The following is a 56,755-nucleotide window of genomic DNA, read 5'->3' on the forward strand; positions in this document are numbered from 1 at the left end:
CGCCTCGGGGAGCAGGTGCGCGGGACCTGGTCTGGAGGTGGGATCCGAACCCTCGGGCGGGAGCGCCGCCGCGCTTCCCAAGCGGCGCACTATCCAGTGCGCCACCGGGCCGGCCCCCTCCCATGTACTTTAAAGCATCTCTAGGTTACTTATTATATCTAATGCAATGTAAATGCTATGCAAATAGTTGTTATATTGTATTGTTTTTTAATTGTATTATTTTTATTGTTGTATTGTTTGTTTGTTTTTTTTCCCCCGAATGTTTTTGACCTCAGGTTGTTTGAATCCACTGATGTGGAGCCTATGGATGCAGAACCTGCAGTTACAGAGGGCTGACTGTACATGAGAAAGATGTTCAATACAATTAGCCAGAAGGGAAAAGGTAATTAAAAATGAAATATCACTGCACACTTATCAGGATAACTAAAATTTAAAAAAAAGTATAGTGACAACATCAAATGGTTGCAAGGATGCTGAGAAACTAGATCATTCATACTTTCCCAGTGGGAATGTAAAATGATACAGCCACTCTGGGAACTATTTTGGCAATTTCTTTAAAAAACTAAACATATAACTACCATGTAATCCAGCAATCACACTCTTGAGAGTTTTCCCCAGAGAAGTGATGTCCTTCAGTGGGTGAATTCATAACATGAAACACTACTTAGCAATAAAAAGGAATAAATTATTGATACGGGCAACAACTTTGATAAATAAATCTATCAAGAATTATACTGAGTGGAAAAAAAATCCTAATTCCAAAAAGTTGTCTACTGTATAGTTCCATTTATATAACATTCTTTAAATGACAAAATTATAGCAATGGAGAACAGTTTAAGAGTTGGGGTTAAGGAAGAGGTGAGGTAGGAAGAAAGAGGATGTGGCTATAAAAGGGCGACATGAGGGAACCACATGTGATGGAAATATTCTGTATGTTTACTTTATCAATGTCAATATCCTGGTTACAACACTGAACTATAATTTTCCAAGATGTTACTATTGGGAGAAACTGATTGTATTAGTTTTATATTGCTGCTATAACAAATTGTCACAACTTTAGTGTTTTAAAACAGGAATTTATTCTCTTATAGTTCTGCAGGCAAGGAATCCAAAATGAGTCTTATGAGGCTAAAATCAAGGTGTTGAGATAATCACTTTTTTTTTTTCCTGGAGATTCTGAGGGGGAGAATCTGTTTCCTTGCCTCTTCCTGCGTCCAATGGTCACCTGTATTCCTTGGCTTGTAGCCCCTTCCTCCATCTTCGAAGTGCATCACTCCTATCTCTGTCCATCATTACATCATCTTCTCTTCCATAGTTACATCTTCATCTGCTTCCTTCTTATAAGGACACTTGTGATTATATTTATATAATATAATCTGCATTATAATTCAGGATAATCTTCCTGTCTCGAGATCCTTAATTTAACCACATCTACAAAGTCTCTTTTCCATAAGAGGTAACATTCACAGGTTCCAGGGGTTATATATCCAGGATTATACATCAAGGATTATATATCCAGGGAGACTGGATATCTTTAAGGGCCATAGGTAAACATACACAGGATTTTTCTGTATTATTTCTTTTAACTGCATTTGAATCTACAATTACCTCAAAATAAAAAGTTTAATTAAAAAATACAGTGGAAATAGTTTAATCCCTTGTTTTTTAAAATGGGCCACTTTTAAAAGGAACAAAAAAGAGGTTTCATAGACTCTCAGTGTCAGCATAATAATTTTTATCATATTTATTAAGTAGAAACAAACAAAAAACTCATTTTCTTATGTTTATAGTTTTTCTATGACCAAGTCATATCCCAAAATAAAATAAAATAACAAAACCAATGAAATTCAAATTAGAAAAAAATTATTATGATGAATCATATTGTTCGGCTAAAACTAAATTTCTAATAATGAACTTAATAACAGATACATATTTGTATTTTTTCTTTTTACCTGTTATCTTCACTCTCCTAATTTTGTGCATTATGAACTATCACTTGAGTCATTAGTATTATAGTGTATATCTGTTGTTTTCCTTGCCCCCTCCCCCTTTTCTTTTATTTTTTTGGTAACAGCATCCTACATTTAATTTAAGGAATGCCCTTCCCTCTTTCTATGTGGTCTTAATGAGACTGTAAATTATAGTGTCTCATTGCTGCTGGTCATAGGATGGGCACATAACATAAGCTAGGCCAATCAGTTTTTTTTTTTTTTTTTGAGAATATGACTCTTAAGTAGGGTGACACAAGGATTAAGTTAGTTAAATTTGAATCTACATTATTTACATTGTTCCATGGCAAAGTGCCATAGAATTTCTGTTGGTTAGATCTTCGGAACTTCCCTTGTACTTGTAAACTCTGAGGTTTAATTGCTCAGCTTTTCATTTGATTCAGAGACCTATCATCCTTATAATAAATTCTTTTGCTCAAGTTAGGCAGAGTTGATTTCTATTATTTCCAACCAAAAAATACAAAGTGATATAGAAACCGATTTTAAAGAGTGGCTTGTAGACAACAGAATCTAAAGGAAACATGGCGTATTTGGAATTGGTTGTCTAGCTAAGATGGTGAATAAGGTTGTGAGACACCCATTCATATTGCAGTTCATAGTATTCAGTGATAAAACAGTTGGTTAGTTTTCTGCATGTAGTGGCCTGAAACCAAAGACCCACTGAGCACAAACATCTAGGGAACTTTGCCATGGAATAATGTAAAAAAAATGAGAATACCGACACTCCAAAATATTGTGGTTACTTCTGAGGGCATGGATTATTTAAAACAAGAGGTCTAAAAGCCTAAATCCTGAAATTCTCACCTCAATGAACAGAAAAAATTTCAGAGTGTTTTTGTGACTGGCTAAAACTGTAGGGCTGAGATAGCTAACCGTCAAACTCCACGGTGGATTGTGTTAGTTAGATTAAAATACCATTCATATTCTCAGCTCTGCTTGATTTCTTATACAGAAGTTAGGGAAATAACTTGGGAAAGACAGGTATCCTAACAAAAGGAACAGCAATGTCTACTTGACTTTAGGGGACTTGGAGAATTGCAAACTTCCCCAACCCTCTGATACCTTCCTCACCATGTCTGCATTGGCCGAAGAAGTGGTACCTCACTTAAACTAGCACTGGGGTGACCAAGGAAGAAGGTAGATTGACATCTACAGAAAGGGTCATCCTGTGCATCTGATTGTTAAAAAACTTCCGCTAAAAATCTTTTGAGGTAACTTTCAGATAAGCATTTATATGGGACTTGAATGGCTTTGGACGCATTTGGAGAAATTAATCCTCTGACCCTTCCTCAACTATTCTTTTTTTAAAAAAAATTTGTTATACATATTTATGGGGTACAAAGTTGACTATCAGTAGCTGTATACAATGCATGATGGTCAAATCAGGATAGTTAGCTTATTCATCACTACAATACATAGTCATTTTTTGTGTCCGTTAACCAATTTCTCATTAATCCTCTTTCCTCTCCCCCTCCCCTCCTCCTTCTCACCTCTAGTAACCACAGTTCTGTTCTCTCCTTCTAAGATTTCAATGTGTTATTGTGATTATTGTTTCTCTCTCTCTCTCTTTCTTTATTGTTTAGTTATGGATTCAGCTCCCACTCATGAGTGAGAACATGTGGTATTTCTCTTTCCACACTTAGCATAATTTTCTCCAGGCTTATCCATGCTTCTCTGAATGGCAGAATTTTATTCTTTTTTATGGCTGAGTAATATTCCATTGTATATATATGCCAATTTTCCTTATCCAGTCATCCATTGATGTACATTTAGGTTGGTTACTGTTCTTATCACCAGTTGTGTTCCTTCCAAATCTTTGACTTTCTGACCAGACCATTAGTCACTGCCTATGAATTAGTATATATCCTAATCTTAGGTTATCCTTCCTTCTAGGCAAAATAGATAGGAATATATACTGCTTAAAGCTCTGTCAACTGTGGGGCTTTCTCTTCCCTGTTGGTCTTCCCATTTCTCCTGAATGGTTCTATGATGCCATATCTGTCCACTCTGAGCAGGCATTATCATGAAGGGCCATATGTCTGAAAACCGATCTCATCTTAGATCAACACTTTTTGAGGCCACACGTGCAAACCAAGAGAGAGACAACAGTGGTGGCAGAAGCAGGTATTCTAAAAGGTGTAGGCATACTGCTTCTGCTACTTATTTGGGCTTTCAGGGCCTGCTTGGGATGAGTGTCCTATGTAATACCTCCACTTGATGATGGAGTGCTTTATGACGTGTGGATCTGATTACATATAATTCACAATGAGTAGTTCAGGTCATATGGTCAGCTGAAGAGAATATTCAGCATTCAGTCCACTCAGTCTTCATCAGAGTTCAGTAGTAAATCAGGATCTGTTTCTCATTTATTCATTCAACTTGCAGTATGTCGAACACTTATTATGTACCAATACTATTCTAGGCTTTGGAATGCAGCATAAAATAAAACAAGACAGATAAGATCCTTGCCCTTCTGGAGCTTACATTCTTGGTGGGAGACAGATAGTATATAAGAAAACCATGCAAATAAAAATATAAATTTCAAATACTGATAAGTACAGTGAAGATAAAAAAAATTTAGCATGAGTTCTGTGGTTGCAGGACTCCTAACATTTTGACATCAAGACATATCAACTTAATATAGCCATACATGCTTAAGGATTATTAAATGCTTTTATGTTAAGTGATCACTGCATGCAGATATGATCATAAACATGAATACAATCCTGGGTACTCAAATCTCATGGCAGATATCCAGGTGATCCTGAAAATCATTAGAATATCTTTGAACTGAAAAACAAAAAATGCTTAAAGCAAAAAATATTTAAAACTTTTCAGGTATTCAAGGACCCATGGGAATACATACATCCTGGGATACACAGAAGTACTCAGACCCTAGTTTGAGAACCCTTTATCTAGTCCAACCTTCTCATTTTTACATTTAAGAAAATGCAGGCCCAGGGAGGATAATTTTCTTAAGGTCTCACAGCTCATTTCTTGTTTATTTATCATTTATGTTTAATCTACTATACATATATATACATAATTTTAAAAAATTATTTGTATTTTTCTCATTCATTTCACAAAATGAATTAAGATAGCTAGCAAAAAAAGACATGCATATATATGACTATATATTTTTTTACCTGTTGTGCTTCTGATTTCTCATCTGAAAAAAAAATTGTGTTAGTAGTAGTGTCCCTAATAGAGGAGATAATTCATGTAAAAAATTTAGAATAGTGTGTTGAACATTACTGTTGTTGACTTCTTTTATCTATTACATCTCTTATAAGTGGCATAATGAACATTCTTGTGCAAACATCTTCATTCATATCTCTATTTTTAAGAATTAGTTTCTTAAAAGTGGAATCACTGATTCAAATGATATAAAATTATAAAGATTGGATACATATTGTCATACTGCCCTCAATAAACTTTTACTGGTTTTCCCTCCTTGCTTCCTTATACACCCTCCATAACTCAAAATGTTATCATTTCTTAAGACTTTTGCCTAATCCTATAGGTTAAAAAATTATATAGGATTCCTTATTATAAGTATTATTGTTGCCAGAAAGAAAGGTCACTTAAAATGTCAGTGTAAATAGTGAAAAAAAAATGGTTAGATTGGATTTCTTCATTGAAAAATGAAATGATAAATTGTGAAAATAAATTTATTTCATCTTTTGTTTAATAAAAGCAGGTCATAATTACATTTAAACATACATTCTTACAATTAATCAAGTGTCAATATGGGGGCAAGATAGTGTGATTTTTTGAACAATATTATAACATACATAACATGTGTGACATTTCATATTTGACTTCCACAACATGACCATAAATACAATCATTTTGCAAGTACTTGTGGGCTTCATCAGTCTTTCTATGAGATTCTCTTAATCCTTCGATAGTCAAAGTTTTGAAGTAGTTATGATTATTGTGAATTTTCTTATCTTCAATTATTAACTGATGTAAATATGCCAGATCTTCATTTACTTTAGTATCTTAGTATGTTATTCAAGCTATTGCCCATCGTTTCTTTCATTATTTTCATAAAATACTGCAACTTTTGCAATCTTTGTAATTTTAATTTGCAATCAATTTGAATTATATTTGCAGTATATTTTCAGATGTGTGACTATATTCCAAAACTAGCTATCATTTGTTAAAAATGTTAGGATACATAGGAATAGGCATTAGCATGAAATGGGAGGAAAAGTTTGAGTAGGGACTAATTTTATAAGTAGTCATTTTACTATGGGATATTTTGTGTTATGATGACCTTAGGTTCCTTATGCATTCTTATAATTTTAAAGGTTTATAAGTAAAAACTTGGATATTAAGGATCTCCTTCTATCTCATTGCTTGACATTTTTTGATTGCTGTAAATTAATGTCTTCTAATGTTTATCAGTAATTAATTTATCATGAATTTTCTGTTCATGTTCATTGCCCATTTTATTGGGTTATTCCTATTTTTCTTAATGATTTGTGAGAATAAATCATGTAATGAGAATAGATAACCTTTGCCTCCTAGGTTTGTAATACTGTAATTCCCAGTTTGTTGTTTGTCTTTTAAATTTGTTCATTGTTTTTATAGAATTTTTTTTTTGTTAATTCCTGTAGACATGTGTAACAGTCTTTTCATGTTTCTTCTATTTATTTTGTAGGTAATTTTTTCCTTATATTAAAATAAAAAATTTACTCATTTTCTTCTAATTTAATTATGCTTATATTCAATTGATCCATCTAGAGTTTTCTTTTCTCAACAGAATGGCATAAGGTAAAGATCTGCTTCCCCACGCCTCATCCCAAATAACTAATCAATGGTCTCAATGCCATTTATTAAACATTGCATTTTTCCCACTGATTTAAAATACTGCCTTTATTATTTATTATTTTCTCATATATGTGATGATATGGATTGAATTGTGTCCCCCAAGTTTTATGTATTAGAAGATTGATCCCCACTGTGACTGTTAAGAAGGTGGGAAATCCTCTTATGGTAATTGAAAGGGGGGACCTTGAAGAGATGATTCGATTCTTAGGAACATGCCCTAATGAACAGACTAACAATGGTGGTGATGGGCGTGGTTCTGAGGGCTTTAAAAGGAGAGCATGTGACAGTCTCTCTCTCTGATTCTGCTATCCCACAAAGTGATACCTTGTGTCACTGAGGCCACCACTAGGGAAGACCTTTACTAGATGTGTTCCCTGTACTTTGAACTTCCCAGCCTCAGAAACTGTAAGCCATAAACTTAGTTTTCTTACAAATCACCCATTTCCAGGTATTGTGTTTTAAGCAACAGAAACAGACTAATATATATGGATATTTTTTGGAGTTTTTTATGCTTCTTTATAAATTTCTCAGTTTTTGCATTAATTCCACACTGTTTTAGTTATTATGGCCTTTTATTATGTTTTAATATCTGATAGGGAATGTTTCCTCTTATTCTTCTTTTAAAATGTAAACTTTTACTGCATGTCCTCACTCAGTGGGAAAGGAGGAAAGATCAGAAGGAGAGAACAGAGCTGTGGTTACTAGAGGTGGGAAAGGGGGAGGGGAGGCTAGCGAGAAATTGATTAATTGATTATGTTTTGTAATGATGAGCATGCTAATTATCCTGATTTGATCATCACACATTGTACACAGTTATTGATATTAAACTCTTTACCAAATATGTTTAATCAATTATTGCTCAATAAAAAAGTAGGCTTCTTTCCTATGTATTTATTTATTTGTATTGTGGTAAAACATATACAACATAAGAATTTCCATTTTAAGCATTTTTAAAAACACAATTTTATGGTATTAATTATGTTCATGAAGCTATATAATCACTACCTCTGTTACCTAAACTTTTTTGTCATCCTAGTTATAAACTCTGTACCCATTAAGCAATAACTTCTCATTATTCTTTCTCCCCCACTTCTGGTAACCTTTAATTCTGAAAAAATTTTTTCTTTTTAATTAACTTTTTCTTAATTGAGCAATGATAATTGTGTGTATTCATAGAGTACAATATGGTATTTGGGTGCTTTTATACTGTGTGCAATGATCACATCAGGATGTTTAGCATATCTGTCACCTCAAACATTTGTCACTTCTTTGTGTTGGGAATATTCAACATCCTCTAGACGAGCTGCTTAAGGTAATACAGTAATTTGTTATTGGTTATAGTGACTATATCGCTATAGAACACTAGAACTTATTCTTCCTATCTCTCTACTATTTTCAAAATTGCATTAAATCTGTTGGTTAATTTGGAAAGAATTTAGAGATTAGTCTATAGTATTTTGCCTTTTTAATGCCTCTTAGTGAAGTTTTGTAGTTTATTTCTCTAGATCCTATACATCTATTATTTAGCTTTCTTTCTAAGACTTTTATATTTTCTATTGCCATGGGGAATGGCATCTTTTTCCCACTGTACTGTTAAGATGGTTATTGATAATATGTAGAAAAGATATTGAAATGTGTGCACTTATTAACTCACCTCTGTATGGAGTTTTTTCATTAATTACAGGAGTCTTTCATTTTATTTTCTTGGGTTTTCTAGGTATGCAGTTATATCATAGACAAATAATGATAACTTTTTTCTCATTCAAATGCTATTATTCCTTTTCCTCTTTATAGTTTACTACTCATTTGTGTAGAATATGTAGGATAATGTTAAATAATATTATCAATAGCAGGCATATTGTGCTTTCTAGATTCTAGTGTAATACTACTACTAGATATTTTAAACATCTTAAATATATTCCAATCTTTAAAAATGATCAGCCAAAAAATACACAAATATATTTTCATGATTAAAAAGTTGAATAATATCAATGAGTGCAGAATAGAAAGTGAAATTCTCACTTCATATAGCCAATTTCAATTTCCAGTTTTTATTTCTTTTCCTCAGAAAAAAACTATTATTAATAGTTTTGTATGTTCCCTTTGAGACCTTTTTCTATGCACGTTTTAGAAACATAATTTAGATAATATTAAGGATATAGTCTTCTAGTCCTAAAGCAGTAAGAATTTTAAAAAACATTTGGAATGGATTTTTAATTTTTCAAATGCCCTTTGGACTCTTGATATTCAGTCTTCACAGTTCTTGTTATTATTTTTATTTGTATGTATTGATATGATGATGTGGTATTTTTGCTTTGAACTATTAATGTCTTCTAGTAATATATTTTCCACTATTACATCCCTATATTCTTGTAATAAACCCTGATTTATAAATATGTATTATTTTAATCTACCGTTATTTTTAATTTAACATTTTTTTAGCCTTTTTGCACATGGTTTAAGATTGAGTTGTCATTTTTCTTTAGCATGTTATCTTTCTTAGGTTTGTTTTTAATATCTTGGTTTTGTAAAGCGAATTATGCAACTTATATTCATTTTAATCCTTTAGAATAGTTTTTATTAATGTAGGTATTATCTTTTTCTTTGAAATTTTGAAATAATTCATTGGAAAAATATATTGGCTCTAAAGCCTTTGTTCATGGTAGTTCTTCATTAAGTGTTTTCAATCTAAATCCTATGCCTATTGATCTATTAAATAGGGTTGCAAAATAAACTATTGTATGGGACATACTTACACTAAGTAAAATTATCTTATGTTGATCTGAAATTTGAATTTAACTGAGTGTCCTGTATTTTTAATTGTCCTGTATTTTGAGTTGGCAGTTTTACTATTTAGATTCTCTAATTTGAGTGAATTTGATTATTTATCAGTTAGGAAGTTAACTGTAAATAACAGAAAACACAACTTAAATAGGGGTTTACTTTTCTCGCATAACAATAAATTTGGACAGATGCTGGTATTTGTTCAACAGTTCAAGAATATTATGGTTAGTGTCTCTGTCACTCTCTTGGCCTTTTCTTCACGGTAACAATATCGCTGCCATAGTATCAGGCATCACATCCACCTTCAAGAAAGGAAAAAGTAAGAGGGAGGGATGGTACTTTCTATATATGTATCTTTTATCAGGGTGGCAAAAGCTCACCTAAGAGCCCCAGCAGACTTCTTATTATATCATATTGGCCAGAACTTATTATATGGCCTTCCCTAGCCATAAGAGAATCTGCAAAAATTATGATTTGGCTTCTCTAGCATCTATATTGGAGGTAGGAAAAGAGGAAGGGAGTTGAAAATGGGTGTTAGGTTACCCATATAGCAGTATCTTCCATACAGTCATTTCTATCTCCCCCACAAATAATCCCTTTCATTGAGATTTTCACATTTATTAGCTTAGCATATAGCAATTAGCTTTATACCACCTAACATGCAACATGCTAATGGAAGTGTAAATTGATACAGCCTCTTTAGAAAATTGGTTTGCAGGATGGATACATGCCCCATGACCCAGCAATTCCACTACTAGGTATACACTCAACAGAAACGTGTGCATATGGTCACTAAAGAGATGCACAAGAATATTCAAAGCAGCTTTATTGATATTTTCACCAAATTTTAAACTACCTATACTAACCACAATAAAATGAATAAATTAGATACGTTCACATGATGGAATCCTGTACGTTCACATACTGGACAAATTACCACTTTACACAAAAATATGATTGAATCTCACAAACATAATTTTGAGTGAAAGAAGCTAGATACCAAAGTGAACATACAATAATCCTATTTATATAAAATTCAAAAGAAGATAAAATTAATCCATACTGTGAAGATAAAGGATTGGAGTTACCATGCCAGGGTGGTAGGTAATGACCAAAAGGAAGCTTGAGAGGAGCTTCTGGAATGTTGGCAATGTTTCTTGATTTGGGCATGTTCAATTTGGAAAAATTCATCAAATATAACTTCTAACTTGTGTACATTTCTATATGTATGTTATACTTTAATCAAATTAAACAAACAAAAACATCTATGTGAGCAAAATAAAACTTGACTATAGGCCAAATTGGGTCATCTGACTACCAGTTTCCACTCCCTAGTAACTACTCAAATGAAGTTATCTTTTAAAGGCTATGGATTTTACATTTTCTTTTGGTGCTTACATATTTTGATCCCTTATCTTATCACTGAGTCTTTTCACTATGTTTGTTTCCAAAAGATTCCTTGCACTATTTGTACCCAGTGAGGTTTACCCATTAAAACTTACTTGAATTCATTTCACTATTAACCATTTGGGGTTTTATATAAAGTGATCTATTTTCCATTTTGAGTAATACCTTCTAACCTTTTCTCATTGAGATTCTGAAACACCCATCAATGAGACTCTACAACCTTAAAGTTCCCATTGAACACTTAGATCCTTCTTCCCCCATTTTCATGACACACTCCAAGGGTACACAAGTGTTGGAGTGAAATGGGTACCTCAGAATAAGTTATCTCTTAAGAGCAATTAACTGGCTGGTACATCTTTTCTAGGTAGGCACAATTGCTACAATTATCAGTATTAGGTGACTGTAGTTAGACTTGTCTTCGGGCTGTCTTTCCCTCTCAGCTAGTCTTTTCCTGTGTCTTCAGTCCTCCATGTTTGACTGGGTGGTTGAAGATTGTATCTTAGTCTAACAATTGTTTGCGAATTTGAAGTAACTTTAGTTACTTGTGAACACACTTTTATTTTATGTCCTCCAATCTCTTTTCCATACTGCTACCTTAGGAAATTGGTGTTAATCTGACATGGCATGAAATCCAGATGCAAGAATGATTTCAGGCATGCTTTCATAAAGGTTTTAGTTCAATTTCTTTGTTGTTCTATTAGCTCTTGTCTTAAGTCTGGTTGTCCTCATCCACTTATTGGGGGAGAGCTAATTCTTTACATATCTATATCTATCTATATCTATATCAATATAGATTTCATTCTTTATATTTTTGAAATGAATAAAATAGAATATGAAAATGGACACCAAGAAGTATTTTCTTCTGATACTAAGAAATGGGTATAGAAGTAATTTAAGAACTCTGATTATCTCAGGCAGCCCAAATCTAGGAGTTTCTTTGACTCCCAACTTAGGTCCTACTCCTATATGTTTCATTTGGCCTGGAACTCATCCTAATCCCTTCTAAGACAGTGGTAATGTAAAATAATTCCCATAGTTAACACTCCATATATTTTATTTGACAAAATGAGATCTCCACATTTGATATAATGACATAATTTACCTCTATTATCTTTCCAAGAAAGTGCATATAAGAGATAAAAAATTTTTGAGACTTGACATTTGTGAAAATGTTCTGATTTTACTCCTGTATTTGGCTGATAAGTTGTCTAGATATATAATTCTACATTGGAAATTACTTTATATCATAATTTTGAAGGCATGACTCATTGTCTTCAAGCTTCCAGTTTTGTTGTTGAGAAGTCCTCTGCCATTCTGCATCTTCTGACTTGATTCCTCTGGGGTGTGTGTGTGTGTGTGTATGCATGTGTGTGTGCGTGAGAGAGAGAATGCGTGTGTAAAATTTTAGACTGTTCTTTTAATCCATAATATTCTAAAATTTCTGGATGGTGTCCCTTGATATATTTCTTCTTTTTAAATTCATTGTGCTGAGCACTTGATGGATACTTTTAACCCAGAATTTCAGGTGCTTTAGTCCTGAAAGTGTTTTTGCATTATTTCTTTGATAATTTCTGTTTCATTTATTTATTATTTTGTAAGAAACTATCCCAAAACTTAAGGATTAAGTTAAAAATTTATTATCATCTCTCAAGATCCTGTGGGTTGACAGGGATCAGCTGAGTTTTCTCACTTGGAGTCCCTTATGTGGTTACAGTCAGATGGTGACAGAAGCTAGGGCTAGAGTCATCTGAAAACTTTACTGGATGACTGTCCAAGACAGCTTCTTCATCCACATGTCTGGCACCTCAGCAGGGATGATTAGAACAGCTGAGAGTCAGCCAGGCAACTCTCTCCATTTGTGGGCTTTCTCATGGCATGGTTATCTTGGGGTAGTCAGACTTCTTACACGGAGGTTGGATTCCCCCAGAACACACAAGGAATGTTCCGAGAAATAGGAAGCAGAAGACTCTAATCTTTTCGAATCAGTGGTTTTCAGCTAGGGGTTATTTTGCCCCAGGAGATATTTAACAACATCTGGGGATTTTTTTTTTTTTTTAGTTGTCACAAGTGGAGGGAGGGTGCTACTAGCATCTAGTTAGTAGAGGCAAAAATGCTGCTTGACATCCTACAATGTACAGGACAGTCTCATGCAACAAAAAATTATTCAACCCCAAATGTCCATAGTGCCAAGTTTGAGAAACCCTGTTTTAAAGTCTAGGTCCAGAGCTGGCACATATCACTTTTGCCACATTGTATTGGTCAAAGCAGCCATAGACTGAAAGTTTAGTCTCTAAAGAATTTGAAACAATAGGGCTGTGGACTCAACAATGCCAGGTACAATTAAGGATGGAGGTAAGGTGCTTTTCTGAAAAGATCATACTGAATTAGTTAAAAGTTTACATACTAATCAATGAGACTGTGATGGCTATTTTATGTGTCAACTTAGAGGGTGATTTTGGATGCAATTAACATTTCAGTTCATGAACTTCGAGTAAGCAGATTGCCCTCCATAATGTAAGTGGGCCTAATATAATCAGCTGAAGGCATAAATAGAACCAAAAATCATCCTCCCTGAGCAAGTGGGAATTCTCCAGCAGTCTTCCTTTGGATATCATCTACACCATCAGCTCTCCTGGGTGTCTGCTGGCTTTTGGACTGGAAATGCACCATTGGCTCTTCTGGGTCTTGAGCCTGGTAGCCATGTTGCAGATTTGGACTTCCCAGTCTCCATAGTAATGTGAGCTAATTTCTGTTAGTAAATATTTCTATGCACATGTACATCTTTTTTTATTAATATCTCTTTCTATATACACACACAGATCTCGTTGGTTCTGTTTCTCTGGAGAACCTTGACTAATACACAGACCCACAGCCCACCTTTTTTCTTGGGTTTTCAGAATATCTGTATTCAAGCATGTACATCCAGACAGAAGTTTGGATGATTTTTCTCTAGAGAAACTCACTAGCTGAAGGGAAAAGGCTCATAGAGAATGATTGGTCATTTCATGTTGCTCATGAAATGACCAGATTCCTCCACAATATCCCATAGTACCATTAGTTGACAAGCTCCACTCAATCAATATTTTTAGTGTTGCATTCTTAAATCTGAACAGTAAATGTCTTAAATCACCAGGCATTTGAGGAAAGGGTCTAATATGAAAGGCAGAGACCCAAACAAGACAAAATGGGGGTATGGTGCAGACCATGAAGGAAATATAATAATTCAGGGGATAATAAACTTAAAACAAACAAAACACAAAACAGCAGAAAACTGTTGTAAAATTTATAACAGAAAAAAGAAGAATAAATGTTACATTAAGGAAAAATAACAGCATTATATATATATATAGTAATATGAGTTGGTAATTATACCTGTATCCTACTTTTTAAATTAAACATAGTCTTGTATGTAAAGAGCCTCTTCTAAATGTTTGACATGTAATTGTCCAAGTCTCTATTGCCTACCAACTCATCACTACCCACTGATGTCATTACAAAGTTCAGTAAAAGATATGTTTAAAGTGCCTCTTCCAAATGTGTAAAGAACCTTACAACTCAGTAATAAAAAGATAACTATGCCAATTTAAACATGGCAAAGGAGTTGAATAGACATTTCTCCAAGGAAGAATATAATGAAAATCACAGATTAAGAAAGAGCTCATGGAAATTAAACAAACAGAAATTTAAAATTCAATAAATAAGTTTAATAAAAAGTTAGGGACTTATCTCAGAAATAAGAAAAAGGCAGAGAGAAGCAAAATAGAAGAGAAAATATTTTTTAAAATAGGAAATGAATCCAGACAATCCATCATCCATCTAGTAGGAGTTGTAGAAACAGAGAGCAGAGAAAATGGAAAATTATGGTAGCTAATACCAAAAGATGGCTCCTCAACAAACCATGTCTCCTCATATTCATTCTCTTGTTTATTTTCCTCTCCTTGAATTCATACCGATTTTTTGATTTGTTTTTTGACCAATAAAAGGTGGCAGAAGTGATGATACATGGGTTTTTTTGGCTAGGTCATTAGAGGCCTGCAATCTGTGCCTGGGTCTCTTGGAACATACACTCTGAGGGAAGCTAGTCACCCTGTAAGAAGTTGGAGTACCCTGAGAACCATGCTGTGAAGAAGCCCAAGCTAGGTATGTGGAAATCCATTCTAGCTGAAGTGCTAGACATGTGATTAAAGAAGCCAACTTAAATATCTCCCCAGTTGGGCCTTTAGTTGACTCTAGCCCCAGGCACTACATGCCTATAACCACATGAGAAACCTCAAGTGAGAACTTCCAACTGCGTCCAGTCAATCCATATGTCTGGGTGAGTGGATTAGACACTACATTACATGAAAATTGGCACTGGTAAGCATCCACAAATATTACTTTCTCCCAGGTCTCTGTCATACTTTTAGCTACCTTACTATTCTTCTATAGCTTTAACAAAAGTTATAATTATATAATTATTTATATATGATTAAAACATTTTGGTTTCAACTGCTGGAATATAAACTCTATGATGGCAAGGAAGATCTCTGTGTTCTTCACTGATGTAACTCCGGTACCTAATTGACATATAGTAGGTACTCAGTATTTGTTGACTGAATGAATTAAATAATCTAAGTTGTAACACTGGTGAGTGACTTGTCATTTCTCATTGGATTTCTAAGATTATTTTTACAAAACAAAGCAAAAAATCCAAAATCATATTGGACAGAATGGTTTGTATGCTTAGCCTATTTGAGAGGTAGCATGACCTAGTTCAAATTCTAGAAATCATGAGTTTTCCACTAGTAAACTGATAGGCCTTTGTGCTTTAGTTTCTTCATCTATAAACTGGGAATAATAATAGTACTTGCCTTATAGGGTTGTTATTTGTAAATATGTTTTTACATATATGTGTAATATATGTAAACTGCTTAGAACACTGTCTAGCACATAGGAAACACTTTTTAAGTGTTAAATATTTGAAAAAGTTATTTAACTGTTGTCAGAATTTCTAGTCTATATGAAAAAATAGCCTTTTAAACCAATAATACTGAAATACTTCAAAATCATCCATTTTATTTTATAATTTCTCCTTTCTCTTTCCTATAGAAAACACATACATAGACATGCACACATCCATCCCCTTCCCCATTATATGATCTGGAACTTAATTTCTACACACCTTGGTGTTCATTTATGTTATTTAATAAATTTCACCAAGCCTGGGCTGCATAATCCAGTTACTAAGGGTTTAAAGGCTTATGTTGTCAAGTAACATATAGTAAATCATAGTTTTGGTTCTTGAGGATTATGTAATTTTTAATGTTTAACTCTTTTAAAGAAAGAAAAACCATTTTGACGAACACTATTAGGTGATACTTGATGTAAATATATAAAGAAAATATTCATTGGAAACACAAAATTTTAAAGAAAATAGGTTTTAAAAATCCTTAATAAGTAATCAGAATGAACAATACTAGTGACAAAGATAATACATGAGAGAAAATGATTATTACTCGATATAAAATCGGACTTTTACCTACTTACTATTTTATGTCTTAAGGAGGCCAACATAGTCTGAAAGACCATTGTATTTATGACAGGCAAGTTAATTATTATTAATGATAGGTAACAGTCTTAAATCTGTGAATTTTAAGATAAAAAATTAATCATATCTATTAAGTAAATATCACAGTAAAAAATCTCTTCTATATTCTAGAAAAGTATTCTCAAACAAATCATTTACTTACTGCCTGGTTTAATTTAATTTAACTTAACTTAATTTAATTTAATTTAATTTTAGCACAGGAGGATCTAAACCATAGTTGATTTGGTGGGCTTTTTCCCTACTCCTTATATGTTAAACAACTTGATCTGATGGTTCTGGTTTTTAATTTTGAAAAATTGCTGCAATAGTATTTTCAAAAGATGAAATTTTAGAACCAAAACATTACTGTTTGAGAATTATCAAAACATGATTTTTAAAAATGATGTCAAGATTTATCTGTGTGATCTCAGTAGGACATTAATAACACCTACTATATTATGGTTTATGAGATTAGACTCCAGTTCTGACATGCACTTGCTCTATGTCTCCGTTTGTTTGTAGCATCCTAAACATGGAGTTTTTATAAGGATCAGTAATAATCAGCGTAGAACATTTTAAATATTACTGAGGGAAAGATTAAGGAAAAGCTCTGCTTTATGTACCAGATATGCCCCTGACAAATTATGTATAATGATTATTTTTTCAAGGTACAGCAATAAAGTGAATCATACTTCCCATCTAATTACAATATTATTTCAAAGGTTATTCCCATTGGAAAAATTTTGATTCTGAAGCATGCCCCCACAACCAAAATTATGCTTGTGAATGGGGTAAACCTTTAAGATCACACCAGAAATTTTTAGATTAAAACTTCAGTGCTATATACTCAGAAAATCAATTACTGTGCTGAATCATTATATTACCCAAAACTTGCATTGCCAATGAGATAGTTACCAAAAGATGCTTCATATTACTAAAGAGGCTCCAAGTGCCTTTCTTGAACAATTTCTCTCTGTAGAGTTCTCTATAGATTTTTTTGTGCCCTTGGCCATTTCTCTGCATTGTTAGCAAAGATAGTCCTGCTATAGTAGATTTGTGATGTATATTCACTTTCACTTACAGTGATAATGTACTATCTCTATAAATTAGCACCCTTCTACTCCACTCCTCACATCACATCTTGCAATTGTTGAGCATTTTAGGAGAGAAATTGTGTGGAGCAAAGGTTTGATGCTAAAGAGAAAGTAAGATCCAATTAAAACATAAAGAAACAAAATAAGACAAGACCTGCGTAAGAAAGTTTACTTTAGCAATATAGTGTGAAGGAATGGCCCTCCTGTAGTATACCATGGTGTTCTTATTATGTGAATGCTTTATTACATAGTTAAAATAATGTTGTAACGTAAAGCTGGTTACCTTCTTTATTTAGATGGCAGGGTTCACATAAGAAGTTAAGATTACCCAGTATCACAGTTCTGCTAGTCACCTGGAATATGGTTTATAAAGAGGAAATCAGGATTGATACTTTTATTTTAGCATTGAAAATGAAGACAATCAAGGTGCTTAAGAGATCAGTGCCTGTGTTTGAACTCATGACAGGGCATTCTTAGAATGTATCTAGGAGGCAGGGGATACAGGTAAGATGCTTAGAAGTTCATACAGCCCTTTTAGATTGTTCTTGATTACTGTAGCATTGTAGTAAGTATTGAGACTGGGTATGAAGTGGTACAGTACCTGCCAGCCCTGGGAAAGGTAGAGTCAGAGGCCTGTGCTTTGAAAGCTGGACTTCTTGCATTTTGTGTATTTATTATTTGTGAAGTCTTTTCAAGGCCAGGGCAAGAAAAAGAAATAAAGACATCTGAATATGAAGGAAGAAGTAAAACTATTTCTACTTGCAGATGATATAATCTTATAAATAGAAAACCCTGAAGAATCCACTAAATGCCTAATAAAGCTAATAAATGAGTTCAGCAAAATTGAAGGATATGAGATCAATATACGAAAATCAGATGTATTTCCATACATTAGCAATGGACAATCCAAAATGGAAATCAAGAAAACAATTTTACTTATAATATCAAGAATAAAATACTTAGGAATAAATTTAAACCAAAAAGTGGTGGAAGGCTTGTGCAGTGAAAACTAAATATTGCTGAAATTAAAGAGAACCCAAATAAATGGAAGACATACTGTGTTCAAGAATTCAAAAATTAATACTGACTGCTGCAGTAGCCACCAGAGTGAGCCGAGACCCACATGGCACCAGGGCTCAGTCTTAGGCCCCAGAAGGAAACACCACTGCCACAGCAGGAGATAAGGTGAGCCAAGACCCATGTGGCACCAGGACTCAGTCTTAGGCCCTGGAGGGAAGAGCCCACAGGCCCAGCAGGTACCAAAGTGAGCTGAGACCTGCATGGCAATGGGTGCTCAGTCTACAGCCACGGATTCCACAACAGGAGCCAAGGAGGTGTAATATAGCCACTGCCACACTTACCGTTACCATAAGGACAGTTCACTACCACAGTAGCAGCCAGGGACACTCTACAGGCAACCTGCCACTCACTCTACTACACTGATGTAACAGTCACCAGTAGAGCCTGCAAATAGAGGAAGAACTGTTTATCCTCAAAGCCAACCCCAGAAAAATAAAAGAAGCAAGTCCTGAAAAAATGCTAGAACTACAAAATCAAGAAAATATGACACCACCAAAGGAATACAGTAATGCTCAAATTTCAGACCACATAGAACAGGGAATCCTTGAGATGTCTGAAAAGGAATTCTGAGTAATGATTTTAAGAAAAGTCAAAGAGAAAAAAGAAGACTCAATTAGAGAACACAATAAAACAAAAACAATATCCAGAATATGAAGGAGGAAATTTACAAAGAGATTAATACCTTAAAAAAGAGTGTAGCAGAACTCCTAGAAATGAAAGATTAACTCAATGAAATAAAAAAACACAACAGAGCTTGAGCAGCAGGCTAGAGCAAGTAGAAGAAAGAATTTCAAATCTCAAAAATGATCTTTTCAAAATAACTCAGGCAGATAAAAAAGAGGAAAAAGGAATTAAAAATAATGAAGAAAATCTAAGAGAGATAGCAAACAACCTCAAGCACTCTAATATCTGAATTGTGAGTATTCCAGAAGGGGAGGAGAAAGGAAAAGGTATTGAAATCCTATTCAAGGAAATAATAACAGAAAACTTAACAGGGGTAGGGAGAGATGCAGACGTTCAGGTCCAGGAAGCTCAAAGGTCCCCAAACAGATTCAATCCAAAAAGATCCTCTCCAAGACACATTATATTCAAATTTGCAAAGCTCAAAGACAAAGAGAGAATTCTAAAAACAGCAAGAGAAAAGCATCAAGTCACCAATAAGGGAACCCCCATCAGAACTAACCGCAGACTTCACAACTGAAACCCTACAGTCAGAAGAAAGAGGAATGATATATTCAAAATACTAAAAGAAAAAAATTGTGAGCCAAGAATTCTTTACCCAGCAAGGCTCTCCTTCAGAAATGAGGGAGAAATAGTGTATTTCCTAGACAAACAAAAAATATGGGAGTTTACTACCACACAACCAGCCCTGCAAGAAATTCTCAAGGGAGTCCTTCATCTGAAATCTGAATAATAATGTTCACTATCACGAAAACACAAGAAAGAGCAAAACCTACTGTTCAAACAAAAATGCCAGTGAGAAAGACAAAGAAGCTAAATCATGCACCTTAAATATCCAGCTAACATTGAAGATGAGAAATAAAAGGGGAAGTAATGATCAAAAGATATTTAAAACATCTAAACAAACAGCAATTAAATGACAGGAATTAAACAATACCTGTCAATAACTACCCTAAATGTGAATGGATTAAATTCTGCATTCAAAAGTCACAGACTGATTGATTGGATTAAAAAGCTAGACCCAAGTATATGCTGTCTTTAAGACATCCACTTCACCTGTAGAGACAAACACAGACTAAAAGTGAAGGGATGGAAAAAGATATACCATCCAAATGGAAACCAAAAACAAGCAGGAGTAGCTATTCTTATATCAGATAAAATAAACTTTAAACCAAGAGACATAAAAAGAGACAAAGAAGGCCACTATATAATGATAAAAGGATATATCCAGCTAGAAGACATAACAATCATAAATATATATGCACCCAATACTGGAGCAGCCAGCAATATAAAGCAAACACTTTTAGACATAAAGAAAGAAATAGTCCCTAATATATTAGTAGTGGGTGACCTGAATACCCCTCTCTCAGTATGGGACATATTTTCCAGGAAATAAATCAACAAAGAGACACAGGATTTAAACTACACCTTAGACCAACTGGACCTGGCAGATATATATAGATCATTTCCCCCACCAACTAAAGAATATACTTTCTTCTCATCAGCACATGGAACATTCTCAAGGATAGACTACATATTAGGTCACAAATCTACTCTCAGCAAATTTTAAAAAATCGAAATCATTCTATCTTTTCAGATCACAATGGTTTAAAAATGGAAATTAATAACAAGCAAATCCCTGAAACTATACAAATACATGGAAACTAAACAATAGGCTCCTGAATGACCTATGGGTCCAAGAAGAAATTAAACAGGAAATAAAAAAAGTTTTTGAAACTAATGGAAATAAAGACACATCATACCAAAACCTGGGAAATACTGTAAAAGCAGTACTAAGAGGAAAACTTATGCAATAAATGCTTACATCAAAAGAATGGAAAGACTTCAAATAAATGACCTAACACTATACATCAAAGAACTAGAAAAACAACAACAATGCAATCCTAAAGGTAGCAGAAGGAAAGAATTAAGGTCAGAACAGAACTAAATGAAATAGAAACCCCAAAAACAATAGAAAAGATTAATGAAACAAAAAGTTGGTTTTTCAAGAAGATGAATAAAATAGACAAACCATTAGCTAGGTTACCAAAAAAAGGAAGAGAGAAGACCCAAATAGCAAAAATCAGAAATGGAAAGGGAGACATTACAACCAATACCAGAGGAATACTAAGAATCATTAGAGACTATTATAAACAACAAATATGAAAACCTGTAAGATATGGATGTGTTTCTGGACACATCCAAACTACCCAGACTGAACCAAGAAGAGACAGAAAATCTGAACAGCCCAATAACAAGCAACGACATTGAAGTGGTAATCAGCAATCTTAAAACAAAGAAAAGCCCAGGTCTGGATGTCTTTTCAGCAGAATCTATCAAGCCCTTAAAGAGGAATTAATACCAATTCTCCTCAAACTATTACAAAAAATTGAAACAGAAGCCACTCTCAAAAAACTCATTTTATGAGGCCAAAATAAAACACTGATACCAAAACCAGATAAAGACACAACAAAAAAAGAAAATTACAGGCCAAAATCCCTGATGAACATAAATGCAAAAATCTTCAACAAAATAATAGAAATCAGAATACAGCAACACCTTAAAAAAATTATCACCATGATCGAGTGGGATTCATCCCAGGGATACAAGGATGGTTCAACATACAAAAGTCAATAAATGTGACAAAAAATCAAGGACATAAAAATCAAGGACAAAAAACTGTATGATTGTCTCAATGGATGCCAAAAAAGCATTTGACAAAATTCAGCATCCCTTCATGATAAAGACTCTGAACAAATTAGGTATAGAAGGAAAGTATCTCAACACAATAAAAGCCATTTGTGACAAGCCCACCACCAATATTATTCTGAATGGGGAAAAACTGAAGGCTTTCCCTTAAGAACAGGAACAAGCCAAGGATGCCCATTCTCATCCTTTCTATTTAACAGTACTGGAGGAACTAGCCAGAGCCAACAAGCAAGAGAAAGAAATAAAGGGCATCCTGATTGGAAAAGATGAAGTCGAACTGTCCCTATTTGCAGATGACATGATTCTATATATAGAAACACCTAAAGACTCTATCAAAAAACTCATAGGGCTGGTTAATAATTTCACCAATGTTGCAGGATACAAAATAAATGCCCCCAAATCAGTTGCATTTATATTCTACAAAAATGAACCAACAGAAAGAGAAATCAAGAATGTAATCCCATTTTTCATGACAACAGTCATGAAAAAATAAAAAAAAAAACCCTATCAATTTAACTAAGGAGGTGAAAGATCTCGACATTGAAAACTACAAACCACTTCTGAAAGAAATTTAGAAAGACACAAAAAGATAGAAAGACATTCCATGCTCTTGGACTGGAAGAATTAACATTGTGAAAATGTCTATACTTCCCAATGCTATCTACAGATTTAATGTAATCCCCATCAAAAACCAATGACATTCTTCATAGAAATGGAAAAAACAATCTTAACATTCATGTGGAACAACAAAAGGCCTGGAATAGCCAAAGCAATCCTGAGCAAAAAAATAAATAAATAAAATAAAGCCAGAGGCATAACACTACCTGACTTCAAATTATACTACAAAGCTGTAGGAACTAAAACCAAATGGTACTGTCATAAAAGTAAACACTTGGGCCAGTAGAGCATAATAGAGAACCCAGAAATTACCCTTCAGGCTTACAGCCATCTGATATTTGACAAAAAACGTACATTTGGGAAAAGACTGCCTCTTCAATAAGTGGTGGTGGCAAAATTGGATATCCATATGCAGAAGAATAAAATCAGATAGGCATCTCTCACCACATACTAAAATCAACTCAAAATGGATTAAAGACTTAAGTATAAGACCTGAAACTGTAAAACTACTAAGGGAAAATACTTCAGGAACTAAGTCTTGGCACAGACTTTATGAACATGATCCTGAAAGCACAGGCAACAAAAGAAAAAACAAAGAAATGGGACTATATCAAACTAAAAACTTCTGCAAAGCAAAGGAAACAATCAACAGAGTGAAATGACAACCTACAGAGTGGGAGAAAATTTTTGCTAACTATGCATCTGACAAGGGACTAATATCTAGAATATACATAGAACTCAAGCAATTATACAGTAAAAAAAAAAAAAAAAAAAAAGAAAGAAAGAAAACCCACTAAGAAATGGGCAAAGGAGCTGAATACACATTTTTTCAAAGGAAGACATATAAACGCCAACGGGTACATGAAAATATGCTGAACATCACAAGTCATCAGGAAAATGCAAATTAAAACCACATTGAGATATCATCTCACCCCAGTTAGACTGGCTATAATCAAAAAGACAGAGAATAACAAATGCTGGTGAGGGTGTGGAGAGAAGGGAATGCTCCTGCATTGTTGGTGGGACTGTAAATTAGTACAACCACTATGGAAAACAGTATGAAGTTTTCTCAGACAACTACAGATAGATCTTCCATATGCTCCAGCAATCCCACTTCTGGATATATACCCAAAGGAATGGAAATCATCATGTCAAAGAGATGCCTGCACTCCCATGCTCATTGCAGCTCTATTTACAATAGCCAAAATATGGAACCAACCTAAATGTCCATTGATGGACTATTGGGTAAGGTAAGTGTGGTATATATACACCATGGAATACTATTTGGTCATAAAAAAGAATGAAATTCTCCTATTGCAACAACATGGACAAGCTTGAAGAAAATTTTTTAGTAAAATAAGCAAAGCAAAGAGGGAGAAATACCACATGTACTCACTCATAAGTGGGAGCTAAGAGACAAAGAAGGAAGGAAAGACCACAGTGGTGCATTGGACTTGCAGAGGGAGAGAGCATACCTAGGGATACAAAGTGGAGTGGGGCAAGGGGGATGGGGAGGGTAGATAATTGGGTGGAGGACACGGGGTATAATCACAATTTGTGTTAATGGGAATGCTGACATTATGGATCAGGCCATTACATCTTGGGCATGAGTCATGACAATCAGCTTTTATCTCATGAATATTCATAACCAATAAAAAAGATTTGCATAAATATATTTTTAACCCCCCCAAAATTAATATTGTTAGTACAGCAATATTCCCTAAATTGATCTGCATATTCATTGTGATCCATATCAAAACTCCAACTGATTTTTTTTGCAGAAATGAACAAGCTGATCCTAAAATTCATATGGAATTAAAAGGACCCTGAATAACCAAGAGCAAAGTTGGAGGACTGAGAATTCCTGATGTCAAAACTTATTATGATGCTCTAGTAATCAAAAATGTGATACATAAATATAGACATATATCATTAGTACAGAATTGAGAGTTCAAAAATAAATTCATACATTTGTAGTTCATTGACTTCAAAATGAGCTGGAGAAAGAATAGTCTTTTCAACAAATAGTGTTTGGACAAATGAAAAGTCAACATGTAAATAAGTGAAGTTGTCCCCTACTTCACATCATGTACAAAAATTAACACAAAATGGACCAAAGATCTAATGTAAGAGACAGAGGTATAAAACTCTTAGACAAAATCATAGATGTACATCTTTGCAACCTGTGGTTTGGCAAGATTCTTAGATATACCACCAAAAACGTGTTACAAAAGAAAAAAAAACAGATGAACCGATTTTTATCAAAATTAAAAACTTTTGTGCATCAAAGGACACCATAAATAAAGTGAAAGAAAACCATAGGAGAAAATTTTTGTAAATCATGTATCTGATAAGGAACTTGTCTCTAAATTATATGCATGTCTTATAGCTCAATGCTAAAAAGACAGCTCAATTAAAAATGGGCAAAGGATTTGAATAGACATTTCTTTAAAGAAGACAGGTAAATGACCAACAAGCAACTAAGTTGCCCAACATCATTAGGGAAATGCAAATCAAAAGCACTTGATTTTATTACCCCCAAATCACCCTACTGAATGGTTACAGGGGTGGCTGAAGTATCACGGCCATTATTATCATCACTGGATTACACATACAATCCCTGCTGGATTCTGTGCTTCCTAAGATGAAAACTAATCAACAACATCAAGTAGTAATGACATTGATTTCATCAGATGGGATCATTCCTTAAGTGAGTCACTCACCTACACTTCACTACCAGCACAGGCATAAAATACTTTATCTTCAATTTTCTGAGATTGCCTTCTCCTAAAAGAGTGAAGGTAATGATTGCATTTTGGGGGTAAATTAGGGGAAAAGTGGAAATAAATAAAAGTGGAAGGGAAATATATCCATACAAATAGATTTGTTGTAGCAAACAATAGAGAACCATTTCATGTAATTAAACCTAAATAAAAGTGTACTGACTGAGAATAAATAATGTGCCAAACACTGTGCTAAGTATTTTTTAAAAAGACAAACAATAAGTGTTGTCAAGGATGTGAAGAAAAGTAGAACCCACATACATAACTGGTGGGAATATAAAATGCTGAAGTCACCTTGGAAAACAGTCTAGAAGTTCCTTAAAAAGTTAAACATAATTACTATAAGACCCAGTGGTTTCACTCCTAGCTATGTACTCAGGAGAAGTGAAACATACATTTACACAAAACTTGATACATGAATGTTCATAGCAACATTATTCATAATTCACAAAATGTGGAAACAACCCAAATGTCCATCAGCAAACAAAATGTGGTATATTGATGTAATGGAATATAAAAAGGAATGAAGTAATAATACATGTTACAACATGGATGAACCTGAAAACATGATGCTAAGTTAAAGAAGCCAGACACAAAAGACCACACGCATGTTGTAATTCCATTTATATGAAATGTCCAGAATAGACAAATCCATAGATACAGAAAGCAGATTAGTGGTTGCCAGGGGATGGTGGGTGGGGGTGGATTGGGGGGAAATGGGGAGAAACTGATAATTGGTACCTTGTTTGTTATTTGGGTGATAAAAATGCTCTGGAATTAGTGGTGATGGTTGCACAACATTGTGAATATACTAAAAACCACTGAATTGCACATTTCAAAATGATTAAAATGGTGAATTTTATGTCATGTTAATTTTATCTCAGTGAAAAAATTTTTAAGTGCTTTCAGAAATATTGCAATAGGAAAAAATCAAGTATTATAATATTCCAGGAACTACATTTTCGGAGGTATAACAAACCATAATAATCTTTGAAGAGTCTTTTTATTAAGATAAATCCAGTAAACATATATTCAAAACTGCCCTTCTGAAATAAACATTTGTATTTCTTTTAAAAATCAAATTACAATTTTTTTCTCAAGCTAATAATAAAGTTATATTTGGGAAAGATAAGTCTAACTCAGCATTACATGAAAATAGTTACCTTCTTTATAAAAGCAACCTAGAGAACCACAAGAATTTTAGATGAAACTCTTTGTTTTGGAATCCCTCCACTTTGTGAAATGATCACATATACAGGAGAAAAATTTAAATTCACACAACTTACCCAAAACAGAATTCACCAACAAAGTTGAATGTTTTCTATGTATTCTACCACTATAATCACAAAATTTATAGATAAAGGTTTTATGTTAGAAACTTTATGGCTAATAATCAGTATGAAGATATTTTGAAATTAAATCAATGCTAAAGAAAAACGTGTTTATAAAATATTTGATAAAAATATTTATCTCTATTAACATTACAACATGACATACATATTACCAAATTATGAAACTGTATAGGGCAGTTTTAGACAATACTCAGAGACTCCTCTTTTTTTTCATCTTCTTTTTTGATCTCTTCTTTTTCAGCTTCTTTTCCAACTTCAGCATTGCTTTCACCTTCCTTTTCATCTCCATCTTTCCTGTCTCCTTTTCCATTTTCTTCTTTTCCATCTTCCTCCTCTTTTTCATCTTCTTTGACTTTTCCATCTTCCTCCTCTTTTTCATCTTCTTTGACTTTTCCATCTTTCTCTTCTTTTTTGTCTTCTTTTCCATCTTTATCCTCTTTTCCATTTTCACCCTCTTTTTCATTTCCTTTCGCTTTTTCTTCTTCTTTTCCATCTTCTTTCCCTTTTTCACCGTTGTCTTCCTTTCCATCTTCTCCTTTCTCTTCTTTGTTTTGATCTTCTTCATCTCCTTTCTGATCTTTTCTGTCTTCTTTTCCTTCTGCTGCCACTGGTTCTTCCTTTTCTCCTCTCTCTTCTTTGACATCTGCAATTTTTTCTTCTATTTCCTCAATTTCTTTTTCAGGAACTGGTGCCTAGATGTATAGTGAAAATAGTCAAGATTCTGATTGTAAATTTAGAACTGTTTCCCCTAAATATTTAAATCGAATTATATCTATTTTATGGAAACACCGTAAAGGCCTCCTAAATATCATATCATGAGGAAAACATTCTAAGAAATAAGATTAACTAAAATATCTCCATACAAACATCCACAAATAGATATTTGGAACAATACATTCAGGAAAGCTTATTCATATAAATAATTTTCATTACAAATATGAGGAAGCACAAAGTAAATATGTAAAGGATGACATGGACTTAGTATGTATCAGCAATTCTCAATGAATATTAACAAAATACAGTCCTTGGGAAAATAACACATTTTGTTTCTATAATGTTGAGATTTGGGCTTTTATTGCAAAAATTACATGAAAAGTCCTGTACCAGATATCATAAGATCACTTACAAAAGATTTTCCACATATGCACATGTTTGGTTTGTAGATTTGGTCACTACATCTCATTTTCAATGTTTTACTACAATACCTAGAAATGTATTATGCACTAAATATGAACAGCAAGACCTATTAAAAACATTTACATAATGATTTGTTTTGCAGTCTGCAGGGAAAATAAATGAATCATATGTTCTGAAAAAGGGATTTACAAATAGCCCATGTACTGACAAAAGGAATAGAGGGTCATTACATTAGTACTAAGTCACGATCACTGGCATCGCTCTAGTAACAGCAATGCTAGCCCACTGCTCCCATGATGAGTACCTATAAATTCTCATATTTTAAATTCATTTTCTCTTCCCCTTAGATATCATTACACTATAGAACCACTACTCATTTAATGTTTCTCAACTCTTAAGCTTAAAGGCAAATAAGATTTCTTTCAGTTTCACCCATGGTTAAACTTTCAAATGGACAAATCTGTTAACATTGTAAGATACCTCTATAGCTATGGATTCTCCATTTTCAGTATTTTCATTGTTGTGTTCTTCAACAACAACTTCTTGCTTGGTTTCAGTAATTGCTTTGGCACTTGTATCAGTGTTTTTTTCCATCGTATCATTTTTTGCCTTCATTTTCTGTTCAGAAACACACAAAAATAAAATAAATACACAGTTCAACTGCTGTGTTGATTAAATGCTCAAAATTATTTTGCCTGTTGTTCTAATAATTTATAGAAAAGTTTAAAATACCACATACAAACCAGATATAACAAAATTATCACAACACTTTCAGTTTTATTGTAAACCTAAAGCAGCATTAAAAATGAGCAACGCTCTCCTGATATAAATCAAATAAATTTGCTTTTAAGGTGAGTGATATAGATGAGAAGCAACAAGTTAGAATGCTGACCAGTGCCACCAAGGGTCAATTGCCAGCATCAGGTTAGACTGAGAAATTCACTCTCTCTGACTAGAGAGGGTCAGTTTATCTTTGTCAAGTCTAATAATTAGCAACAAGTGCTTGTTGATTGTAAAGCCTCCATTGGTAATAGAGAAATGCTGTGTTAGCAAGAGCATTAATTTAGATATATTTAAAAGAGATCACCTGGGAATATGGGTGTTTCAATCTTTGTATCTACAAGTTTTGAAATTCCTCAAATCATGATTGCTTTACCAAGAAAGTTCTTTGCCTAAGTGTATATGTAGTAGAGGGACCACTGGATTAAGGGGCCAGAAAACCTGTGCTTGAATTCTGGCTCTGCCACTTACGTGATATGATCTTGAGCAAAAAGCCTAAATCTCTTTGAGGCTGTTTTTCCATATGTAGAAATACCATCTACCTCACAGGGATATTATAAGGAACAAATGAGAAAATGCATGTGAAATTGCTCTAGAAAATGTAAAATGCAGTATAGATATGTTATTACTCTTTTAACACATGAGAAACTGACAACCAAGGAGGGTAAAGCATTTTTAAAGTCTATGATTATATAGTATGTGTTTTAATCTGGCACTATTTTCTCTTTTTAAGAGAAAATAAACTGTATTTACTGTTTTAGTAACTTGTAAATTAGGTACCTTATTTTATAGAATAGTGAACTTTTAAAGTAAAATAAAGAAAAAATAAAAAAGACACTTTCTTTTCGGTTGTCACTTACTATTAATAAATAAACTATTACTAAAACTTCACTTGCCTTAGTTCTAGAGATATCTTTTAATCAAGGATTTCAAATCATTTGATGAACATGACGACAATTTACAGTTTCTTCAACTACAAAATGATGGGATTAGATATCTCTAATGTTTCCCATAATTTTAACCTTTTATGATTTTAGGAATTCAACTGATCCTTAAAATATCCTTATGTGTTAAGCAATTAACAGTGAACTTAATAATGAAGTTATTTCTATTTCTACACGTCTTAAGCCACAACATCAGAGCATAGAAGTGTATATGAAATCAATTGCGTCCATTTAAAAATAAAGTATCTGAAAGCACTTTGCAAACTTTAAAGTATTATCAAATGTTAGTTACTACTATTATTACAAAGCACTACTTTGGTTAATACAGTTTACACGTTTTGTTTTCCCAGGAATATTGGTATTGTAACTATACAATGTCAAAGACACGTGATTTAATGGGTCTATCCAACTAAAATTTTGTTTTGTTTCTACCCAGTGAAGATGCCAAGACATAGTGGACAATTACAAAATAGGAACACATATTCCCCACCCAAAGGGCTTATATGTACTACATGGTATAATATACTATGTTACTAACTGAACAAAAAATAAGGCAAAATGATCAAAATCATTCTGAAGAAAAGCAATTTTCTTTCAACATTCCAAGTTGAATATTTACCCTTGGAGTTGATGTTCTTTTGGACTTCAACTCTGGTGTAATGGGCACAGGCATCTGCATAAAAAAACACAAGCCATGGAAAAAGAAAAAAAAAGGAAGAGATAATTGAAGAGAGAGCATTGAAAACAATGAAATCCAATATCAGAATTAAATGGGTATGGGTATGGTTCAAACTGAGCACTAGGAAAAAACAAAACAAAACATAACATTTCCTTGGTGTGAAAGCTTTTTTCTTAAAACTTCAAAAACAAATCTAGTATTAACTGTAATGTTATTCAGGATTCCCTGAATTTTAAGATTACATTTCACAACATAGGGGTGGCTTTTTAAAAAGATTACTTACAGCAGACAGTCTGGCCGATCTTCTTTTTGGCTATAAGTGAAAAAAAAAATACCAGTTAAGAGAATTATGGATATGCAAAACTAGAATTATTTTTATTATGGTGAAAATATTTGTGTAACAGTATATAAATATTGTTATTAAAGTAGCAATAATGAACTTGGTTAGAAAAATACCATGGTAGAAATATAAGTTTGATTTTTCCCTCCTCTGAACCTTTCATATGCTCTTGAAAATAATCCCAAATTAAGCTTCAGTTGCTAGGCTAGAATAACACAATGGCTAGTAATAAGTAACATATTTCGAAATGAAAATATAGCCTCTTCTTGCAAACTGACAAAGCAATTCTTTTGCTTAAAAAGAAGAAGCTCTTTCCAGATCTTAACAAGCACAATAAGGTCCTAAATTTCAAGAAGTTTGGAGTTTTTAACTGGTTTATCATATTTGTACTCATATGGTACAATTATACCAAACAGAATCTATTTTTTAGCTGCTTATGTGTCTCAAGTGTATAAAATGAGTGGATATTTTCGGACAGATTCTAAAACTAAAGAAACTCACCTCCTGTCTCATATCACCTTGACCTGCAGCCTATACAGAGGAGAAACCACACAGAAATAAGGTAATCGATATAAACATAGATCAGAAAAATTGCCTATGCCATTACAGTTGCAGTATAACTGCTTATTCGTTTTTCCTGGGTTCCCCCTCAAGTAGCCACGTGTTGTATCCTAGGAGCAATGCTACATACAGCTGTCTTCTAATACGCAAATGTGCATCAAGATCTAAGTTGCATACTCAAGACATACGTTTACATGGTTGATAGTCAATTTCATACTTTTGTGTAAATCGTATCTCCTAAAAATAAGCCTTTTTAATTTTGAAATCCACCTGCTATAAACAGTGTTAAAGCCAAAAACAAACAACCCCCCCCCAAAAAAAAAATCCCACAAAGTGTGGGGGTGGGGGGAATGAAAGCGGAGCTTCATGCAATTACCCTGTTTCTCTTGCCTTATGTTTGCTATGCAATTGTACCTATCTGATACTCTACTGACTATGGACTAATTTCCTCTCCAAGTTCTGCATACAAGAACTACAAACCCCACAATGCTTTGGGGGGTGGGGCGGAACTCTTCGTTACAACGTCAACGCTTTATTCTGAGAAGCCAGCCGCGGGTTTAAAAACTTCCCGCCACTACCTGCTACAAGGTTGCTGTCAGCTCTGTAAAATAGCAAGACCAATTGCACAATTCTAGAAAAGCACAGCGGCGGGAATCTCAGGAAGGGGGATGGTGTTTAGAAACGATTACTTTCTGTATTGAGCAGCCCTTTGGCCTGGGAATTACTAAGCTATCGCACGATTCATACTCACATCCCCAGACCACCGGGGAATTTCACTCTTATTCCTATGTTCTAGGAATAGGGAAGGCGTACAGATTAATAGGAATAACATAAGAAACAACCATAATGCCTTACATTAGCGTAGTGTGTTATGTGTTACGGTTTTACCAGGCAACGAAACAGCGTTCGCTTTCACTTCTAAGGTACTCAGAAAAAACAAACACTGAGTGTGACCTTATTTCCCGTGAGAGGAGCCAGGAATTTTGAAGTGACGGTTTGCAGAAGACCTGTACCCCTTGAATAGCTCAGATCAATTCTGCATGTCTAAAAGTGAACAAATCCATGCTACTCCAACATTGGCAATAGCTAATCGGACGCAGTTCTCTTATCACCTTTCCACCTTTAGCTAGAGACCCTGGAGAACGCCAGATCTCTCAGCCCTAAAGTTTCTAATTACAGCGGCGAATCGCTCCCTTCTCTAGGACAGTTTGAAGTTTGCGCCGCCTAATGGCACAGGATTACCATTGCACAGCCGTCTGGCATGACAAGAAGTGGAGGAGGGCAGAAAAAAAAGGAAAAAGAAAACGGGAAGAACAAAGGCAAATACAGGAGAAAGCCGTGGCTTTCGTTCTCCCAAACGGGACGGATCCCCGAGAAAAGCCGGAGACAGAGAAGGAAACTGGTGCCTGGAAGTGTGGTTGGGAGGAGAAGTGTTCGCCAATAGGGTAAGCGGAGGAAGGGGGGTGGGGTAGGAAGCAACAGCACAGCGCTATGGCTGTTTGTAATCCAGCATGGAGACACCTCTCAAGCGATTTTTTTTCTGAAACAAAACACGCCAAAAGTGAACTACCAGTTGCATGCGAGACCGTTCTAAACCTTACACCTACTGCTCTTTGCCCTTCCCTCCCCTTCCATTCAGTACATCACAAAATCGAACTAGAAGCCAAAATGTCTTTTTAAAAAAATCTCTGCCTATTAGGAAATATGTATTTCAGTAGCTAATCCCCCTTCTGTCTTTCCATTTCACTTACCTTTCTTTTGGGCATTGTTGCAGCTCTCTATAGGAGATTTTAACAGTCAGCAGGAAAAAAGCCGAAAGCAGTCTCTGCTCGACAGCTCGGAGAGCAACTGAGTTTTCAATGAACTAATTGCAGCACGACCTGTACTAGCCTCCAAAAAAAAAAAAAAAAAAAAATCCCTTGTTATTGGCAATATTAAACACGCCAAGACGCAACCAGACTACCTGAATGGTTAGCAGGAGTGGGAGACAGATTGGAGTGACAGTCTGTTAGGCCAATAAGGGAAGGTGGCAGGCTCGGGGGGCGTGGCCCGCACACTTGCCCAAAGCTCCCTTATGCTGCCAGCTCTGGCCGCTGGTGGAGTCGAGGAGAACGCGGACTTAATAGACGCGAAGTGCTTAGGCATAAGACAGGAAGGAAAGCCAGGGGTGTCTTGATCGGGTTTTTTTTTTTTTTTTTTCTTTTCTGTTGTAATGACAGACGAAAGCCACAACAGTTGCTTTCTTCACAGTCTCCAAAACCCCACCTTTCCCTCTTCCCGGGGCAGGGGGGAAGTTTGCTTTTGATGCTGACTAGAGTCTGGACTCGTCTTTCCCTGCCATCTTTGTCCAGAGGGTAGAGATGAAGTGACAGGAGCACTCATTCAGAGAGTGGAAAAGAGTGGAGATGTTTCTCTGGTGCGTGAACTTCCCGCCAAAGCAGAATTGTGGTCCTGGCACGAGGAGGGTGCCAAAATGGCGCATCTCCCGCAGGTGGAGAGTAGCAACAAGATTGGGAGCTGGAAGAGCGGGAGGCGCCTGGAGACCGGGATGTCGGTTATATACCGTTATCCCACTTGGCGGGAGTCCACCAAGAATTCAATGGGACCCCGCGGGAAGTTTGTAATAGCAGAGGTCTATCCAAAGGAAAAGCATTGATAGAATGGATTTTTAATCCACAGGTGGCATTTAGTGAAGGGACTCAGGAAGGTGCCATGCTTGAAAGTGTTTAGGACTCAGTGTGGACTACCGTAAAGCAGTTGGGGTACTCACCTCTGGTACAAGATTTAAGATTGTTCCAAAACGCGAGAAGATTATGGGGAGGTGAGTGAGGCGAGAAGTGCACGTGCAGGGTAGAATCCCAACTTCATTTAAAATTTTGATATTTTGCTCATCATGAATTTTTTCCGTTAATTTTTATCTTTTAAAAATGTTGCATTAAAATATTTATCTTTATTACTGAGTTTTAGGGTAACCCCTTAAATTTTTTGCCTAAGAAGAGTGTCTCCCTCGCCTCACTGTAGTCCCAGTCATGTTTAGGTGGCTTTCTGCTCTGAGGCTTCTAGTTGCCTTCCAGCATCAGTTTCTGAGACCTAAAGATTCTGGGGTTGGAGTGGACGTTGGCAAATAAGGTACTTGGGAATAATTATGGTTAAAAGGGAGAATCCAGGTCCCTGCAGCCCTTTCTCAGAGGTGCTTGCTTTGATTATTGTTAAGAGCTAATTGTGTTTAAAAGTGTTCCAACAACAGCCCACATCCCTATTTTGAAAGATGAATTAAAAAAGAAAGTTAACCCTTTGAACAGTTACTTATTTGTGTTCATGTGGGTTAAAAAATTGTAATAATCACTTTAAAAGGTAAATATTATAGCTGCTACAGAATGCCAAACCATCCCTTCGAACTAAAATACTGCATAACATAAGAATCCATCATTTTTATTTTTGCCCATCCTTCCCTAGCACCTGTATTGTGAAATTAAACAGATCGAGTAGGATGAGACTGTGTCAATGAAGCTCAGTTCCCCTCCCGCAAGTTGATATTGCATTCTGATTCAAGTAGGTTAAACAGAAAGATATTTAAAGACATTGCTTCCTTTGCCCACAGTTGCTGGGATCATCCATAGATGCTCTTGATGCCTCTTTTTACCCTAACGGTGAAAGCATTGTTGGATGAACCTAGATGTTTCAATTATTTTATTTTCCAAGAGTTAGAAGATAAGCATAAAAATTGGATTCAATATAGAGATTAACTCATAAGGATAAGTAAAAAAATGAAGGGAATGAAAATATTCCAGCACTGTAATGCATTCATTAAACAAGTTCTTATTTAGCTTTATCTTGTGAGTTGGATTTTGTTTTTGTAGACTAGCTTATGAAAATGTAGAACCCCATGGTATGCAAAGTTGCATTACAGTTTCTGTCCTTAAGGATTTTTGTAATTTTGTAGGATGGGGCAAACAGATGCATACATGTTTACAAACTAAGGTTGCTTGTTATCATCTGAATGGTGCAGTTGAAATTCAATAATACAACAGGAGGGAAGGATCCTTTAAGACTGGGATAGTTAGGAGAGGTTTTTGTTGAGGAGGTGGTATTTGACTTGGCTCTGAACTGTTCGGTGGACTGTTACTTTATAGCATATGCAGAGGCAGGAAAAGTTTGTACTTGTACAGAGAACAGAGCGCCTAGTCCAAGTGGTTTGAAACAAATGATCATGAGGAGCCTTGGGAGGTAAGGAGGCTTAGAGGTTGGAGGCAAGGAAAAAGGTGCAGATCAGTGAGCTTTAAAATTCTTCTTAAGTTTGTCAGCAATTTTATTTTTTTGGTCAGTTTTTCCTCTTTGCAGTCTAACCTGTTGCAACTGTGATTTATATCTTATCTAATTGAAAAAATAGTCATGCATGCATAAGATTTTCTAAGTATGAAACATTCTTCTGTTTCTTGACCTCATACTCCCCATCCCCCCATGTTCTTCTTTCTAATCATTAACGGGGGCGGGGGAGGGCGGAGGGGAGTCACTTGTATCAGACAACGTGGTTTAGACTTTTTGCCTTTGCTATATTATTACCTCTGACTGTAGCCGCAATCTCTTATATCTTTACCTATCAAATGTCTATCAAACTGTTCATATCCAATCTAAATATTAGCTCTGACAAAAGCTTTTTTCAATCATTCTGGCCCTAAAAGGTCACTCTCTCCTGGTATACTGTAGAATTTAGACTGTACCACTCATATGACATAAGCAAGTTTGATTTTTTCCACATTTTCCCCAACCACTCAGTCCTACTTCTTCGCATTGATTCAAACTTATATATACTTGTTTCCTCTATGTACACTCTACATACCTCCTGTAATATTTGCTACTTTTACAAAATATTTTTGTTTACTGGATCATTTTTTCCAAAATTACATTGGCTATTTTTTTATTAATGTATTAATGACTGGGAAAGCTGATTGCCTGACAATTCTCCACAGGACTCCCTAATTTCCCCTAGCTATTAAGCATGCCTGCTACTACTCTTGAAACTTACAGGAGCTGTAGCATGTCTATTTAGTAATCAATGGGAAACGACACAAGAAGATATAAAAAATTATAGATTAAAGATACCAACATTAAAATGTTTGAGATAGAGAATCCAAAAGAAAATATTAAGATTATGTGTTTATGAGAAAAGGGCTGCTAGACAGTCAGGACAAAAAAAGGGCTTCGTATGTTATATATAGTCATAATTTAAAATTGTATATATGATGCATAATTAAAAGTATTCTAGATGCACTGCTTTGCATGCAATGGGATCTCAAAAATACTGATTAACTAGTAATAAACATTTTCTTTTTCATGTTAAAATATCTCTAATTTTGGCCTCATCCATTACTACTATTATTCCCATTGTATTTCCAAAAAGATAAATGATAGATATTGGAAAACTACTTACTATTGTTAGCAAATAATAATGCATATAATTAAAATACTGTGTTTTAAATATATTGTTGGTTGGTATTTCTAGAGAGCAGAATAAATGGTGAGTCTACAGTGAGCCAAATACATCAATGCACTTATTTCTGAGCCTTGTTTAAGATTGATATGAAGAATTTACTTAGATTGATGATGGCAATTAGCTGAGGCTGACTCTGGAAAAACTATAATCCTGAGGACACAAAGCTTCCTATTTCCTATGTTTATTTGCAGCAGGCCCAAGACTAATAAAATACTGAATTAATGAATGACCCCTGATGTGATGAATCTGGAAGGTATGTTTCCAATGATAAAAATCAGTGGGGCTGCTTTCTAGGGGGGTAGAAGAAGATAATAAATTTTATGATTTTAATTGCAAAATTTCTGCCTACTTTTAAAGTGATAATTTAAGAGAATGTTATATTTAGGCTTTTAGACATTAAAGCTTAGAGGAGACTATTAGAGACTTTTCTAGTTTGGTACTCTCAGAATACAGATGAGTAAACTCATGCCCAGAGAGTTTAAATGGCTGGCCCAAGGTCATCTATTAAAAGTGGAGCAGTTTTTTTCACTTTTGTACTAAAAATTTTATCTGTGGTTGTGATATTAGCAATTATACAGCTTATACAGAAATGTTAGTGACTACATGGCACATTTAGTAAACACAAATTCTATTCAATCTCAGTGACTTCAAAATTCAAGAAACTCTTGCCATCAGCCCACTTCAGGTATATCTTTCTGCTTATTTACTGGATTCTCCATTCATCTATGATCTTAAACTTGAATCCTCTAGTCAGTTTTCAACTACCTCAAGAAAGCAGAAAACTTAGGCGAGAGAACTCTACTTTCACCCTTTTCTTTTCCTTTTACTTTTTGATATTAGGTAATTCCAGCGTATATGGGTTTTTAACCTTAATTTTCCAAATACTGGCCTATGTTTTCCTCTTTCCTTTGCCAGCAGAGAGGTTTTCAAATAAAATTCCAGTTGAGTTTTCTCATTGGCTAAAAGTTATTTGATGATTTCCAACTTCCAGTAGCGGTCCTCATTTACTTGAAGAGTTTCAACCTTTTTCATTTTAGCTATAAAGACTTCTGCTTCCTTTAAATGTATTTATTTATTTGCTCACTTTATTTTTAATATGTCTTTATTCTTTTAAATGAAAAAATGTTTAATTGTATATGTTAAGTTGTACAACATGATTTTTTAGTATACATATACATAATGAAATGATTACTACAGTCAAGCAAATTAACATATCCATCAACAAAATAGTTACCTTTTTTGTGTGTGTGTGGTAAGAGCACCTAAAATCTACTCTCTTAGTAAATTTCCAATAAATTTACTAAACTCTGTCCATTGAACTTAATTTGTATTTTTGTGGTATAGTTAATATCTATGTTTTTGCATGAAATACAAGACTTTAGATTTTAATATTTTTCTAATGTTTTACCTTCAGCCTTATAGAAGCGCAGACGTTAATCCATAGCATATAAAATACTAAGACGTAAACTGGGACACTTCTATAAGTTGTGTGAATATTATGGTATACTGAGTCAATGACACTTTAGTTTAAAGCAATTATATTTTGGCTTTATATATTTTAATCTGCCTCAAGGCTACAGTCTTCCTTAGAAAGCTCACTAATGCTGGTTACTCTTATAAAATGAAACAGAACAGGAATTTAAATAACCCAGTCTGCCTATATGAGATGGCAGCCTATTGTCAAGAAAAGATCAGTTTTTCAACGTAGCCCAACTGTCCCTCAATGTGGGTTGATTAGAAACAATCACCCTTCACTGAGGAAACAGTGGCGACCTGTCAAATAGATTGTGTGTCAGAAACTGTCTTCACTAAGAAAAATATATACTTATTTTATTTCATCTACTTATTTTTTATTTTAACATTTACCTGTACATATTTGTGCGGTACAGTGTATTGTTTCAATAAATGCACAAACTCCATAATGATTCACTTGGGAAAGATAGCATAGCTTTGTACCCATTTGTCCACCATTTCTCCTCCCTCCCACCCCCCAGAGGCTAAAGTTAAATGCTGGATTTTTAAGGTGCCCATAGCAACTAATTCTCTTAACTTATCATCATGCTAGGATTTCTTTCTGGGTTTTTTTTTTTTTTTTTTTTTTTTTTTTTTTTTTACTTTTCCTGTTTTTATCCTTCATCCACTCAGAGACTTACTTATCAGATTGTTTTATAATAAGCTCTGTATAACCCTACAAATTGTTTGATCATGTTGTAGATTACTTGAAACACTTGGGCCGTCAATTCGAGCTTGTGTTAATTTAGACATATTAAAAGTGAGATAAGACAATGTTAAAACTAGTTTTTTTCAGTCCTCAAACTGTAGATATGAACTATCTGATGAAGTAGTAGAACTCAAGCAGATTTTCTGATTTTAGTGAATTGGCAGTCTATAGTATTGTTAACACTAACTGTATGTTCCTTCAAGAGGATAAATGGACAAGCAGTTGATCAACAAAGGTGTTAAATCTTAAAATTCTCCAAAGTGTATAGCATAGGAGGAGTGCAAGGAGGAGAAGAGAGAGGAAGATCCACCGTGAATTATCTCAAGTCATTTTTGGGGGGATCACTTATATACATCTCTGTTCTTACATTCTAAGAACATGGTGGAAAGCATTTATTATGAGGTTCTTCATTTACTTGTTTTTCAAGTAATCATTGTTTGTTTGTTTCTATCCTCTTTTTATTAAATCAGTCTATGTTCACTTCCTTTGTTAAACAATAGCTGACATGCTTTCTTCATTTCCCACCTACTTAAAACCTGGAAAATTATATTTTATATTGAAATGAGTAACCATTCAAGCAAATGGGCATGTTCAATTCTTGCACATTTTAATGACAATAGTATAAATCGACATTTACATATTTTTAGTATTTCCAATAAACTAAAGATATCTTTGGAACTTCTTCCCTTGGTTTCAGGTTTAAATTGCCTGAATGTAAATGACAATATTTTAAAAAATACGTTCACTAAATAGTTTATTTGTTGGATTATGTATTGTTTAGTTTCCTTTATATATGGCCGCATGATTGACTCAGGTTGAGGAGAAAATATGATTACTCCTTCAGTCTCCTTTTTGTTTTTATGTTCTAGTTCACTTGTAAATTTATTATAAGATTAGGTGTCATTCAGCACTTAATTTCTCCTGGATAAGGCCCACACTGGAGATTTTTTTAAAGTAATAAAATACATAAAGGTCATGCTATTTTGGTTCATGACATGTGTTTTGCTCTGTAAAGAGTATTAATATTTGTGTAGTTCTTGAAAACAGAAACGTTATTTTGTGAGTTTATATCTTTTTCTCATAAAGATAATATCCTGTTATATTTGGTCATCTGAACTTCATAATTAAAATACCTGTGGCAGAATAATTTTCTCAACTGTTAACTTGTGCTTTGTTTCCATTTCAAAAACTTAGCCAAGAGTTTGTGTTTTGTTCCCTCAGCCAGTTGCTGATGGCTATACTTCTAGAATTATACTGGCTAGGTTCTTGGAATTTGTGGAGCTTGTTTATAGAAGAGAGGAAAGGGGTACAAAGAGAAGAAGAAAGAAAATGAGCCATACTGAAGGAGATTTTGGAATTTCCATAAGGCAGAGAAGGGGACAAGGGTTTGGATAGTGAGACAAGTGTACCTATTTGCACGTAGTGCCCCAGATTAAAAAGTGGCTGTGAGATGCCAAATTAGATAGTAGGAATACTGTGAGGGTCAGCTCTGAGAATGTTGGAACAGAAATACTTCAGAAAAAGGTGGCAAGAACCTGCACTGGGGAGCAACACCAAGTTACACTCTTACCAATACAGAAGTGTGCCCACTTCCCTTACCATGGCCAGCATTTAATATCTTAAAACATATTAATTTTTACAAATTGAATGGGTTAAGATATTTCCTTTTGATTTGCATGTCTAATTATGAGTGAAGTTGAACATCTTTTTGTATATTTGATGGCCATTTGTATTTCTTTTCTGTGAGTTGTTTGACCATATCCTTTATTTTTCTATTGGATTTTTCTCTTTCATCTTTTGAGCATTTTATAGTGGTATTCTTTTCTAGACAGAAGACTTAAGTTTTTATGTAGTCTTATCACTTTTTCTTTATGACTTCTGAGTTGTGTTTTCTTTCAGAAAAATTTCTCCATTCCAAAAGCATAAACTCGTCCATTTATACTTTTCTGTGGAAATTATATAGTTTCATTTTTTATAGTTAAATATTTGTTCAGTCCACTGGAATTTATTTGGTGTAAGGAGTGAGTGGGGATACAACTTTATTTTTTCTAAAATATGAGCTAGTGTTCAACACAGAACTTTTCATCTACAGGTGAGGAAGTTGAGGCCTAGAGCAATGAAGCAACTCACCTAAGATTTCTAAGTAAGTTATTAGCAAAATTGAGATTAGAAATCGGGTCTTCTATTTCAACTTTTGTCCTGTAATTTTTCCAACAAAGCACAATGACTCATTGTCACCTCCTCTACTTAATTAAGCACTTTCCTAGCTTGACAGCATTATGATTTACTCTAACCCAGTAGAAATTGGATGGAAAAGCTTTTTAATTATAAACAATTATCTGCTTGCCACCAGGAAAGTGTGAATTAGAAAATGATTTATTTCCTTGTATATGGAAGATCTATACCAGGAACTTCAGAGAGAGAGAGAGAGAGAGAGAGAGAGAGAGACAGACCAGCTGTGCTTTAGACTGGTGCTCGACATAAGTTGGGAAAGTAATGATCAGTATGCTATCATGAGAGGGCGTTGGGGTAGAAATGGGAATTAAGTAAGAGGGGAGAAGTGGATGTTTTTATATTGTTCTCTTAGGTCAGACCTCACAGACTCACTACTTGGAAATTATTAGTAACATATTTCCTACTTTTCTCCAGATTAAATTAATAATGGCTTCCATTTATTGTGGGCTTACTGTGTGTCAGGTACTATGTTAGGCTTTATATGAATTATCTTGGGTCTTCAGTTTCCAGATGATATAGATAATAATTTTTTAGCCCAAATTTAAACTCAGATCAGTTTGGCTCCAGAGCCTCTGCTCTTTTAATTATGTTTCAGTTCTTTCAACCTTTATTTTTTTCAGTAATTCTGCTTTTGAATCTTAGTTCAGAAATCTATTATTATAAGAAAACTCAGCATAGAAAATTTTGCTAATGTAATTAATTACATAGGGAATTAATTGTATTTGGTTTCCTGTCTTACAGTTTTAAATTTTCAGTTTTCCCTGGGACACAGTGTCATTTTGCCTCCAACTGAGAAACAGCTACTAGATCAACGCTTGTAGAATCTAACTATCCTGACCACAGTTGTAATTCACATCTATTCATTCCACAAATATTAATTGAGCACCGCCAGAGTCCAGCCACTGTATTATGCATTGAGGATACAAAGATTTGACTCTGATTTTTGAGGAGCTCACAGTCTAGTAGAGATAGGTCTGCCTACAAAAATCATAGTGTGATCTGAGATCTGATATAATTGACATATGTGCAAAATTGTATGAGAACCAGAGTAAGAAGCAACTAACACTGTATGGAAGAGGGGTCAGGGAAGGACTTACTGAGGAGGTAAAGACAAAGCAAGAGGGATGGGCATTCCAAGTAAAAGAATTATTAATAATTCTATAATATTTACTCATCTTAAAAAAGTAATATTTGTTAAAACAGATTTGACATGCTAATTATTTATTTTTCATAATACACGTGAAAACAAATATATAATAATTAAAAGATTTGTCAATGTATCTCCTCAAATTATCTTGTGGACCACCAATGTAGTGTGTCCTCATATTGAGAATTATTGCTCTTCTAGAGGTGCTGGCACTGTTCCCAGGCCTCCATGTACCTGTTTGGGGTTTTTGTATGAGTGGAGAACTCACTGTCCATTTGGGCTACATATTTCTCAGGCAGTGCTGAATGAGCGGCATTTTCTTTTGCTTCCTTGACTAGAGAGAGATGGGTCATTGCCTTGAGTACAGTCAGATAAACCCTTGCAAAAGAACTGTGCTGGGATTGGGGAGGACTTTATGAATGACTAGCATGAATAAAAAATATGACCTTGCCAGCTATCATTTTAGGCAAGCCAGGGCAGGTACGGATCAGCCAGCTGATATGTGATATAATTCAGACTCTTTGCATAAGATGTTGACTAGACAAGACTAGCAAACATGTGGCACATATGCCATAATATGTATGCCACATAATTTCACTAACATAAGAAAAATTAAAACGATTATCTTTTTAACTTTATAGTTTTGTTTTTTCTTTTGTTGCCAATTTAATGTTTCAATTAAAATTTTAAATATAAGAAGGTTTGGGATTTTAGTAAATTGAATTTCCACTAAGTATTTTTTATTATAATGAGCATGAAAACAATTGTTTGTTTTCAATGGATACAAAAAATGAATGAATATATCAATGATGGATCTATGAATAGACTTACATCTGGCAAACAAGAATGACACTAAAAAACACAGTGTTTATGCATATTACAAAACTTGTCTAGTATAAGCATAGCAACTGACTAAATATTGAACTTTAGTGTGTTAGAAATCATGCTGTGTGCTGTAGTGCCATTTATCAATTGTGTTATTGTGCTCTTTGGTTACAAGCATTGATCACAGCCAGTTTAGGACCTTCACAATGAGTTTGGACACTATCATTTGATTTCATATTGAACTTGAGTGTTGCAATAAGTTTGGGATATAATATTTGGCTTTTTAATGATTTATTTATTTTAAATTTGTGATAGCAGAACTCCACATTTCCTTATTAGATTTATTTTATTTCACTGAGAAGCTCTATTGAGATATAATTTATGTATCATACAATTAGCCTATTCAAAGTATACCATTCAATATTTTTGTATATTCACAGAGTTTTGCAACCATTGTCACAATCAATTTTAGAACATTTAAATTACCCTCAAAAGAAAGCTTTTACCCATTAGCAGTCACTTTCTATTTTCCCCAACCCCTCTCCCAATTGATCTGCACATTCAACACAGTCTCTGAATTCATGTGTAAATTAAAGAAACTCAGAACAGCCCAAGTAAACTTCGAAAATAAGAATAAATTTGAAGGACTCAGAGTTCCAAATTTCAAAACTCATTACAAAGCAACGTTAATTAAGACAGTGGCATAGGGAGAGACATATAGATCAATGAAATAGAATTGAGAGTCCAAGAAGAAACCATTACATTTATGATTAATGATTTACAGCAAAGGTGCAAAGAGACTTCAATAGGGAAAAAATAGTCTTTTCAATAAATGGCACTGGAAAGAGTGGATATCCACATGTAAACAAATGAAGTTGGACTCCTTCACATTATACACACACAAAAAAACCTCAAAATGGATCATAGACCTATTGTGTGTAAGAGCTAAAACAATAAGCTCTTATAATAAAACATAAGGAGTAAATCTTCATGACCTTGGGTTAGGCAATGTTTTTTTTTTTAGATATGGCACCAAGAACACAAGCAATAAACGAAAAACAGATAAATTGGACTTAATCAAATTAAAATATTTTGTATTGCCAACAATATCATCAATAAAGCAAGAAGACAACCCATGCAATGAGAGAAAATACTTACAAAACTTATATCTCATAAGGGAATTTTAGCCAGAATATGTAAAAAACTCTTTTCTACTCAATAATAAAAATACGACCCAATTTAAAAATGGGGAAAATATCTGATATGACTCAGCAATTCCATTCCTAGATATATACCAAGGAGAAATAAGACCTGTGTTTACACAAAAACTTGTACACAAATATTCATAGCAGCATTATTCATTATAGCAAACAAATAGAAAAAACCCAAATGTCTACTGACTGGTAAATGGATAAGTAAAATGTGGTATATCAATACAATGGAATATTGCTCAGCAGTAAAAAGTAATAAAGTAGTGATACATGCTACAACATGGGTGAAACTTGAAAACATTACACTAAGTGAAAGAAGCCACTAATAAAAAGACTGCAAATGATATGATTCCATATATGTGAAATGTCTAGAAAAGAAAAATCTATAGAGACAAAATATATTGGTGGTTTTCTGGGGCTGCCAGGGAAAGGGACTTGAAAGGAATCGAGGTTGACTGCTAATGGGTACAGGATTTCTTTTTAGAGGGAAAAATATTCTACGAATGATTGGGGTGACAGTTGCATAACCCTGTTATACTAAAAAACATTGAATTGTACACTTTAAATGAGTGAATTATGTGATATCTGAATGGTATCTTAAAGCTGTTAAAAAATAAATATGGGTAAAGATAATAAATTATCTTTTTCCTCATGAGTTTTATAAGTCGTATGTGATTACTGAAACAAAAATTATATCACCATTTGATGTTCAAGACAATGATATTTTAAAAACGGGAAAGGTAAAGGGACCTCAATGGAAGTTTGGTTTTCATGCTTTACTCAAACTGGTGAAATGTTGAAACCAGTAGACTGATTAGTCACATTACAATGTAATACATTATATTGTAATACAATGAAAACTATACAAAATGTACACTCAAAGACACTAAATAACAGCATACAGCATTGTGGTGATGAAATTGTTCTGTATCTAGACTGTGATAGTGGATACACAAACCTACACATGTGGTAAAATTGCATAGAACCTAATACACACAAACAAATGGGTGCATGAAAATGTGAGGAAATGTAAGTAAGATTGATGTCAATATCCTGTTTGTGATATTGTGATACGGTTTTGAAAAATGTTACCATTGGGGGAAACTGGGTAGAGGGTACATTGAATTTCTTTATATTATTTCTTGTAACTCCATGTGAATCTATAATTATCTTAATAAAGATTTCAATTAAAAAAAAAAGATAGTGGATGAAATTGGGCCCACAGACTGTAATTTGTCGACCCCTCCTCTAAAGAGTACTCAATGCCATTTATTTTTCCAGTAATTAAATGGCCATCGTAGTTGTTAGATGGCTGGTATCCTCTTGCAATAAGCTTGTGTCCAATGTCTTGTATTGGAAACAGATATTTGTACTATGTGAATGTGATCTTGATCGGGGCTGGCCAGAGTATGGCCAGAAGTAAAGCAGAGCTAACATGTTTTAGCAACAGCTAGCATCATAAGGATTCACTTACTATTTAATAACAATAACTGAGGTCTCAGCTCCAAGTTTAAATCAAAGTTCAAATTCCCGATTCTTAATCCCTTTGTCTAGAGCTCTGCTCTTCCGCCTCAAGCTTCAAGTCTTTGTTAAATATCACTTTTTCAGTGAGACCTTTCCTGATGTTCATATTGAAAACTAATTTTCCTATCCCCTTTCCTTGCATTATTTTTCTACACAGCACTTATCACTTTCTAATATACTATTTAATTTACTCTAATTTATTTGGTTTATTTTGTCTCCTACTGTAGGATGTAAACTCCATAGGGCAGGGATTTTTGTCTGCTTTGCTCACCACAAGCCTATTTTATAGTAAGTGCTCAATAATTACTAATTCAATAAATGAATAAAGTGGGTAACTCCCCTCCCTTTTGTTTAGAGAAGACTTCTCAGTACATTGATTTCTCTTGCACTCTGGCTATCAGTCTAAGAAAGCAGGCACACCTGAAGAACCTGTGGTCATTGATATTATCAGTAGGCCAAGATGAAACTCATAGTTCAGGATGCGTGTAATAATGGTTCAGTGACGGGCCTAGTCCAACTGAGCTTAAGTACCAACATGAGTATGAGCAGCTCTATGTAATTCCCTACCTTAGTAGGTTCTTATAGATAATGGGACTCTCCTAGCAGCAGATGCTCATTACATGTGCCCGAAGACTGGCAGAGTCTTGGAGTGAGTCTGGCTTTACTGGACCATTATTAAGTCCCTCAATGCCCTGAAATCCATCAGTGTGTGGGCATATAGGCAGCCAAGATTCCTCTGACTTAAGATAAAGCCAGAGGGAAAGAGATTGGTGATTTTGTGATTATTGGATAGCAGCAGCATTTCTTGCTGGTGAGCCTGGCAAACTTGTACATAAAGTTGCTGAATTTTCTACAATAAGGTGTTTCAGGCTGGTGCCTTCACTCAGTCATAGCTAGTGTTAGACTGAAGCAGGATGGTTAGGATACGGGTCCAGGTGTCCAGGTAGCCTTTCACGTATACATACAGGTTCCAGGCTGCCAGCCTTTGCTGTCTATATAAGTTTGTCACATAAAGTGTGGAAAGCCTTTATTGGAATGTCATGTTTAGGGCAGGATAAATCCATAGCACATCCTTTCAAGAAACTGTAATACTTGCACACCCCTGCCTTGGAATTATTGGCATCTCCCCATGAGCAAGAAATCACATAGCCTTCTGAGTGCTAATGTTAATCCAACGTAGGTCTGGCATAAGGACTTAAGTGCAGAATGACCCATTTCTATATCTCTTTCATCAGAAAGGATGTCTAAAATGTGCTGCCTTGCTCAGAGGTGTGAGGCCTGAGTGTTCGTAGAGATATATAAAGAATTTCATCAACCGACCAGATAAAAGAAAATGTTCTTAAAAGGTGTTAGATGTGGTGCTCTGAGATGTAGGGATAAGACTTTGATTACATAGCCAATAGTTCTGTAACTGTTTTCTTACAAAAATTGTTTACTTACTTTCCAGTGATGTCTTAATGAAAGGACTACGGGATTGCTTCCAAGTCATCTATTTTCATATGTGTAGTGCTTCTGGAACTATGTGTTTTATAATGTGATGGTCATGTCCTACACTTCAGGCTGTGGAGAGTTCCGTAGGAGTGCCACTCAGAGGGTCCTGGATGAAAGGATGAACCAACGGTGACCTGAGCTAGAGGGAGAATTCAGATGATAGTCAAGGAGGTAAGCATCGATTCCAGGATAATTTTGTCTCTCTTGGTTACTATTTAACTCACCTGTGAAATTCTATCTGTTTTTTAATAGTTTAAAAAACACATGTATGATAAAGTCACATTTTTAATATATGAATTAAAAAGTGGAACTTTCCCTTTGCTTCAGAACTAATTCCTATACAATATTCATCTCTGACATTTGAAATGTAGATATAACTTACTGGTATACTTGAGGGGTTTTTTTGTCATTCAAATATGTTTTATGCAAACTAAAACCTTAAGGAAAAGTATGGGAGCTGTTGAATTTAATATTTCTATTTATGAAAATAATACAATTACATGAAAAATCCTTCTAATATAATAGTAGGTAAAGAGGGCTTGTTCAAAATTGTATTTACAATTTGATCTCAACTCTCAATCGTGTATCAACCTTGGTAAAGGTATCACAGCAGCTTCATGAATATTTGGTTTATTGAAGGGCATTATTCTAGGTATAAAATCAGTAGAAATCCCAGAAAATTTACTATCAATGTCTTAAGAAGGCCATGTGGTAATGACCAGAGGGAAATAACTTGTGTGAAGCCTTTTTGAGCTGACAGTTTCAACTGATCATTCTGTAGAATGGGCTCCCAGTTCAGTCTACAACTTTGGTGTCTTTCAGAGTATCTCACACAGGTAACCATCTGCTAGTTTTTCACATCTGATTTTCAACCGCTGATGGATGGCTATAACATTTCCAGGATAGAGAATCTCTTGGGGCTTAAGTGGCCTCTGCTACACCATGTCGTCCAGGTATGCATGACAATGTATCCACCCAGAGTTTCTGGATACCTAGTACATGCATGTTTTGGACTTGAGTTGCCAGAAGAATGTGCCCATTGCATCAGACTTGAGCTGTGCTTTCTGGTTAGTCTGATTATTCCAAGTTGTGATGACTGACACCTTGGATACATGATGATGGATGCCCTCAAATTGGTCTCTCTAAATGAAAAGAAGTCTCCAAGCAGACACATGGAGAAGCCACATGTAGGAGTTCTGGCCACAGCCCCAACTGAGGCCCTAGCCAATGGCTAATCTCAGCTGCCAGACATATGAATGAATATACCTTTAAATGGTTGTATCCCCCAGTCTTTGAATATTCCCAGCTGATGCCTTAGACATTTTGGAACTAAAACCTTTAGGAAAAGTATGGGAACTGTTGAGTTTAATATTTATAGTTATGAAAATAATGCAATTACTTTTAACCCACAGAATCTGTGAGCACAATAAAATGGTTGTTGTTTTGTGCCTCTAAGTTTGGGATGATTTGATACTCAGCAATAGTTAGCTGGAATAGAATTTGGTATCTGTAAGTGGAGTGCTGACACAACAAAATCTGAAGGTATGTGGCAGTGGCTTTAGGACTGGGCAGCAGATGGAAGATGAAAGGGCCTTGAAAGGAATAGTAGAAAAGGCCTACAGGGCCTTGAAGGGGCTGTTGGTGAGGGCTTAAAAGAAAGTAAGGAAAATTGGAAACTGAAGGAAAGGGAGCCCTCGTTATTTAGTAGCAAAAAGTCAGCAGCACCCTTCTGTGGTAACATGGCAAATAAAATATATACCTAGTAAACTTGATTACCTACCTATAGAGATATATAAGCTGAATATTAAAAGTGCTACCTGGCTTCTTTTCACTGCATGTGATAAAATGTGAAAGGAAAGATATAAGTTAAAGAATTAACTCCTTTTATAAAGAACCCAGGACTTGGTGGATTTGAAAACAATGCTGTTTCTCTCTCTCAAACAGTGATTCTCAAATCAAAAGGGTTTTCTCAACCAGGTTGAGATTGTAAAATCCTTTGTTTAAACCTCAAAAAGATGTAAGCCAGTTCCTCCTAGAACCTTTTGGACAGACAAAAGGCCTTCTCAGGATCTTAAGGACATGCCTTACAAATGTTTTTTGCTAAACAGTGGAGCTTCTAAGAAGTTTAAGGGGTTAGTCCACAGCAGTCTCACAGCAAGCCCCATCTAGAGTATGCTATAGAAATATCCTTTGATTATAACTTTTGTCTAATGGATTGGATTGTAAATTGGTACACAGAAAGCCCATGAAGGTTTTCAAAGAATTGTGTGTCAGATTGGACTGAAAAAGATAGAGATAATACAAAATGGAGTCCTTTGGACTCCCAAACTACTAGAGAAAGAAGCAGGCTGAGAAAACTACTCAGCTGCAAACATGAGCTTTTTTTTTTTTTTTTATTAAACAAGAAAAGATGACTCAGAAGGTGGAACCACGAGGCTAGAGGCAGAGTGAGGAGCGATAGAGAATAACTCCCAAGCAGTAGGACAGAACAAGGGATTGGCAACATATGCCCAACTTAGATTTCAGAATTGTTATGGACCAGTGACTGCTGCATTCTTTTCCATTTCCTCCCCCCTTTCCATGGGAGAGTCTGTAGCAGTTATTCTAGGCCTGGTCCCACAATTGTATGTTAAATGTGTGAGGCATATAACTTGTAACTTTAGTTTTCATGTCTTCAGGTCAAGAGGTGCTCAAAGAACTGTACCCAATGAATCAAAACTTAGGATCTTCATCTGCATCTAAACCTGATTTAGATAATGAGATCGGTAGTTGAACTGCTATCACAATGCCGTTAGACTTAGGGGTATTGGAGGAGGGGATCAGCATATTTTGCATGTGGGAAGGATGTTCATTGTTGTAGCCAGTGTACAGATTATGGCTAGTTTCCAAAGATGGTAGTTGCCAAAGATGATTACAGTAATATCTCCAGTCTCACAAGCTCTTCTTAAAATGTGACTTTGACATTTCTTCCATGAAGAAGTAGCTTTTTTTTCCCCTCCCACTCAATCTGAGCAGCATTGTGACTATGGCACAAATGATGCTGTGTGACTTTCAAGGCTAGGACATAAAAGGTGATAGAACTTCTACTTAGTGACTCTTCAGATACTTGCTCTTGGATCCCAGTCACCATGCTGTGATGAAGTCCAAGCAGCTACATGAAGAGGTCTCATGGAGGTGTTCCAGCTGACAGCCTTAGCTGAGATCATAGCTGACAGTTAGCATCAACTGCCAGACATGGGAGTACGTGAGGCTTCAGAAGTTAGCCTTTAGCCTTTGAGTCTTCCCAGCTGAGGCCCCAGACACTTTGGAGTAGAGAAAATCCATCTGTGCTGTGTTCTTTCCAAATTTCTAACCCTAATTTGGTATCTGTGAGCATAATAAATCAGTTGTTGTATGCCACTAAGTTTAGGTGGCTTGTTACATGGCAATGGCAACTGGAACAGTACCTGATATCCAATACTCTTCATTCCTAAAACAGGTTCTAGCCAGGCAAGTAGAATATTCTACTAGACAGTTCTGGCTGAGGAATTCCATCTCTAGACTTTTGATGATTTTTTTGCTTTGTTTGTTTTAGTCTAGAAATAGTATTGCTATGAAAAACTCATTACTGCTTGGACTGGGAGTTTGTCAGGGAGATATATCTATGGAATATATTCAAAATGTCAAACAGGTCAGTCTTCTTCAATCTTTCTAACTTCCTAACAGGCCTAAAGGATAGAGCCTTTTCTCATAAGCGGCATTGTCCCACTATAGCAGTGACTTTTAGTGTAAGAGTAGGAGTTATGTGTCATAATGTACAGGGGACAGAAAAAGAGAATATGCACTTTGAAAAAGTTCCTAAACCCTGGAGATTCTTGTGATATCTCAATTTGAGAATCACTGGTTTGCATGCTAATATCCTCCTGAGACCTGAGACAGGATGTTGTATAGGCTTCCAATTCTTGGCAACCAGAGGCATTGCAAAGAACTAAGAAAATCATCAGGAACTGAAATTATTTTATAAATGTCCTTGGGTTGCCGCATAAGGCTCTGGGATTTCATATTTGTTTAGAAGTGACCCTTGGGTTGATATAAAATGTCAGGGATGCACAAAAGCAGATAGAGGCCCCACATGATCAATGCTATTTTAGAAAAAAGCAGAAAAGCTGTATTTAAGTGTTACTGGGCTCTTTCCATCAGTGATGCACTTCCCCTCAAATAATAAGACTATTTCAAAAGAGCTGAGAAAGTCTAAAGATTTATACTCAAATTTTAGTTCAATGTATTTATTATGTGGCCTGACTCACATCAATTTGTTGCCTGATGGGAGTAAAACTGACTCCAAGATAAGATGAATGATACATAATCAGGAAGATGACTACGTAGTTTACCTCTCTTCACTCTAATTTTTCCTATGCTAATGCATGCTGGCATTTCCAAACCAGTGTCACCCCTTTACCCTCACTCCTTCTAATACTGTGTAGCTATGTTGTCCCATTTTTGTTATATTTTGTCAATCCAGGAACTGAGATTTCTTTGTCTGCTTATCTTAACTTGGGTCTATAATATTATTTATTTCATATTGAATTCCTCCCATTCCTTTTTGTGTGACATTCTTTCTCCTTCCTTTCACCCAAGGTCAATGCCTCCCTAATTGCTGTATTACTTTATTATCTATTTTGCTTGTTCAAGGCAACTGGTAAATTTGTAGAAAAGCTGAAGTCACATGCAACACTGAATAAAGAAGTTGGAATGGAGAAAAAGGAGAATAAGCTGGCATTCAGGGTATCTCTCTAATATTGAAGGTGGAAGCACTGAGGTTCTCAGAGAACCAGAGGCTTTATAGCAGGGAAGACCTCTGGAACCCTGTTTCTGGAACTCCTATAGTCCTCCACTCTATCAGCTGATCTATCAAAGTGTGCCCCTGTTTCATTATAAAGAAACTCACTAGACACTAAACTCTCCTTTGGTCTGGGATTTTTAGTCAGTTTTGTTTACTAAGGTATCCCAAGTGCCTACAATAGTGCCTTGCATCAAATAGGTGCTTATTATAACATTTTATTGAATGATTAAATGTAATTCACTTTCTGCCTGATATAGTAGAAAGATCATTGGCTTTGAAATTTTCCATTATCTGACACCAAACATTGGAGTTACCAAAGAGTTTAATATAGACCACTTTCTCTTCTAAATCTATATTTTTTTCTTAGCTGTTCCCATCCATTCCCATAGCTTCAATTACCATCTATAAGCTGTTGATGCCCGCATTTCTATTTCTACCTCCAATTCCATATTACCTACTTGACATCTCTACTTGAATGTCTCACAGGCACTTCAAACTCATCATATTTAAAATTGAACCCATTATATTTCCACTATATCAGCCATTGAGATGAGCTGAATCAACCCTGCCGTGGTGTATATAGCATTGATTGAGGCTAATTTTAGCTTTTTAAGTCCCAGAATATTATTGCAAGAAGCAAATTGAAGATATATCTTTAACAAAACTCCCCTTATTTATGTTATACACACTAGCTCTCTAGGAATTAGAGACAAAGAGAAACAAACAACTCTCAATCTCCATTTCTTCCTCTTGGGTATCATCCTAGAGAACTACAAGTATAAGATCTAAGTTAAATTAACTTTGAGTTTGGGATTTCTTCAAGTTCTGAGAAGTAGCATAAGATGTTGAGAAGGAAGATCAGGGCTAGGGCCGTGGTATAGTCTCTATAAAAATAGAGGGGTATATTAAATGAATGAAGGAATAGAGGGGTAAGTAAAAGGAAACTATAAGTTTGAAATACTTAAGGAAATGTTAAGGCCAAACGCCAGGATCAGGACAGTATTTTTAACATCACCACTATTGATATTTGGGGCCAAACAATTCTTGGGGCGGGGGCGGGAGGGGGGGTTGGGACTGCCCTCTGCATTGTATGTCGTTTAGCAACATTCCTGGCCTCTACCAACTAGATACTAGTAGCACCACCACACAAGTTGCGATACCAGAAATGTCTCTAGACAATACTAAATGTCCCTTGAGTGGTAAAATTGCTCCCAATTGATATCTACTGACCTAGGAGGATTGCTTTATCAGGGATTGGTCACCTGAGAAATCATACTAAAGAATGATTGACTAATGGGATTATAACCAAATTCTCCTATCCATATACCTCACCTATGGTGGTAATCAGAAAAAAATTCTGGAAACTTTTGAGTGGGCATGGATTATTATACTCACAGTTACTGTGATACAAGATGTACAATATGACTTAGTAGAAAGCCAGTAAATCACTCTACTATATTTGTAGAGCATGAATAACCAGATTCCAAGAACTGATAAAGAGAAAAAAATATGATCTATATCAGTTGAAAAGGATACTTCAGAAGAAAACAGAAATAATTGCCACCTCACAACATCGGATGGAATGATGGTGGGTTACAGGTATTGGTAGTCCTAAATAACAGCATTGCCTTTGTCAGGGCACTGGAAGAACATGGATGCTGGCTATTTAAAGTCCCAAGCCACCTGGATATATCTAATTCAAAAAGATCTATGTATAAGTACTAGTTCTATAGTGATGCTATGCAAGAGGGACTCATGCAAAAAAGAACCTCAGAGAGGTCCAGACAAAGGTTCATGCATTGTTGGCCTCAGCCAGCCCAGCTGCATGACCACCAAGGTCCCAAATAGCCGTTTCAGTATCATTGCTGGTACTGACTCCCAGGATGCCACATATGTCTTGGTCTTTACTGTCTGCAACCATTTGTTTGTCTTGAAGGGGGAACTGAACACCACTTTCAGATTAGATGTTACTGGGCATAAGTGGGTGGTGATGTTCCCTGATTATAATTTAAAGGCTTAAATCTATGCTATAGGGCCAAGATTAGCAAGAAAGATATGCATAGGTATTCCACCAATATGAAATGGAAACTATCCCCATGAAGGGAATTAAGTCTATTTAGAATTCCTGGAGTACATGGTACTCTGGTAAGGCAAGCATGTTTGAAAACTTAGGCCTAGGCCAGCCCATGGCTCACTCGGTAGAGTGTGGTGCTGATAACATGAAGGCCACGGATTCGGATCCTATATAGGGATGGCCGGTTCGCTCACTGGCTGAGCGTGGTGCTGACAACACCAAGCCAAGGGTTGAGATCCCCTTACTGGTCATCTTTTTTTTTTTTTTCTTTCCTTTTTGTCTTTTTTACTGACCGGTAAAGGGATCGCGACCCTCGGTGTCGTGCCCGTACCGGGGACTGGCAACGGGATCGCGACCCTCGGTGCTGCGCCAGTACTGCGCTCAGCCAGTGAGCAGGAACCGGTCTCCACATGGGATCCGAACCCTCGGCGCACTCTCCAGTGCGCCACCGGGCAGGCCCCCGGTCATCTTTTTAAAAAAAAAAAAAAAAAGAAAACTTAGGCCTCCTTATAAACAGTATCTGTGGTAGCCATCAGCTATGTTGCGCTGCATAAACCCTCGCTGACTCAACTAATGGGTTAGAGGACAGATATCAAGCATGATGAGGTAAGATAAAAGGGTCTTCCTCACCTTAGGGATTGGTGACTCTCCTATGATAGTGGATTTCAAATGTTTTTTGGCTACTATCCACAGGTAAAATACATTTTATGGCTCTATCCAGCAAACATACTTGTATAAGTGTGCACACACACATACATGCATACATAAATGTATAACTGAAACAAAGTTTTCACAAAATAATTATTTTTCTAAGTGCCACGTATTCTTATATTTCTTATTCTATCCTGCTATAATTATAAAAATGCCGCTTATATCCCACTGAGTTGATATTATAACTTAATGTGTTATGATCTACAGTTTGAAAAATATTCTTCTGGAGTGACTAAGATTTTACTTTAAGAATGACATAATTTGGGAGTAGTAAATCAGTTATTATGATAAGTTTTGCATTGTTCTGTGTAAGGAAAATAGAAACATCTGATTCTTTTGCACATTTGATTTTTCCTCAGAGGATATCAGAATGTGTTTGTGACAGCATTAAGCAGTGATTGTGATTATTAAAAGACAAAAGACCTTAGAACTAATTTGGACCGGAATTTTCTTTTGTTTTGTTTGCCAGGGTGTATGAAGGCATTAAATCCACTCTGAAACTTCTGTATAATGCAAAAGACCTGAAAATTTGGCAGTCTATCTGGAAACAATCCTTAATGGCAAGCCCATAGAGTTAATGAACAAAGACTTCTTGTTTTTGAAACCAGATAGCAGAACTCGTAGGAGTGTACTCCTGGAAACCAATTCTTTCACCCATCATGCACAAAATTAAAGGGCTCTAATGACAAATGCCTAACTTTTATGGAAGAAATGTTTCTCTTTCTATAGGCTGCTATGCAGAGTAGTCCAAGTGAACTCTACATATGGGCTATTATGCAAAGTACTCCAGGTGATAAATACACAAAAATACAGAACCACCCCATCATGACTCTCAGGAGATTCACGACTTAAAAGATTTTTTAGACTATGCTGAACATACCAGAAAATGGGAAGTGGGGGAAGAGCAAAAGTGTTAATGAAGCCAGCACATGACATTTTTAGCACATGGCTAAGAAGGCTTTAAGAAAAATGATACGTTCTTTACCTTTCATTTTTGGGTATTTGGTAGGAGTCCTGACTGTCCACAGACCCCTCATTTGGAGTGGCTGTTGGGAATGGGGATTCAATAAGCTTGACCTAGCGCGTCGGTAAATGAAGTGAGAAACTACAGAAAATTCCCAGATGAAATATCACTGTGGCCTACAGCAGTGCTGTCAGTGCTCAAGTGTGGTACCAGGGACTTCACAATAGACAATGAAATCGGGAAGATGGTGACGGGTCTGGAGCGGCCGTGACAGGAGACAGCGCGATCCTGTGAGCCATGCGCTGTGATACCAGAGTATTGATTGCATTTCCAAGAGCAACAAAAGGCGAATAATTCTTTCAACAACGATCCTACATCGACAAACAAGCAGCAGCAGGTTCGAGGTTTTGGGGCCGACACAGAGGAGGACTCCTGAGAGCGCCCAAGTCTGGCTGTGGGAACAAGTGATCAGCCCAGACATCCAAGGCCAGGAAAGCCAGCAAAGGACTGCACAGAGGCGGAGTGAAGCATGCCAGACCGCCCCAACTCTGCGACCTCTGTGAGTCAACCCCAGCCCAGCCCCACTTATGGGGCGAAGCCTGACTGCTCCCCGCCCACCTGGCCCCCGCCCACCACACCAGGCTAGGCGCCCACATCAAAGCTGCCTCCATTT

The 56,755-nt window shown here is 35.3% G+C and overlaps 1 protein-coding gene across 1 annotated transcript; it reads right to left on the reverse strand.

Annotated features, from left to right (window-relative positions):
* Positions 1-27,530: 27,530 nt before the first annotated feature.
* HMGN5 (high mobility group nucleosome binding domain 5) lies at positions 27,531-33,263 on the reverse strand (the record flags this gene model as incomplete). Its single annotated transcript, XM_008571930.1, has 6 exons — positions 33,115-33,263; positions 31,304-31,333; positions 30,746-30,775; positions 30,403-30,456; positions 28,540-28,677; positions 27,531-27,614 (listed from the first exon to the last, which is right to left on the reverse strand). Coding segments are annotated over exons 1-6 (351 nt in total), but the record flags the coding sequence as incomplete, so codon positions are not given.
* Positions 33,264-56,755: the final 23,492 nt, after the last annotated feature.

This window comes from Galeopterus variegatus, unplaced genomic scaffold, assembly GCF_000696425.1.
Source record: "Galeopterus variegatus unplaced genomic scaffold, G_variegatus-3.0.2 Scaffold735, whole genome shotgun sequence".
Classification (NCBI taxonomy): Eukaryota; Metazoa; Chordata; class Mammalia; order Dermoptera; family Cynocephalidae; genus Galeopterus; species Galeopterus variegatus.